Source organism: Lactuca saligna, chromosome 5, assembly GCF_052625555.1.
Source record: "Lactuca saligna cultivar CGN05327 chromosome 5, ASM5262555v1, whole genome shotgun sequence".
NCBI classification, from domain to species: domain Eukaryota; kingdom Viridiplantae; phylum Streptophyta; class Magnoliopsida; order Asterales; family Asteraceae; genus Lactuca; species Lactuca saligna.
The window spans coordinates 280723120-280795208 of record NC_136421.1 but is presented as its reverse complement, the minus strand read 5'-3'; the positions used below and the strand labels follow the sequence as shown (position 1 = coordinate 280795208).

Sequence of the window (72089 nt, the reverse complement as noted above, 5' to 3'; positions counted from 1 at the left end):
GAGCTGGAAAGCGCGACCCTGAGCCTTCGAAGGCTCCACCTTGACTGGCCTCCCATCCCCACTCCTCACAGTAGCTGGTGCGGAACCCTGCGTCGGCTTGGCGGATAGCTGCGTACAGTTGGTGTTCACATGACCAACCTGGTGACAATGATAACAAATCCTCATATTTGTTGGAGGGGCGGACTGACGATAGTCCCTGTCATAATGCCCCTCCTTGCCACATTTTTGGCACCTACCTCCTGCTCGACAAACCCCAGAAAGACCCCTGCCACACTTTCCACACGTGCGACTCTGCTGACCCCCGGTTCGAGTATCAGCGGTCTTAGACCGCTTAGGCGCTGGCTGAGACTGTGCCGGTGCCTGACGATGCTCCTTCAACTGCAGCTTTATCTCCAACTCATGCCGCCTCGCGACTTCCTGAAGATCCAGGAGGGTATCACAATGATGTGTAGACACAAACTGCCGAATATCAGTCTTGAGCATACTCAGATAACGAGTCATCTGAGACTGCTCTAAAGCTAACTTTGGGCAAAACATCGCCCTCTCCGTGAACATACGGGTAATCTCCATCACAGACTCCCCATCCTACCTCAATGTCAAAAACTCCTGAGCAAGATGTTTCCCGGTCAATGCGTGGAACGTAGCGGGTGCAGAACATATCCCAGAACTGCTCCCAAGTAACAGCAGCTCGCTGATCATCAGTATACGACCCTGTCGTAAATCTCCACCGGTCCTTTGCCCTGAGCCTTAGCAGGTTCAGGGCACACCTGACCTTCTGGTCAGCAGGACATGAGCGCGTGTAGAAATAACCCTCCACGTCATACAACCACCTCATAGCCCTAATCGCATCCTGTGTACCATCAAACGTTGGGGGCTTCGTGTTATCGAAGTCCCAGTACTGGAAAGCCCTGCTGGCTCCTCCTACAATCATTGTCACGGTTACATCCGATGTGGCTACAACGGCCGCTGTCTCTGCTAGAGCTGCGTATCGCTCATCAAAATACTTAACCTTCGCGGTCTTAATCGACCCAAACATCTCTGGCAGCTGCGCCCGGAACGCCGCAACAATTCTCATCGTGTGGAATCTCACGGATCCTAGCATCCAATTCCCCTGTCCCTATCTGTACTACTGGCTCAGGTGCTACCGGCACCTTCGACCCTCCGTCTCCCGACCCTGATCCTGACCCGGATCCCGACCCGGATCCAACAGCAAAACGTCTCGTGACCACCATACTGAAAATATACCCAAGACATCAGATAAACAGTCATAATATCGAGAGACCAATTCTCACAACCCTAGGGGTTGTGACTTCCTTGCTATGCATATGGGTCCTATGCTTTTAGTAGTTCGGGCCCATACTACCTTCCACACCTACCCATATTTGTCTCAAGTATCATCACAACGCCATAACACTACGATCAATATAACATGCGCTCAACCCTCGCTCCCAGAGGGATATCGACTATCTCGCGTCTAGCTTCATATCTTCCCATAACCCACTCATCCATGAAACTTTTATCACCCCCTACAACGCTAGTGTATGCTAGCCGCACATAACGTTGGACCCAACAGACTTTCGAATATCCAATCCTACCCGAAGGCTGAATCAACATTCTCAGGCTATAAGATCTTAATTATGTACAGCCGTGATGCATACACTAAACATCTATAGTTATGATGTCGATTCCATATGCAAGAAACCCTAGGCTAACAGGCATCATATAATCAGACAAGCCTATCATGTGATTCCTGAAGATCCCTAGCCTAGCACTAGCATGCGGTTCTAACATATCATAATATCAAATAACTGTATGGTAATTTGGGGTTTACTTACAGGCTCCGACTGATCGTACCCTCTGCATCCTCCATCCTTTATTTTGAAAACCATTTTTTAAAAAAAATTACTTTCCGAAAATCTCCTTCATTTGAGACTGGATTCACATGAGTGTTCCTCCAATTCACTCAAACCAAGGCTCTGATACCAACTTTTAACATCCATAAATTTTACGCCAAATTTAAACTTTTCCAATCATAATTAAAACCCAAATAGTGTTTGTTTACGAATTGCTTTCAAATCATTATTCATCAGTTTTTCCTAACAACAGATCATAAGGATGAGGATCGCTACGGTCATGCCTTCGCCTTGCCACGATCTCCTGAAGTACCTGAAACAACAACTGAAAACTATAAGCCCAAGGGCTTAGTGAGCTACCCCCAAAATACCAATACCACACTGAAATACCAAATCGGTAAAAATCAATCAACAACATGCATATTGGGTCATCGGCCTGAATGGACCGCCCTATAGGGCCTACAGTCTAACTGACTCAATAACGAGCCTTCGACATGACGGGACCGCTACATGGGCCTACAGTCTCCCTGGACCGCTCATAGGGTATGTTGGCCTTCAACACAAAGCAAGACCGCCTCAACCCAATCAACGAGCAACTAATCATGTGCGCATAACTAACATATACTGGCATACATAAGCATCAAACATATCCATCTCATGAACATAAATCATAGCAATCTCTCATAGCTAAAGCATTGACCTAGCAGGCCACTAACATACCGATCCCTAAGGATCATAGAATCAAAACATACTGTCTATCCTAATTCCGATCTATCAGATCATAACCATATATATCATAACGATAACAACTAAAGGGCCGACCTTGGTGCCTTATACCCTTTTGATATAGTGAGGATAACTCACCTCGCAGATGTCGTCTCGGTAGAAATGTCCCAACTCTCGGATCACTTGCCGAAGACTCCACCACCTATTACCATAGTACGAATATACTCATAAGTCCTCAACCTCACAAGGTACTCCATAAAACCTGGTCAAAGTCAAAGTCCTCAGTCAAGGTCAACAGTCCATGTTGACCTTAACTTGCCGAGTACCGTCGGCTACTCGCCGAGTTCCTTGAAGTTCTTTCCCACTCGCTGAGTCACCGGGGTGACTCGTCGAGTTCCTACGATTTTCGATCGAAACCCTAAGGCCACCCATTGAGTTTCCTTCTTGCAACATGATGGATACACACGCATTCATAACTTGGGGAAAACTCATCCGACTCGCCGAGTTGTTCATACACTCATCGAGTCTATAGCAATCTTCATCGGACTCGCCGAGTTGTTCATCCAACTTGTCGAGTTCATGGCCATCTTCATATGACTCGCCGAGTCAACCTTGCGACTCACCGAGTTCCTTCAGTCCTTAATCCATACAGATTCATTTAAGCCATGCAATGGTTCCAAATTACAGATCCAAGCTTCTAGGGCTTGGTTTTCATGTAAAGTTGCAGACTTTACGTGCATGCATGACTAAAAAGGCTCTTAATGCAAAATCTAAGCTCATAATGGGGTTTCATGCACAAGGAGGGCCTCATCCACGATCAAAACATAAACTTTATGATTCTAGAACTTTAAAAGGGTCCAGATCTGAGGTTACAACTTCAGATCTAGCCCATAGCTCACCAAATTGACTCCAAAAATCCATAAAACCCTAAAACTCAAACACAAAGAGATCTAGAAGAAAAGGGGAGTAAAGATTGCAACTTGATACCTCCAAAAGATACTAGCTGAGGTAAGTTCTGTTTCCCACACCTTCCTTGCTTCAACTCCTTTGCTCTTCAAGCTTTTCCCTCCTAGCCAACCTTCTTTCCAAGGCTTAAAACACACCAAAAAGAGTACCACACGAATTAGGGTTTCACTGAGCTCTCAAAGACTGTAAAGAGGCCAGAGGAGGCTTAGGCCTCCTTAAATAGGGTGCAAAACCCCGAGATTTAGGGTTTCCTCTGCCAGCTCCTACTCGTTGAGTCCCTCCCTGGACTCAGCGAGTAGGTCACTTAACACGCGATCCCACCCAGCTGCTCCTTGACAAGTAGGGCAACCAACTCGTCGAGTAGGACTTAAAACCAAAGAACCTTTTATTTAAATCCAAACCTGAGAATCGGGGCGTTACAGAAAAAGCACCCCTTGATGTCCGATAGCCACCTCATGGCTATGATAGGGTCCTGAATCCCATCGAAAGTCAGGGGCTTCGTGTTATCGAAGTCCCAGTAATGGAAGCCCCGACTGGCTCCTCCTTCTTTTGCCGGTGTTACAGCCGATGTAGCTGCTGCGGCAGCCGTCTCAACTAGGGTTGCATATCTGTCATCAAAATACTCCATCATAGCGGTCTTGATAGACCCGAACAACTCCAGAATTTGACCCTGGAGAATCTCGACCACCTCCTCGCAGATGATTTCCTTTACTCGATCCTCTGTCAATGTTGGTCTGTCCTGACTGATGACCTCGGGTGCTACCAGGGTACCCTGATCATCCTGCCCAGATCCCGATCCGGATTCCGTAACGAAACGCCTCGTAACCACCATACTGAAAATATAACAGGAAGATATCAAACAATCCGCACAACGATGGGGAACCTAACCCCAACCGCACCCTAGGGGTTGTGACTTCCTTGCTACGTATATGGGTCCTGTGCTTTCAGTAGTACAGGCCCATACTACCTTCCACACCTACCCATATTTGTCTCAAGTATCATCACAACACCCTAAAAATATACATAAACATAGCGAGGGCTCAATCCTCACTCCTAGAGGAATCCTAAATATCTCCGGACTGGCCGCCCGGCCTCGCACAACCCACCATACCACCAACCGTCAAGCGACCCTCCATTGGTGCTAGTTAACTATTGCATGAATACAATCACATGTTGCATGGCTTAACAATCTTAGGCTAAAAGATTTAATCCCACAACGGTTGGACTTAGACAAGAGCTGCACAGCAGGACCAAATCCCTTACCCTAAGACCATTTAACCCCTGTAGCATGTGACTTGGAGTATTCCCCCAATAGTTAGTTAACACAAGAAAGAGTCATAAAACAATCAATGAGGTACTCTACATAAGATAAGGCATCAAAGATCAGGCCATTCTATCATACGATTCCTGAGGATCCCTATCTTAGTACTAGCATGTTGTTCTAACATATCACAATATCAAATAATTGTATGGTATTTTGGGGTCTACTTACTGGCTCCGGCTGATCGTACACTCTACATCCTCATTTAATTACCAGGATACCGACTTAAACCACGCCACTAACATAATACCATCCTAACTACCAGGATGCAGATCTAGCAGATCAATAAACATATCAAGCAGATACTCGGATACAAATCCGATAAGGGATGGCCTTGGTGCCTTAGACCATATTGATATATTAAGGATAACTCAACTCGCAATGTCGATCTGAACTGAAGTACCAACTCCCGAAGTGTTGTCTCACCGAAAATCCTGAACTATCCAAAATAACGAATGCTGAGTCAACATATGGGCTATCAATCCTGACTAAGGGTCCACATAGTTCATTTTGTCTTTTCTCTAATTTGGGCCAAGGCCCAATACCAAATCCATGATCCAAAAGTCCACATATGCAAAGCTTATTATTGGCCCAACTCCCTAATTGGACCTAAATCCAAGGTCCATTATCAAAACTTGGCCCAAGTCCAATTATTCAGAGATTCCAGCAAGGCCCAAGCCCAGCTAGTCCAAAAACAGCCCAAAACCTGAAGCCCAAATGGCAAAAGCCCAATAGAGGAAGTACGCGGGGCGTACTCCTCTGGTACGCTGGGCGTACTCTCCTAATGTTGACCACCATCGGGGTGGTTGACCCAGTACGCTGGGCTATTGGATTTACGTGGGGCGTAACCTCGTAGATCTTAAAACTTCCATAAGTGCTTAATGGATTAAGCACTTAAGCTTAAACTTCATATCTAATGCTCAAATGTGCTCTAGGACCATAAAGTCTCAAACTTTAACACTTTGGTCGACTGAAAAGGGCTCAATACATGGTCTTAATCCATTAAGACCTCCTACAAAGAACTAGGGACCCAACTAGCTCAAGGGACATCATTTTTATACCTTAGGACCCATTCTAGGGTCTGAAAGGACAACTCAAATCATTCAAAACGAACCATGCATTATAATGGGACTTTATGGGACAAAAGAGTGCAAATAAGCTACCAAGGATAGATCTAGAAGAAATAGGCATAAAGGTAACAACTTTATACCTCCTGGAGCTCCCAAAATAGACGATGAACTAAGATCTACAAGCCAATCTTCCCTCTTTGGCTCCTTGATGCTCAAGCTTCCTCTTGAAGTCACCGAAAACACACTTATAAGCTTAAGAATGATCACTAGGAGGCTAGGGTTATTTCAGGTCGACTAACGGAGGTGTGGAGGCTAAAAGAGATGAGAGGAAATGGTCCATAAGGTGCTTAAATACTCCACAAATCCTAAAAGTTAGGGTTCCATCCTGGCACACGTACACCCAGCGTACTAGGGTACCACATGTACGCCCAACGTACTACTTAAATCTCCAAGCTTACCATTTTGCCACAATGGCCTCCTTTTGCCACTTAAATCTGAGGGATGAATTTGAAGCTACTCGAAAAATGGGATGTTACACATATGCAATGCATACACATAATGACCTTCATCATAAAGTTGGTCCGCCCTAGAGATGCACAAAACCCGAATCCGATCCGGTTTCGCTTACGTCATCAAAAATCCGATCCGGTCAAAATCCAATCCGAATCTGGTCAAAATCCGATCCGGTTCCAACCAAAATCCGAATCCGATTCTAATCTGATTTGAAACCGGTTTAAATCGATTTTAGTGGGTTTTAATTGGATTTTGGGGCGGATTTGGATCCGGTTTTTAGCGAATCCGGTTTACGATCCGGTATCAAATCCGATTTGGAATATAAGATTAGGATCCGATTGAAAATCCGGTTTTAAATCCGATCCGATCCGGTTTGGTCAAAACCGGTTTTGACCCAATCCGGTTTCGGATTGGATTCGGTTTTGACCCTTCAGCATGAAGTTGGTACCCCCTCCCCCCCCCCTTTTCCTTGAACGTAAAGTTGGTCCGCACCTTCGTCTTCAGAGTAAAGGTGGTCTGCCTGAGCCTATTGGTCATCAGCATTAAGTTGGTCTGCCCTCAACTCCCCACATAATATATCAATACATATCTAGTAGACAAACAGTTCCACACAACATGCAACTAACTACGTTGGTCTAATTACCTAATAGCATACTACATGGTAACTACATCCTAACATACAGAGGATACATATTGGAGTATAAAATTGTCACACCCCGAAACCAATGGCAGAAACGTTCCGGGGGGAAGGACGTCATGTAAAATATCACAACCAATGTACATAGTACGCATAGTAAACACAGATGATTACATTACATAGGAATATTTACATTTGTTTGAAAGCAAAGCAATACATGTTTTATAGATAAATCAGTATACAAAAGTAAAGACGAGACTTCTAAATGCTCCGTCTTCTCCAAAAGAACGCGGGATACCTGTCTAATAAGAACCTGAGAATACAAGCAGTTTTGAAATTATCAGCATAAAGCTGGTGAGTTCATAAGCGGTTGGTTTCTGGTAAAAGAACAAGTTTCCTTTGGTTTTCTGAAAAAGTTGTTATCCAAGAAAATCCCATATTTTCTTATAAGAGAAGTTTAGTTATCCATTTGTTAAACAGCCTGGTTATGAAAAGTTAAGTGATCCCAGGAAAAACCTTTATTTTCCTTAAAAGTTGGTTATCGATCCGGAATGAAGTGTACAAGTATCTACCATACTTGTAGCGTTAAGTGAAGTTTCCTGAAAGCCTGGTTATCTTTGAAAAGTACATTAGTTTTAACACGTATATAAAACTAATAAGTAGGTAGTAAAATCATTCCTAAGTGTATTAATTTACTAAATTCTTTATTACTTAAAAAGTAAATCTCCATTATCTAAGTTTGCAAGTTCCATAACCATACGAAAGACTAGATATGGCAATAAGAAGTCCATTATCATTTTATGAATTTTCTCACCCGTAGACCTGCCGGTCCCACTGTAGCTAGCAGCAAGGTGCGGGGTAGTCAGCCCCGTATAGATCTATACACTCAAGTCACGCTCTCCTTCTAGGAGATTCTGGTTACAGGGGCGGTCCTCCACTCGCGTATCTCTGTGGAGTGTTTCAGAGGACGTGTCTCCGATCTTAAGAATAACGAATTTACAAGTAATAATATGGAAAATTTTGTTTGATGAATGGCATGAAATCCTTTATGAAACATAAAATATAACATTTTATAATGAGTTTCGCAATTAGTTTGAAAACTAACTCTGCAAGTTACACGATTGGTTAATATGGTTTTTAGTGTTAAAAGCATACGAAATATGAAAATTTTCATACGGAATAATAAGTTTGAGTACAAGATTTACTTGTACTTTTGCTGTATTCCCCCTGAAAACATAAAAAAACACGGAAAATGGTGTAGGGGTATGGACTCAACAGACGAGAAATGTGTCGGGTAGGATGCTAAGTGTCAGTTTAGGGCTTGAAGACGCGCGAGGTTCCTATGTAACATGAGGAGATACATAATTGTATCTAATTAGACATTGAACTACTAATTAAGTAAGAGAATACACTCCGAGGCACGAAAACACTTTATCTCAAGTGTTAGGAATGATACGGGTTGCATCTAAGGGGGTGTAGGGCCTAGATATGGAGTTTGCTCTTCAAGAGTAAACTCTTAGAAGAGTTTTCAGCCCAATGACCATATCCCCATGAGTTTATGGCCGTAAACTTATGGGTGGTGTGTTCTTGGATGTTTAAAGGTCTTACATCACTTGTGGAATTAGGCTAGGTTCAATTCTAGGTCATAGGAAATGGTTAAGTCCTCAAATGGACCATTTATGGGAGTTTACGGCTGTAAATATAGAGTTTACGACTGCAAACTCTTACTTGTCTCCTCACTTCATGTTTTGATGGTTCTAGGTTAAGTACACATGATTCTAGTCCAATATACAAGCCATGGAAGGAAGTTAGGGTACCATTTGACCTCCTTAGAGGAGTTTATGGCCAAGGGACCAATCCTTGGGCAGTTTACAGCCGTAATCTCCTAAGGTCATGGTTTCCTTGATGATTAAGGTCCCTACTTCGATGGTGGTTGATTCTAGACATTACCCCAAGCCATAGGAGGTGTTTAAGGGGCAATTTAACACCTTAAATGGTGTTGACAGCCTATGAAGGAGGGTTTACGGTCCAAGAATGTTCTTGGGCCATAAAATCATGTTTACTCCCCAAATGAAAAGATTTTGGTGTCCTAAGTTTATTCATGCAAGCCCCTAAGTCATAGCCAAGCAATAGAAGTGATTTGGAAGGGTTTTGGGCTTCAAAACCCCATTTATGGGTGTTTACGGTTTGGGGCTGTTCCAGGGCCGTAAACACAAGATTTTGAGGGTTTTGGATGATTTAAACATGGATATGCATGCTAAACAAGCTAAACAACAAGCTAGGATAGATTACTTACAAGTTTGGAGCTTGAAAGAGGTGTTTTTGGATCAAAATTGGCTTGTAGAGAGAGAGTGTTATGAGTGGGAAAAAGCTTCAAATGAAGTACACTCACCCTTATATAGGTTTTGAGTTTGTGGCCCGGTGGAAATCTACCCGATACCGATGTTAAACGGAGCTTATGGTCGTACCCGATTAAGTTGTCGTAACCTGACGTGGTCGTGAATTAGAAACTTTTAAAAAGAATATCGAGGGTGTTTCATATGTTTCTAACGCGTTTGGAAACTCATGAAGTCATAATAAAAGTCTCAATTTAAATAACCTAATCCAAAATGTTAACGGAACAATTCGATAAAGACGAGTTTTATTGATAGAAACGGGTTACAGTGACGGAATAAATTTCAGGTTGTCACATTATCCCCCCATTAGAGGGAATTTCGTCCCGAAATTTAGAATTAAGATACAAATCATTGATTTGGAAAGAGATGTGTATATTTCTCTTTCATCGAGTCTTCGCGCTCCTAAGTGAATTCGGGTCCCCGCTTGGCATTCCAGCGAACCTTCACTATCGGGATATGACTTTGTTTCGTACGTTTGATCTCTCGATCCATGATTTCTATTGGTTCTTCCACGAAGTTCAGGTTTTCGTTGATCTCGATCTCATCAAGAGGGATCATAAGGGTTTCATCGGATAGACACTTTTTAAGGTTAGAAACGTGGAACACATGATGGATATTGCCAAGTTCTTGAGGTAGTCGGAGTTTATAGGCTACGGGACCGATCTTAGCGAGGATCTCGAAAGGTCTTATGTACCTCGGGTTAAGTTTTTTGCGCTTTCCAAAGCATATCATGCCTTTCCAGGGTGAGACCTTCAACAGGACACGATCTCCAACAGGGAATTCCAAGGGTTTTCGTCGTTTATCGGCGTAATTCTTTTGTCTGTCTCTAGAGGCTTTCAGTCGTTCTCGGATTTGAATGATCTTCTCGGTGGTTTCACGGATGATTTCAGGACTAGTGAGAGCACTGTTGGGGACTCGACTCTTAGCTAGCTGCGTGTCCCCCACCTCGGCCCAGCATAGAGGGGATCTGCACTTGCGACCGTAGAGGGCTTCGAACGGGGCAGCGTTGATGCTCGTGTGGTAGCTGTTGTTATACGAGAACTCGATCAAGGGTAAATGAGTGTCCCACGACTTTCCAAAATCGATGACACATGCTCTCATCATGTCTTCCAGGGTCTGTATAGTTCTCTCACTCTGCCCATCTGTCTGAGGATGATAAGTTGTACTCATATCCAACTTAGTTCCAAGAGCTTTTTGAAGGGACTGTCAAAACATTGAGGTAAACCTGCTATCTCGATCGGAGATAATGGACACAGGCACACCATGCAATCGGACTATCTCTTGGATGTAGATTCGCGTGAGTTTTTCCATCTTGAATGATTCTTTGATCGGTAGGAAATGAGCGGATTTTGTCAATCGATCGACAATTACCCAAATGGTATCGTACCAGCTCGGAGATCTGGGTAACTTGGTGATGAAATCCATAGTAATCATCTCCCATTTCCACTCAGGTATCTCGGGTTGCTGGAGCAAACCCGAGGGCTTCTGATACTCGACCTTTACTTTAGCGCAAGTCAAACACTTGCCCATGAAGGTAGCGATTTCGGCTTTCATGTTTGGCCACCAGTATAGTTTCTTGAGATCCAGGTACATCTTATCCGAACCTGGGTGAATAGAGTATCTGGTCTTGTGAGCTTCATTCATGACAATATCCCTGAACCCTCTGAACTTTGGGGTCCAGATTCTATCCATGAAACAATAGAATCCGTCACCTTTGATCTCAAGTTTCTTATCCATTCCGCTCAAGGCTTCATTCAACACGTTCTCTGATTTTAGGGCTTCCAACTGGGCTTCTCGGATTTGTGTGTATAAGTGGGAATGGATGGTCATTGTCAATGTCTTCACCTTGTTTCTTGAGCTTTCCTTTCAGCTAAAGGCATCTGCTACCACATTGGCCTTGCCGGGATGGTAGCGGATTTCGCACTCGTAGTAACTGAGCAGCTCTACCCATCGCCGTTGTCTCATATTTAAGTCCTTCTGATCGAAGATGTGTTGTAAGCTTTTATGGACGGTGAAGATCCTGCACTTGGTTCCGTAGAGATAATGTCTCCAAATCTTCAGTGCGAAGACCACTGCTCCTAACTCCAAGTCGTGAGTCATGTAGTTAACTTCATGTGCCTTCAGCTGTCTCGAGGCATAAGCGATGACTTTTCCTCTCTGCATAAGCACATAGCCTGAAAACTGATTGGACGCATCGCAATAAAAAACGAAATCCTTTGTCCCTTCGGGCACGGACAACATAGGTGTGCTGCACAAGGCTCGCTTCAACATAGGTGTGCACCTTTCTGTGTCAGAGTGGTTAGGGGTTTGGCGATTCTGGAAAAATTCTGAATGAATTTACGATAATAGCCGACGAGACCCAAGAATTGACGGATTTCTGTGGGTGTCTTCGGTGCCGACCAATTCTCTATCGCCTTGATTTTGGACGGGTCCACATGTATACCCTCCTCGCTTACCACGTGACCAAGGAAAGTTACCTTCCGAATCCAGAATTCGCACTTGGAGAATTTCGCGTACAACTTTTCCGATCTAAGAGTTTCCAACACTAACCTCAAGTGTTGTTTGTGATCTTCTTCGCTTCTGGAATAGACAAGTATGTCATCAATGAACACGATAACGAACTTGTCTAGAAAGGGATGACACACCCGGTTCATCAGGTCCATGAACACTGCCGGTGCGTTGGTTAGACCGAAGGGCATCACTACGAACCCATAGTGACCATATCGCGTCCTGAATGTTGTCTTGGAAACATCACTCTCGTGAACTCGAAGCTGATGGTACCCAGATCTAAGGTCTATTTTTGAGAAGTAACTAGCTCCCTGAAGTTGATCGAAAAGGTCATCTATTCGAGGAAGAGGATAACGGTTTTTGACGGTCAATTTGTTCAACTCACGGTAGTCTATACACATCCGAAAGGATTCATCTTTCTTCTTCGCAAATAACACCGGGGCTCCCCAGGGTGAGGAACTCGGTCTGATGAACCCTTTGCCGAGTAGCTCATTGAGCTGGCAGGATAACTCCTGCATTTCTGTGACAACCCAAAATTTATTCCATCGTTATAACCCGTTTCCGTTAATAGAATATTCTATTTTTGTTAAGATTCCGTTAACATTTGGGTTAGACAAATCAATAAATGCTTTATTTTATTTTATTAGTGTCGTAATAAAATAAATAAGAACACGTAAAATACCGTCCAATTTATTTGGAAAAAGTTTTTAATTACGACCATTTAAACGGGTAAACTTTTAAACTCCGTTTAACGTCGGTATGGGGTGGATCCCCACCTGGCCAGCAACTCTAGCCCTATATAAGGGAAGAGTGGCTCTTTCCCATGAACTTTTCTCACTCTAAAAGCTTTCTCTCTCTACTTTCTCTCTCTACAAGTGGGTTTGTTCAAGAATCACCTCATTCATGCTCCAAATCGTAAGTAATACTCCCTAACTTGTTGTCTAGCTTTGCATTCATACAAACTCGAGATTTAATCACTCAAAAACCTTAAAAACTCGAGTTTACGGTTTGGGAATACCTCCCAAAACCGTAAACACCCTTAAGAGGTTTTTTGAAGCCCAAAATCCCTCCAAAACTCTTCTAATACTCGTCCTTGACTTAGAAACATACATGCATGAAGCTAGAAACCAAAAATCGAACCTTTAGGAGAGTAAACATGAGTTTACGGTCCATGAATATTCATGAACCGTAAACACAAAAATCGTAAACACCATAAATGGTGTTTTGGTGCCCCTAACTCCTTCCTTAGCATGATTATTGGGCTAGAAACTTGTATGATTGAGCTTAGGACCACAAAACATGAAGTGAATGATGTGATAAAGGGTTTACGGCCGTAAACCCTAGTGTTTACGACCGTAAACTCCCAAGGAGTGGTCCAAGGACCGCAAACTCCAAGGGAGTGCCCCATTTGAACCCTAATCACCCCTCAAGCCTTGGATTTGACCTTAGAACCCTTCCTAGTGATACAAGAAACCTTAAGGCACACAAATATACTCCTCCCATGAGTTTACGGCCGTAAACTCATGGGGGAATTGGTCCCTCAACCGTAAACTCACCTAAGGTGAGTATTTGACGAGTAAACTCCATAGTGAGGCCTTACACCAATTCCTTGCAACCCAATAGCCTCCTAGCACTTTGAACAAAGTGTTTTCATGCATTAGGGTGTAATTACTTACTTATTTAGTGATTAGATAACTAACTAGACACCATTATGTGTCACTACATGTTTCATAGGATCCGTGTGAGTGTTCATATTCTCATTTGGCGTCTAGCATTCTAGCCGGCAACTTCACCCACTAAACTCGCTGCAGGTGAGTTCATACCCCTTAATGAACATTTTCAAATGTTTTTACATGCTTTAGGGGGGGGATACAAGTTAAATGCAACAAGTGTTAGTATAAAATCATATGTGGTTTATAACCTGCAACTAAAAAGGATTTTCTATACTTTTAGCTACTTATCCATAAAACTGTTTGAAATAATTATCAAACGCATTTTCAAGGTTAGATTGTTGTTAAACTATTTTCAAACTGTGTTTAAACTACTTTTCTTTTAAACTATATCTACACTAATATATTTATATAAGTAAGACTTGAAGGACTAAGGACCGATAGCTCGCCTTATTTCCTGTTCTTGTTTGATTGTGGTCTTAGGGTATATTGTTATCCGTCCGACTGTCGTTGATTTCTTAGTTATATATCATATATATTTGTGTTAGATATGAAAGTCTTCATCTTATTCAATACCTTTGTAAATCAAAGGCATGTAATCCCACACTCTATTTAACTATAATAGGTATAGTTAAGACTACTGCTCGTTACCTCTATTACTACTATACTCACTATATCTACTACTACTACAAGTTAATGCACGTTAAAGAGAACACTCTATGTACTATACTAAAAGTTTACTATACTATAATACAAGAGAATACACTAATCCAGATGTATAACACACTATCCCTCTATACGACACTCTATGGTGCAAATACCAAGTAACCAGAGCTTCCCGGAAGAAAAGCGACACTACATGTATAGATCTATACAGGACGGACACTATTACATCCCGACAGTTAACTACAGTCCGAGCCGACTAGGCCCAGGAGTGGCACTACATCACTACACTATGTATGACCGGGAACGTCATCGGAACCTCTATTATCACTCAGTTTGGTTACATGAGAAATCACATCCATATCTAAATTAACACACTAAGGCTTAAAGTCTAAGCTAACTTCCCGAAGTAAATAAATATATATTACCAAATGAAATTTGCAACACTACCACAACCAACCGGCAATATTTCTCCTCATTTACATTGCTTGAAGGGAGTTTATTACCTTATTTTTATAACTGATAGTTTCAATGAAAATACTTTTATACACACGAAGGATTTATCTTACAAATGCTCAGTTTCGGAAAATATAGGATTTTCTAGGGATTTCTTCTATTCTCAAACAGTAATTATAGTTTTTACATTACATGATTGTAAACACTTTTATACAAACGACGACACTAAAATTCTTATGAACTCACCAGCTTTATGCTGATACTTGTTTTCAAAATAACTTGTATCTTCAGTTCAAAGATAGACAGGTACTGGTGCAGCTTTTGAGAAGATGGAGCGTCTACAAGATTCATCTTTTATTTTTTTTATACTTTTGGTATCTATAACTGTGCAGAACACATTTGTAATTATAATAACAATATTAATGAAATGGTTGTTGTCGCTTGATTTTACTATTATGCAATTGTTATGATACTTTACATGACGTCCTCCAACCCAGAACGTATTCCGCCGTTCTCGGTTTTGGGGTGTGAGAGATTGGTATCAGAGCATTGTTTGAATCAAGTATATCAACCCATAAAAGATATACAAACTATAAACACTTCGGGACTAAAACACTCTGACCAAGTATATATACTTTTAAATGCTAAGTATTTAATTAAGTATATAAATACATTCACCAACACAAGGGTCAGTATCATACTAGAACAGAACAAAAGTATTAAGATTGTTGAACATCACGATTGGGCTTAGAGACATATAGTCACATCTAGATGGATGTAGCATGATCAACTATATTTTTCCAGGAGTGACTAGCATGTGCCTAAGAGTGATTGTGGTGTTGCAACAAGTCTAAAAACTTACCAACACTACCACCAGAACATTAGAACAAGAATACTATAGGAGTATTCTGTATTCTACTAACTACATATGTGATAACTAAAAAGGGTCGTTACTAGTAGGGCAATAGTTTCTAAGTGGATACGCCACAGTTACATGTGACTAGGGCGCTATAGACTTAGAATCTGTGACCTTTGCTTCATTTCCTATTCTTGTTTGATTGGGGATCTGGAGTTAGGGTCGCTTATTCGAAGGACTATCTTGCTTCGGTTACATCTAATCGGTATGCACTATGCAAGTATTGGGTCGACTAATAACGATCATCTTATAAGTATCCTAGATTAGTACGTCTGTTAACCTTTTTTTCCCCATTCTCGCGTAGATAGCATGGCTGGCTTCCAGCATCCCGGTGATTTGTATTATCCAAACCAAGGCAATGGAGGATGGCTCGATGAGGAGCCAGAAGATGATCACCCGATCCCGTTGGATGATCACCATGCAGAAGTCTTTTCGGATAGCTCCAGCTTTGAGCCAGAGGTTAACAACCTACCTCGTGTAGCTCCAAACCCCAACCCCCGCCCAACATTTCAAGGTCCCACTCCCATGTGGGCAATAACCTTGAACCGATGGAGCGATAAGCAGGGTCAGCCCTTACCTTTCAACGGAGATCGAAGCTTGTACAACATAAGCGAAGGAGGATCAGCGGACCGAGTGGAAGAAGCTATGGATAGGACGAGGAGGACCAATGAGGCTCTGCAGCAACAGCTAGCTGCATCCTGAGCCGAAGTTAGGGAACTCTAAGCACGTCGGAGGGCTCAGGAACGACATCTTTAGGAAGTTATGCGCCAACTAGCTGATCTGAGGGTTCGACCAATGGGTACCCGTTGCCAGTAGAAGATGTCAAAACACCTCACTCTTTTGTTTAAGGACTAGCCTTTTCTTTTCTATGCTCGGTAGGACACTTGTCTGTAAACATTCCTAACTTTGAAAGTACTCTAATTAGGCCTCTAGACTGCCAACAATTTTCCTTATGGTTTGATGTAAGACCTACTGTTAAGTCACGTTTCCCGAACTCATATTACATCATTAATACCAGTAAAATTGGCAGTTAACTACTCTGTTTCTATGACTCTCTCTGATTTTCGGGCTATGTTGATTTAGTCCATGAAACACTCTTATCATACTTGCGATAGACTCTTACTATTGTCATCATCTCTATGAACTTTCAGTAAAAGATGCCTCCTCACAAGTGCCCGAACAGAGGCAGACCTGCGACTTAAACCCCACCTCCTCCACCTCCTCCTCCGTAGTTCGATCCAGTGCTGTTTCAAACAGCTGTGACGGCAACCATGGCCCAAATGAATTCTGGCGATGCTAGTGGAGCCGGAATGGGCACCAACTCCAGACATGGTGAAATTCCCTTACGTACACAGGGGTGTACTTATAAGGATTTCATGAACTATAAACCAACATTTTTCAATGGGACCAAGGAATCCTTGCTCTGTCCCATTGGATCGAAAGAGCCGAAGCCGTTTTCGAAGTGTGCTCATGCCCCGAAGAAAGCAAAATAAAGTTCGCTGTAACCACCTTCACTGAAAGGGCCCTGACATGGTGGAATGGCCATGTCAGTTCACTCTCTCTAGTAACAGCCAATGCCCTGGGCTGGGACACACTAAAGGACCTACTGAGAAGGGAGTACTGCCCTAAAGGTGAGGTTCAGAAGGTTGAGGAGGAACTTTGGAACCTCAAGATGAAGGGGACAGACATTGTGGCTTATACAGCCAGGTTCTGCGAGCTGGTTGCTATGTTCCCTAACATGATCCCTTCTGAAAGCAAGAAAATCGAACGATACATCTGGACTTTAGTGCCCCCGTATCGAGGAAACGTTCTATCTTCAAATCCTGCAACCTTTGACAGCACCAAGGAGTTAGCCCACAGGTTGATTGATCATGAAACTCCTTCCACCCCATCAACAGCAACAACAACTGCTACTGCACCGCCCAAGACATCCGACAACAAGAGAAAGTGGTGGGACAAAAAGAGGGACACGAAAGCTCAATCCTCTTCTAAAAACCAACAGATAGTGGCTGTCCATGCTGCCACCACTCCTGCTACCCCAGTACCAGCAAAAACCTATGTTGGAAACCTACCCAAGTGTCCCAAGTGCCCCTTTCATCACAACGGCCCCTGCCGTGAATTGCACTGCACCAATTGCTACCCGGAAGGGACACACCGTCCGGTTTTGTAGATCCCAACCCAAACCTATCTCTCAAGTCCCCAGCTCGGGAGTGAGCTAGGCCTGCTATGGCTGTGGAGTGGTAGGTCATTTCAAGAAAAACTGTCTGAAGGCTTGGAATACAGGAGGAACGGGAAGACTACTCGCTATTGGCCACAATGAAGCAGTAGCGGACCCCACAGTAGTTACGGGTACATTCCTTCTCAACAAATCTTATGCTTGTGTTTTATTCGATAGTGGTGCAGAAAGAAGTTTCATAAACCAAAACTTTAAACACTTACTTAAGAAATCCCCTCAACCACTAAAAGAAACATTCGTCGTAGAAATGGCTAACGGAAAGACAGAAAGCTCTAAAGAAATCTACATAGGATGCACCCTCACGCTAGATGATCATTCATTCCCAGTCTACCTCATACCAGTTTCGATCAAGAGTTTCGATGTCATTGTGGGCATGGACTGGTTGAGTCTCCATCGCGCTGATATTCTATGCTTCAACAAAGCCATCCCTCTAAATCAACCGAATAGCGAAACCCTGTTAATCTACGGAGACAAACCCAGTACGAGCCTTCGCATCATCTCGAGTATTCAAGCCCAAAAGTACTTACATAAGGAATATCATGCATTCCTTGCGCGCATCATTGACACGAGCCAGAAACCGAAAGATCTAAAAGACTTCCCCATAGTATGCGATTTCCCTGACGTCTTTCCAGAGGAGCTCCCAGGTTTACCTCCCAAATGTCAGGTTGAGTTCAGAATCGACCTAAGTCCAGGGGATACCCCCGTAGCTAAATCGCGCTATCGTCTAGCGCCTGCTGAGATGCAAGAATTGTCCGGTCAACTTAATGAGCTGCTCAGCAAGGGCTTTATAAGACCAAGCTTCTCACCCTGGGGAGCAACGGTCTTATTCGTAAAGAAGAAGGACGGATCGTTCCGTATGTGCATCGACTACAGAGAACTCAACAAACTGACGGTCAAAAATCGCTACCCTCTTCCCTGTATAGACGACCAATTCCACCAACTGCAAGGGGCGAGTTACTTTTCAAAGATTGATCTTAGGTCCGGGTATCACCAGTTATGAGTGCTTGAGGAGGATGTTCCGAAAACAGCCTTCCGAACTCGTTACGGGCACTATGAGTTCGTAGTAATATCGTTCAGACTGACCAACGTGCCCGCAGTATTCATGGATTTAATGAATAGGGTGTGCTGTCCTTACTTGGATCAGGTCGTCATCGTCTTCATTGATGACATACTCATCTACTCTCGAAGCAAGGAAGAGCACAGCAATCACCTACGGAAAGTCCTAGAAACCCTACGGTTTGAAAATTTATATGTGAAGTTCTCTAAGTGCGAATTTTGGATCCGAAGGGTGGAATTCTTAGGAAACGTGGTTAGTGAGGAAGGAATCCACGTGGACCCATCCAAGATTAAAGGTATCGAGAACTAGTCAGCACCAAAGACGCCTACAGAAATTCATCAATTTCTAGGCCTCGCTGGCTACTACTGCAGATTCATTCAGAATTTCTCTAGGATCGCGAAACCCCTTACCACATTGACCCAGAAGGGCATGACCTTTGACTGGGGAGAGAAACAGGAGAAAGCATTCCAGACCTTGAAACGAGCCTTATGCACCGCACCAATACTGTCTCTCCCCGAGGGGACAAAAGATTTTGTAGTATATTGCGATGCGTCTAACCAGGGGCTCGGTTGTGTCCTGATGCAACGAGGTAAGGTCATCGCCTATGCCTTGAGGCAGCTAAAGAAACATGAGGTTAACTACACCACTCACGACCTAGAGTTAGGAGCGGTGGTATTCGCTCTAAAGATCTAGAGACATTACCTGTATGGTACGAAGAGCACAATATACACTGACCATAAAAGCCTCCAACACATACTGAACCAGAAGGAGCTCAATATGAGACAACGACGGTGGGTCTATCTACTCAATGATTACGACTATGAGATTCGTTATCACCCGGGAAAAGCCAATGTAGTAGCAGACGCCCTAAGTAGAAAAGAGTATTCTGGTCGGAGAGTAAAGTCGTTAACAATGACTATCCATTCGCATCTATCCGCACAGATTAAGGAGGCTCAGCTCGAAGCTTTGAAGCCTGAGAATGTGGCGGGAGAATCCTTACGTGGAATGGATAAGAACTTGGAGGTCAAGTGTGACTGAGCCTTATATCTTACGGACCGAATCTGGACGCCGCGTCGCGGTGGTTTCAGAGACTTGGTCATGAAGGAAGCACACAACACTCGATATTCCGTTCACCCAGGTTCAGATAAGATGTATCTGGATCTCAAAAAGTTATACTGGTGGCCTAACATGAAAGCAGAGATTGCTACCTTCGTGAGTAAATGCCTTACTTGCGCGATGGTCAAGGTCGAATACTAGAATCCATCAGGTCTTCTCCAGCAACCGGAAATACCGGAGTGGAAGTGGGAGCGGATCACAATGGATTTCATAACTAAGCTACCCAAGACAACGGGTGGGCTGGATACCATATGGGTCATTGTTGACAGATTGACCAAGTTCGCGCACTTCCTACCCATCAAAGAGATAGATAAGATGGAGAAACTCACAAGAACATACATTAAGGAAATCGTACAACTACATGGTGTCCATATATCTATAATCTCCGATAGAGATAGTAGGTTCACTTTGAGATTTTGGCAATCGCTACAAAGCGCCTTAGGGACGAGGTTGGACATGAGTACAGCCTATCATCCGCAAACCGACGGGCAAAGTGAGAGAACTATTCAAACCCTGGAAGATATGCTGCGAGCCTATGTGATCGACTTTGGTAAGGCATGGGATACACACTTACCCCTTGTAGAGTTTTCTTACAATAACAGTTATCACACGAGCATCAAGGCAGCTCCGTTTGAAGCCCTCTACGGCCGAAAGTGCAGATCCCCTCTGTGTTGGGCTGAGGTGGGTGACACTCAGTTAGCTAAAGGACGAGTTCTTGATAGCTCTCTCACGGGTCCGGAGATCATTCGAGAAACGACCGAGAAGATTGGACAGATTCGCGAACGATTAAAAGTCGCTAGGGATCGATAGAAAAGCTACGCAGACAAACGAAGAAAACCATTGGAATTCCAGGTGGGAGACCGAGTCCTTTTGAGAGTCTCACCATGGAAGGGCACGATACGCTTTGGAAAGCGTGAAAAGCTAAACCCAAGGTACATAGGGCCTTTTGAGATTCTCTCCAGAATCGGTCTCGTAGCTTACAAACTCAACGTACCCCGCGAGCTCAGTAACATACATCCTACCTTCTATGTCTCAAACCTAAAGAAGTGACTATCCGATGAGACTCTCGTAATCCCACTCGACGAGATCGAGGTCAATGAGAGCCTCAACTTTGTGGAAGAGCCTGCCGAGATTTTGGACCGAGAGGTCAAACAAACGAAACAAAGCCGCATCCCAATTGTGAAGGTTCGCTGGAACACTAAACGAAGATTGGAGTTCACTTGGGAGCGCGAGGATCAAATGTAACTCAAGTATCCCCATCTCTTTGTTTAGTAGTACTGTAATAACCTAGCTGCTTGAATTCTAAATTTCGGGACGAAATTTCCTCTAACGGGGGGATGATGTGACAACCCAAAATTTATTCCATCGTTATAACCCGTTTCCGTTAATAGAATATTCTATTTTTGTTAAGATTCCGTTAACATTTGGGCTAGACAAATCAATAAATGCTTTATTTTATTTTATTAGTGTCGTAATAAAATAAATAAGAACACGTAAAATACCCTCCAATTTATTTGGAAAAAGTTTTTAATTACGACCATTTAAACGGGTAAAATTTTAAACTCCGTTTAACGTCGGTATGGGGTGGATCCCCACCTGGTCAGCAACTCTAGCCCTATATAAGGGAAGAGTGGCTCGTTCCCATGAACTTTTCTCACTCTAAAAGCTTCCTCTCTCTACTTTCTCTCTCTACAAGTGGGTTTTTTTCAAGAATCACCTCATTCAAGCTCCAAATCGTAAGTAATACTCCCTAAATTGTTGTCTATCTTTGCATTCATACAAACTCGAGATTTAATCACTCAAAAACCTTAAAAACTCGAGTTTACGGTTTGGCAATACCTCCCAAAACCGTAAACACCCTTAAGAGGGTTTTTGAAGCCCAAAATCCCTCCAAAACTCTTCTAATACTCGTCCTTGACTTAGAAACATACATGCATGAAGCTAGAAACCAAAAATCGGACCTTTAGGAGAGTAAACATGAGTTTACGGTCCATGAATATTCATGAACCGTAAACACAAAAACCGTAAACACCATAAATGGTGTTTTGGTGCCCCTGACTCCTTCCTTAGCATGATTATTGGGCTAGAAACTTGTATGATTGAGATTAGGACCACAAAACATGAAGTGAATGACGTGATAAAGGGTTTACGGCCGTAAACCCGAGTGTTTACGACCGTAAACTCCCAAGGACCGCAAACTCCAAGTGAGTGCCCTATTTGAACCCTAATCACCCCTCAAGCCTTGGATTTGACCTTAGAACCCTTCCTAGTGATACAAGAAACCTTAAGGCACACAAATATACTCCTCCCATGAGTTTACAGCCGTAAACTCATGGGGGAATTGGTCCCTCAACCGTAAACTCACCTAAGGTGAGTATTTGATGAGTAAACTCCACAGTGAGGCCTTACACCAATTCCTTGCAACCCAATAGCCTCCTAGCACTTAGAACAAAGTGTTTTCATGCATTAGGGTGTAATTACTTACTTATTTAGTGTTTAGATAACTAATTAGAAACCATTATGTGTTACTACATGTTTCATAGGATCCGTGTGAGTGTTCATATTCTCATTTGGCGTCTAGCATTCTACCCGGCAACTTCACCCACTAAACTCGTTGCAGGTGAGTTCATACCCCTTAATGAACCTTTTCAAATGTTTTTACATGTTTTAGGGGGGGTGATACAAGTTAAATACAACAAGTGTTAGTATCAAATCATACGTGATTTATAACCTGCAACTAAAAAGGATTTTCTATACTTTTGGCTACTTATCCATAAAATGTTTTAAAGAATTATCAAACGCATTTTCAAGGTTAGATTGTTGTTAAACTATTTTCAAACTATGTTTAAAATACTTTTCTTTTAAACTATATCTATACTAATATATTTATATAAGTAAGACTTGAAGGATTTAGGACGGATAGCTCGCCTTATTTCCTGTTCTTGTTTGATTGTGGTCTTAGGGTATATTGTTATCCGTCCGACTGTCGTTGATTTCTTAGTTATATATCATATGTATTTGTGTTAGATATGAAAGTCTTCATCTTATTCAATACCTTTGTAAATCAAAGGCATGTAATCCCACACTCTATTTAACTATAATAGGTATAGTTAAGACTACTGCTCGTTACCTCTATTACTACTATACTCACTATATCTACTACTACTACAAGTTAATGCACGTTAAAGAGAACACTCTATGTACTATACTAAAAGTTTACTATACTATAATACAAGAGAATACACTAATCCAGATGTATAACACACTATCCCTCTATACGACACTCTACGGCGCAAATACCATGTAACCAGAGCTTCCCGGAAGAAAAGCGACACTACATGTATAGATCTATACAGGACGGACACTATTACATCCCAACAGTTAACTACAGTCCAAGCCGACTAGGCCCAGGAGTGGCACTACATCACTACACTACGTATGACCGCGAAGGTCATCAGAACCTCTATTATCACTCAGTTTGGTTACATGAGAAATCACATCCATATCTAAATTAACACACTAAGGCTTAAATTCTAAGCTAACTTCCTGAAGTAAATAAATATATATTACCAAATGAAGTTTGCAACACTACCAGAGCCAACCGGCAATATTTCTCCTTATTTACGTTGCTTGAAGGGAGTTTATTACCTTATTTTTATAACTGATAGTTTCAATGAAAATACTTTTATACACACGAAGGATTTATCTTACAAATGCTCAGTTTCGGAAAATATAGGATTTTCTAGGGATTTCTTCTATTCTCAAACAGTAATTACATTGTTTACATTACATGATTGTAAACACTTTTATACAAATGACGACACTAAAATTCTTATGAACTTACCAGCTTTATGTTGATACTTGTTTTCAAAATAACTTGTATCTTCAGTTCAAAGATAGACAGGTACTGGTGCAGCTTTTGAGAAGATGGAGCGTATACAAGATTCATCTTTTATTTTTTTTTATACTTTTAGTATCTATTAACTGTGCAGAACACATTTGTAATTATAATCACTATATTAATGAAATGGTTGTTGTCGCTTGTTTTTACTATTATGCAAGTGTTATGATACTGTACATGACGTCTTCCACCCCAGAACGTATTCCTCCGTTCTCGGTTTTGGGGTGTGACAATTTATGTTGGTGCTAAGCGATACGGAGACTTGGCCATAGGATTTGCTCCGGGAATTAGGTCGATGCGAAGCTCGACTTGGCGTTCGGGGGGAATTCCCGGGAGCTCTTCGGGAAAGACATAAGGAAAGTTGCAGACTTCGGGGATGCTCTTGAGGACTTTAACTTCCTGTTTCTCGTTGATTACACGATCTAGGAATGCATGACACTCCTTTCGCATAAGTTTTTGAGCTTTGATGCATGAAATGATGCGAAGATTGGAACTAAGTTTATCACCGTAGATCATGAGGGTCTGGCCAGGGGAAAGATTGAGACAGATGGCTTTTTCGTAACAAAGGATATCAGCATGATTGGGACTCAACCAATCCATGCCAATGATAACATCAAAGCTCTTTATGGAAACTAGCATTAGGTCGATAGGAAATGAATGATCGTTCAGGGTAAGGGTACAGCCTATGAATATATCGCTAGCATTCTCTTTCTCACCGTCAGCCATCTTGACGGTAAATGTTTCGATTAATGGTTGAGGACTATTTTTAAGAAGATGTTTGAATGAATGGCTAACAAAACTTCTTTCAGCACCAGAATCGAAAAGGATGCTAGCATAAGATTTGTCGAGAAGGAACGTACCCGTGACGACGGTGGGATCGACGACTGCCTCATCTCGCCCCACAGTTAGAACTCTCCCGGTGTTGCCAGTTGTTGCTGCCTTGGGGGAGTTTTGCTTGAAATGCCCAACTTCACCGCAACCGTAGCAGGCCTGACCGACACCCACTCCGGAACCTTGATTGGTTGATTGGGTTGGTGCTTTGCAGAATCGAATCGTATGCCCCTTTGTACCACAGTTGGAGCATGACAGTTCACGACATGGATCGGGGTTATGGGGGTAGTTACACCTGTCACATTGAGGAAGGGTGCCAGCATACCTACTGGTAGGTGCTTGAGCTGTAGAAGCGGCGGCAGAAACAGCAACAGGGGTAGTAGCAGCGTGGACTGCCACAGTTTGCTGCTTCTTTGAAGGCTCTTGCGAAGACTGACCCTTCTTCTGCTTCCAAAATTTTCTTTTCTCACCACTCCTTTTTGTCGGTTCAGGAGCGGTGGCCACTTCATCAATATCATCTCCATGGTCGATCAGAATTTGCACCAGGCATTTAGCGCTGTCGAATGTGTTTGGCTTCGCAGCCAAAACATTTCCCTTGGTTGGCTGGGTCAGCCTCCAGATGAATCTTTCAATCTTTTTACTTTCCGGGGTAACCATTCCCGGAAAAAGAAGCGTCAGGTCTTCAAATCTGGAGGTGTAAGCGGCGACATTGGAACCCTTCATCTTTAGGTTCCAGAGTTCATGCTCTAGCTTGTGCATTTCGCCCCACGGGCAGTATTTAGCAAGTAGAAGCTCCTTCATGCTCTCCGAACCCATAGCATTGACTATAGGAACGGTTAAGGATTTGACTCGGCCATTCCACCAAGTTAGGGCTTTATCGGTGAAAGTGCAGGCGGCGAACTTCACTTTGTCAGCTTCAGAACAGACACAGATTTCGAAAATAACACCTCCAGTGTCATTGAAGGGTGTGGGTTTCGCGTTCATAAAGTCTTTGTAGGAACACTCCTTCCAATGTCCCTGACTACCTTCCTGGTTTTGGGGCTGAGTACCACCTCCTGGCCCGCCGGAACCGCCGAGGTTCATTTGAGACATGTTAGTAGCCACATCAGCAGTAACGGCTGCTTGGAACATGGTAGGATCAAATGGAGAGGGAGGTGGTGGAGGAGGATTGTTGTTCTTTGAGCTGGGTCTTTTCTTTGGAGGCATCTTGATCTAAAATGATCAGGAAAGAGAGGATGGTAAGTCCTCTGAATTGAATCAAGAGATATGGAACAAGAGATATCTCATTATGACAGATAAAGTGTTTTACTATGCGATAATATATAGGGAGACTATCAAAGCAAGGGAAATTATCGCTAAGGGAAATGAGTAGCAACACTTGAATGAGGATTTCTATAGCGAAATTGGCTCTAGATAATACTCCCATAGTATTTTATGTTTCGTTGTGACGATGATTCATTGTTTGGATATTTGGTAAGTTTTAGGCCTGCCGCACACCACAGTCACTCCCAAGCACATGTTGGCCGTGTCTCAAAAGAATATTGTTGATCGGGCTATATTGACCCTAGACACGACTACATAACTGCCCAGGTTTAACCACAGTGCCCAACACCCAATTACTTATGTTTTGTTCTACTTGGGGTTACGGTTTCCGGCGTTTAGGTATTCTTGTATACTTGAAGTAAAAATACTTATATTTTTAAAGTATACTTTTAGTTCAGAGCACTTCAGACCCTTAGTGTTTATAGTTATAGACCATGTAAGGTTCGGTATACTTAGTTCACTATAAACAAGGGCTCTGATATCAATCTGTCACACCCCGAAACCGATGGTGGAAACGTTCCGGGGGGAAGGACGTCATGTAAAATATCACAACCAATGTACATAGTAAGCATAGTAAACACAGATGATTACATTACATAGGAATATTTACATTTGTTTGAAAGCAAAGCAATACATGTTTTATAGATACATCAGTATACAAAAGTAAAGACGAGACTTCTAAACGCTCCGTCTTCTCCAAAAGAACGCGTGATACCTGTCTAACGAGAACCCGAGAATACAAGCAGTTTTGAAATTATCAGCATAAAGCTGGTGAGTTCATAAGCGGTTGGTTTCTGGTAAAAGAACAAGTTTCCTTTGGTTTTCTGAAAAAGTTGTTATCCAAGAAAATCCCACATTTTCTTATAAGAGAAGTTTAGTTATCCATTTGTTAAACAGCCTGGGTATGAAAAGTTAAGTTATCCCAGGAAAAACCCTTATTTTCCTTAAAAGTTGGTTATCGATCCGGAATGAAGTGTACAAGTATCTACCATACTTGTAGCGTTAAGTGAAGTTTCCTGAAAGCCTGGTTATATTTGAAAAGTACATTAGTTTTAACACGTATATAAAACTAATAAGTAGGTAGTAAACTAATTCCTAAGTGTATTAATTTACTAAATTATTTATTACTTAAAAAGTAAATCTCCATTATCTAAGTTTGCGAGTTCCATAACCATACGATAGACTAAATATGGCAATAAGAAGTTCATTATCATTTTATGACTTTTGTCACCTGTAGACCTGCCGGTCCCACTGTAGCTAGCAGAAAGCTGCAGGGTAGTCAGCCCCGTATAGATCTATACACTAAAGTCATGCTCTCCTTCTAGGAGATTCTGGTTACAGGGGTGTTCCTCCACTCGCATATCTTTGTGGAGTGTTTTAGAGGACGTGTCTCCGATCTTAAGAATAACAAATTTACAAGTAATAATACGGAAAATCCTGTTTGATGAATGGCATGAAATCCTTTATGAAACATAAAATATAACATTTTATAATGAGTTTCGCAATTAGTTTGAAAACTAACTCTGCAAGTTACACGATTGGTTAATACGGTTTTTAGTGTTAAAAGCATACGGAATATGAAACATTTCATACGAAATAATAAGTTTGAGTACAAGATTTCCTTGTACTTTTGCTTGTATTCCCCCTGAAAACATAAAAAAACACGGAAAATGGTGTAGGGTTATGAACTCACCAGACGAGAAATGTGTCGGGTAGGATGCTAAGTGTCAGTTTAGGGCTTGAACACACGCGAGGCTCCTATGTAACATGAGGAGATACATAATTGTATCTAATTATACATTGAACTACTAATCAAAATTGGCTTGTAAAGAGAGAGAGTAGAGAGAGTGTTATGAGTGGGAAAAAACTTCAAATGAAGTCCACTCACCCTTTTATAGGGTTTGAGTTTGTGGCCCGGTGGAAATCTACCCGATACCGACGTTAAACGGAGCTTATGGTCGTACCCGATTAAGTTGTCGTAACCCGATGTGGTCGTGAATTAGAAACTTTTAAAAAGAATATTGAGGGTGTTTCACGTGTTTCTAATGCGTTTGGACACTCATGAAGTCATAATAAAAGTCTCAATTTAAATAACCTAATCCAAAATGTTAACGGAACAATTCGATAATGACGAGTTTTATTGAAAGAAACGGGTTACAGTGACGGAATAAATTTCAGGTTGTCACAAAAATATAGTGATAAAACTCACCTGGACAATTACTCAGACGATTGGTAGTTATCAGGGTGATCCTACTAACAATGCAATTGGCGGCTAAGACGCTTATCAAGTATTAACCTATAATACTATAACTTATTAATCTATATGACAATATGGTAATGAAAGCTATATCTTTCACTAATCCTAATGAATACCAAGAGTTCTATCAAATAATGGTCATCGAGGAAGGCCAGTTGGGAGGCATGACCATTTCGACATATAGCCTTTCTGAAATCAATCAACCAAGCTAACGTGCCCATTCTAAACAGCTCTCCCATACATAGATCAATCATTATTATGACTAGAATTACTGATAAATCTTATTTATGTATTCATAACAACGACTATGAATATAAATATAAGTTACACTTAAAGCGTAGTAAGTGCAACTCAACTTACAGGAGTTTCTAGTGAAAACCGAGATTTGTGTTGGCAGAAATCCGACCCAATAACTTCTTTCTTCTCGGCTCTCTGATGCCGCACGACCTCGCTAAAGTAGAGATATCTAGAATCCCGAAAAAAACCCAAGAGAATTCGGATCTTAGAGAGAGATGAGAGAGTTTGGAGTAAAAAAGGAAGGGGGAAAATGAGGATATATATAGACAAGTTTTGGTCAAGGCGTGTCGCACCCTATAGCGACGTCGATCCAACGACATGTTGAAATGTATCAAAATCCTTGTGTTCCATGCACCCTGCTTCTAGAAGCGTGTTTCATGCCTACCTTCGTATGACTCTTTTCGAAAAACTTCAAAAAATCTTATCCTTCTCATATAAGATCTGTTTTTGATGTTCTTTATATCTACTGGTAGCTATCGACGAGTACTACAACTTTAATTTAGACTCTTTCGGCTAATTATCACTTTATTTTAAAGTTATATTTTTAAAAGGATTAGACTGTTAAAGTCCGTATAAAAATTATAACTCTTTCATACAACATCCGTTCTCGACTGTCTTTATATTGAAAGACTTATTTCTATGGGATCTTCAACTCTTATTTCTGATTGTTTCAGCTATCAATCAACCGATTTCCATTTTGATTTCAGTGTTGTGCACTACTATACCGAAACTTAGAAAATCATAACTTCCTCATACGAAGTCAAATTTAGGTGTTCTTTATATGCACAAGTTTTCCTTTTCGATTACTACGACTTTCATCAAGACTATTTATCCTAAATAGTCCTCTATGAAAAATGTCTATTTACATAACTAGTCTTTTTATATTATAAGACGAAAATGGGATGTTACAACTCTCCCTCACTTATAGAGATTTCGTCCCCGAAATCCTACATCTAACACATCTTAGGATAATGCCTTTACACTAGCCTATTGGGTTACGACATCGAATTTTTCCATTTGTACTTATTTAGCTGTAGAACTTCATTTATTACCATAGATGTACTCCCGAATTCCTTATGAAATCTACCAAAACTGGGAAGTCATCGGTTTGGATTTCCAAAATTTACACGCTATGATTTCTGATCACCTTCATATGTAAAATGTTGACATATTCGAATTCTTAAGAACAGATTAATTATGGAAATTTATCTATGACATCCTCATGGAATCTACTTTCCGGAACATGCCTCTGAAAAGGCTTATGGCATATCCTTAAAACACACACAAATCTAGGTTGCAAATGGTTTCTCTACTTAATTCAGGTGTTCCAACATCCTGAATTTTAACCAAAACTACTATAACGAGTTTACTGGCTTAAAAATATTGGAACCGATACTCTAATATTGGTGATGAGCTCATTATTAGGCTTGCTTATCTTCCAACCTACTAGATTATAATGAACACTAGGTCACTAATAACCTTCTCTAAAGGCTCTAACTACCTTACATATATCAAGGAACAACTATTTTCGAGCAATTTGTTCTTATGCCCACTCCTGATAGGTCGTGATACTTATGCAACTACTGGAATTATGATGCCAGATTGCTCTTGTTATTATCCTTCTAGGGCCTAAAGACTCATGATCAGCTTCTTAGTGGTCTTGAAGACTCACAACCATTATATCATTGTTCTGAAAGAACCCAACCATCATCATTCCTTGATATTTATTAATCACAATCGATCTTTGATACTTAAGCTTTTGATATTATAACTGATACCTATGCAGTAAGACACTAAACTCTATTCATCATCCTACATTTTCCTATGGATGTTATAAACTTAACTATTAATGCTCTCGCTTATTAACAAAAGGAGTAACTATGCCAAACATGTAATCTACCTTAAAGCTTAAATTAACACTGACGTATTGTCGATCATATACGTAGTCGCACTCGACGATCTATCTATATGACCCTCAATTGAACAAACATACCTAGGAACTTACACTAACTTCTTTCGATCCTATGTGTCCTTTATTTATTAATGAAGCTTATGCATCCAATAAAATTTGGAGAACTTAAAAAAATTCTCTAATGATATCATGCCACCTCACTACAACTCAAACTCCCAGAGGAAATCCTTAGATCCTCCTCCTACTTCCAGGCTAAAGTTTTTACTACTATAATCATACTTGAACTGGCGAAACATCTCCACAACTTGATCTCCAGCAACCAAAACTACTTACGTAGGTGTTAAAGAGGATTCATCCTTATATCTGAACCTTACTAATCCATTCTTGGGGTCATTATTTATCATCAACTTTTGTCGATAACCTCAAGATCAACCGATCGTGCATGGATCAATGATTCGATCCTCCAACCCTATCATGTATACTGTTGATACCTTAGCAAACTTCGAAAGCTATTACTACCTCATTTAATAGGCACAATCCTTTTCAAGTGATCACTTTCTAGATGTTTCGCATGTTAGATGATATCCTAAAATTATCATAGGGTGAAAACACTTTCTCCTAGGACATTGATCCTACTGCTAGAATTCCTTGGATCGGGATAACTGAATCCCTACTATGGTTATAATCAACTTTCTAAGTTTAGTATATGTCTTGAGTAGTCGACACTCTCTATGGGAAACTACGCCACCTACGGAATTCCTTATGTAACTGATTCTCTGTTGCGAGGATAAATCCCTCATCTGTGAAGGTACGAAGCTATATGGTTCTCTTGGTTGTTTGAACCGAATATATGAATTTGGAAACTTCCTAAAACCCATTAGTCGTTTGAGAGGAAAGACCACCCTTTCCTTGAGAAGCAAGAAATTCATAGCTTATAAGAAATCTAATAGAATACTTCCTTATTCTGATACTTGCATAACAAAATCTAAGCTAACAACCTCCGCCTACTCGCGTTGTTATTCTCTTGGACTTTGATGTCGAAATCGAAATTCGAACTGCAGTTCACACTTTCTCTTTAAGGGTCAGCTCTCCCCCACTTGGGTTCGACCCATCATCTTCTTCTACTCATAACCGAGTAATTTCAAGCTGGCTCTCCCTATTTGACTTGTAGCTCCTTTTGACTTTGAAGAAACTCTTGGTTGTCATATCCAATAACCTTCAATATTCCTTTCATAGTACTACTGCTTATGCCCACCACAAGTGATATTCTCACATAACACGACCAAAACACAATAAGGTCATGACAATCACAATGGTGTTTAGTAATGTACTAATGCACATGTATAACTAAACGGTATATGATAAATAACGTAGTCGAAATACTAGAAACATCGACGGTTGTTTGATTCACTCAATCCTTCACGTTTCTCCGAGACAATCACCTTGTCGTGTTCCAGTCGTCCCTCGTGTAATGATCCTCCTAACACCTCTAAAGCACTTGAGTGCAAGTGCATGAAAAACACTTGCATGTGCCTCTCTATACTGGATACAATGATCACCACTTCTAGAGGTCTGAACTTATTCGCTGATGATAGAGCTTGAACCTACACATGTTCTTTCATCCGTCGATAGATCTTTATTCCCAACTCGTGATTCATACGCTCAACTTCTAATGGGCACACATATGCTCTTTCCTCACTCATCCTACAATGTGGTTTCTATCACAACAACAGTATTAGATCGAATGATCATATCATGATAACCTTTTATTGTAAAATGATTCCTAACAAGCTGAATGATCATATCCTGATGACCTTTTGTTGTATAATGATTCCTAACGTGATGAACCCTTGTCTCTATGAGACATACCCTAGTATGGAAGACACCTTCCATCTCTCTTATTCTTTGTATGCTAATAACTTGATCCTTCTACCTTGGGTGATGGAGGTCGACATAAAACCACACCACAACAGGTAGCAACACTAGCCTCTAGTTGCTTCGCTCCAACAAATGTTGCAATTCTTTTGTCGATTATCTTGATCACTTCCTTCTTAAATCTCACGACTAAATTTAATTCTCAGAACCAAATCACTTATGCAGTTCTACTTTATTCAGAATCAATCTTTCATGGCCACTTAGGACTGAACTTAAAGTCACTCTCCCTGACATCACCTTATAATAGTAATAATGGAAATAATGTGAAACGAATTCGTAGTGTTAGCCATACTATCTACCTAACTACCAGTGTCTTAACACCTACTCATACTTATCCTAATAATTGTCTTGTAGTTTCCAAGTTGGTTCCAATACTACACACGATGACTGCTATGTGTCTTAATGAGCATATACAAGAAATTTTCCTAGGCTCCACTAGGGCTTTGAATCTTTACCAATGCCATACCTTACGAATATATGCCCTATCAAACATATATAAAACTTCCTAGACTCTCCTTCTAAGATTCCTTTCCCCTTCACCCTACTATTAGCTAAGGAAGAACTTCTACAAATATTAACTAATTATCGAACGAATACAATTGCATGTTGCTAAAATCAAACAACTTGTCGACTGAAAGATCTGACACTACCATGGTTAGAATCATATAAGAGTTGCGTAATAACACGAAATTAAGCAATCTAAAACTATTTAATTTTCGGACCATGCAACCTAACACATTTTCAAATAACTAAAATAGCAATTAACAAGTAAATTCCTAGGCTATAAGGCATCTTAAGTATCAAGCAATTCTATTTTGCAATTGAAAAGATCCCTAACCTACATACTAACATGAATTTCTATCATTTCACATATCAACAATCCTAACAATATAAATATTTTAGGAATCACTTTGTTTTCTGAGCTCAGGCTAACTATACGCATCACATTCTTTTTATTATTCTTTTTGTAAAAAGATTTGTTAGTTACTCAAATCCTTAGTTTGAGTCTAGAATCACATGAGTGGTCATCCAATTCTCTCAAACCAGGGCTCTGATACCAACTTGTAAAGTCCTGATTTTCAATCCAAAATTTTCATTTTTATTAATTCAAATATACCAAAGTATAATCACGTTATGCGAAAACATGTTGTGAGTGCATGTGTGTACAGTCGAACTGTGCCTTTCTCAAGAATCATTGAAACCTGAAAAACATTTATAATCAACTGGGTATGCACGAAGCTTATTGATTTTCCCAAAATACCATATACCACAATGACAATACATATACAATGCATACAGATAATGACCTTCAACATAAAGTTGGTTAGCCCCTTGGCCTTTAGCATGAAGTTGGTCTGCTCCTTTTTACCTTCAGCGTAAAGGTGGCCCACACCTTGGCCTTCAGCATAAAGCTGGTCCGCCCTCAACTCCCGCCACAATATATCAATACATATCTAGCAGACAAATAGTTCCACACAATAGGCAACTAACTAAGCTGGTCTAATTGCCTAATAGCAAACTACATGGTAACTGCATCCTAACATACAGATGATACATACCAAAGTATATAATATAGTGAGAAAACTCACATGGACAATTACTCAGATAATTAATATTTATGAAAATGTGTCTAAGTCCATAACTATATTTGGTATGTACTTGACCCGGTTGAGCATGGTCCTTTTGGGGTGCCTTCACCAAAGCAACTTGACAGGATGATTTATAAAGAAAGAGGATATTTTGGTTTATTAATATATTATAAGAATAATATATTAAGAGAGAAATCATATTTGTTTAATTAGCATTAGTTAAACAATTAATTCAAAATTAATTATTGTGACTGAAAGAGATTAATTAAATAAAGGGGACTGGAACTGCAATTATAAGATAAATGATTTTGGGCTGAGAATTCTTATGGATTAAGGCATGGATGAAATTAAGCTGGAGTCCATCTTGAATTCGTCCAAGGGGGCCTTATTCTGGAAGGTTCAATGGACTGCTTAAGGCTTAAGCTATCCAATTAGGGTTTTGACTGAAACCATAACAGCTCAAGTATAAAAGGACGCCTAAGGCATCAGAATTCGACCACTTGATCCCTTGGAAGCTTGGAGCCGAATTCTAGCCTCTCATCCTCTCTCATAAACATCATCCTCTTGCCTTGGTGTTTGTAAGCCATTAGATGCATCGCATTTGAGGTGCCTGGTTCTCGTAAGCTTTGAAGATTCAAGTTTCTTACTACAATCAAGAGGTAATATTCTTACTTGGTTATTTATATAGATCTCAAGTTTGTAGTATGCTAGATTAGGGTATTCAAGTCTTGGATTAATTGCATGTACAATAGAGAAACCTAGATCCAAGCTTTAGGGTCTTACATGAGCACATAGGATTGTTCTTTTGTATATAACCCATCAATAAGTGGCGTCGAAAAGAGAGGCAAGAAAATAGTCACCAAAGTGGAGGCTAGTGAGAAGAGAAAATTATTTCTTCCCGATAGACAACTCATAATACCCAAACTCAAAAACCATTTTCTCTACTTTTCTTCGAGGGTCCGTGATAACTCTATGGAAAAACATGTATTATAGAAGTAAATGATCCCTATCTACTTCAAGAATATATAACAACCTCCCAAAACATGTATTTCAAAACATAGTCTCGCATGTCAGTTTGTTTTTTAGTACCGCAAAAATATCCACAACGATTGCGAGCTTGCAAGTTAGTATAATTGATGCATCAAAAATCTTGTCATGATGCAAATATAAAATTTTCATAAGTTTAAATCCTATTCCAGAATGAAATGTGATGAACATTCCAAACATGTTCTTTGCATTCCGAAATGTTCTTCGTGCTCGGGACTAGTTCCTCGTGTAACATCCCATTTTCACAACCAAAATTTTCATTTTTAATTAAGGTAAAACTGCTCATTTTCAAAATACAAGTTAAGGGAAACCATTTGTACTAGAGCACATTGTTGAAAATCAGAGTATTATAGTAAATGTGAAATCTTTGTTGTTGCTGATGAATGTGTACAGTTATGCCTTTGCCTTTCCACATTCATTGATGATACCTAAAAACATTAACAGTCGGGTAAGCACGAAGCTTAGTGAGTTTCCCCAAAATACCCTACACAACAAATACATATAAACATTATGTATACTTGGTGTGTTGGACTAACCGCTCCCTGAGTTTTTTCGCATGCTGCCTCAACCCAACTTCTTCCCGGGTTAATTGGCATGTTGCCTTAACCCAACTGCTACAATATGTCAACATATAAACAGTCAACAATTCAAGTAGGCACATAAATACATGAAACTATCAACCATACATCTCATTACTGCTTACTAGACCCCTCAGAACATACTACTCTGCTACCAACAAATCTCCATGAAAACCATAGCCATAAGTAACTAGCCTACTGGTACTCTAAACAACATACTACTACTGTTGCATCCTAACACATAAGGATGTAAATATATCTAACAACTCACCATAATGCAACAACATCCTAAGCACAAGGATACATAACCAAATCTAGTGGGTCGGCATTGGTGCCTTCGACCCACGAGTATAGTGAGGAAAACTCACCTAAATCGAAGAACCTAGAAACACTACGGTACGCCCCCTTTTCTATACTACTTGCTTCCACAAACTTTCTAACACCAAAAACATGGTAAAATCTTAGTCAATAGCCCTAATCCTTCAAGTTTAACTCAAAGTTAAACTAATAAAAAGATCAATGGTCAACGATCAACAAGTCAACTGCCCCTTACGACGTGACAAGCATAGTCTCACATCGTGAGCCACTAAAAGACAAAATAATCGAGACTCTTTGATCCTCACGACGTGACAGGCATAGTTTCACGTCGTGCGATCCGTCTGAATGACATTTTGATGAATAAATTTCATAATCCATTAAGCCACTAGCTAATTCATCTTCTCCAGAAGGCTTCCTAACATCTCAAAGACCATAAAAATCGATGCTTTAAGGTCTTGCATGTCCAATTCAAGACTTGAGCTCTAATTAAGGCATTCATGAAGAAAAAGGAGGTCAAAGCTCAAGCATGAACTCAAACATGAACCAAACTTCAGATCCACAACATATAATCACCAAGGGACTCTAAGGACCCATAAAGTTGCCAACTTTATGGAGTCCCAACATTTTAAATCATCTAACCAAGGATAATCATGCGTAAGACGCTAGATCTAGCAATAAGAAATTACAAAAGTGGCAAAGCTTAAGAGAAATATCCTGAATTTTCAACAATTAGAAGAGGAGTCATTATACGAAGCTTGGGAACATTACAAGAGATTGTTACGACATTGCCCTCAACATGACTTCAATGTGCAACAAGAAATCTCAGTATTTTATGGAGTCAACGTAGGCACTCGTCAACTTTTCGACTGTAACGACCAAAAATTCCAACCAATTTAAAATTTTCAAAAACATCCCGATTCCATTAAAGTTATTACAAAAAGGTGTTCAATACAATTTATTTAAAGTATTCCCAGAATCTCATCACAACATAAACACGAGGAGCGGTACGATCACGCCTTTGCCTTGCCACGGTCTCCTGAAGAACCTGAAAAACATTAAACCACAACTGTAAGCCCGAAAGCTTAGTGAGATATCCCCAAAATACCAACCACATAAACCATACACGCATAACATGCCATAACATATCCGATCACAGAACAGCCATGCACTTCGGGTCTACTGTGTGACTGGTCTGCTACACCGGCCAACAGTCCACCTGGTCCACCCTCCGAGTCTAGCCATATACCTCGAGTCTGCAGTGTGATTGGTCCGCCCGCACTAGGCCTTCAATCCACCTGGTCCACTCTCTGAGTCTACAGTATGACTGGTCCGCCCGCACCGAGCCTTCAGTCGGCCTGGTCCACTCTCCGAGCCTCGGCACGTCTGGTCCGCCCTCTTGGGGCCTAAAGCCTATCCGGACCGCTCGCTAGGCCTTCGGGACAACCGGTCCGCCCTGGGTATCTTAGCCTACAGCACAAAGCAGGACCCGCCTCAACCCAACTCCAGTCCAACAACCATGTGCACATAAACATACAATCATACAACAATTCACAGTCAACAAACCGATCAAACAAATCACATAACATATCATCATCCTAACCAGGATACCGACATAACCGGTTACTAGCGTAGCATCACCCTACATCTCAGGATACCGATCTCAACCAGGTCTCTAACATATACCATCCTAGCTACCAGGATGCAAACATATCAAAGCAATAACATACAATAAATACCCGGATCTCAATCCGATAAAGGGTCGGCCTTGGTGCCTTAGACCCTGATGATATAGTGAGGATAACTCACCTCGAAACTGCCGACTAAACATATAACCCAAGCTGCTCCGATCACTGATACGATCTCCACCACTGGACAACCACCAAGGCAGTGAACTCAAAACAATATCCAACAATTACCAAAATGCCCCTGACAATCACTGGTCAACCCTTGGTCAAAGTCAACCCCTGACTGACTCTACTTGCTGAGTCAACCCGATGATTCCCCGAGTCCCCATGCTCAGAATTCCCCAATCCACGACTCAACTCGCCGAGTCACCCCGAGACTCTCCGAGTTTCACAACTTTGAGTTCACTCATACACAACTCACCGAGTCATCCCTTGACTCACCGATTCACGGCTCAACCAGGAAAGATTGGGACTCTTCGACAAGACTCGCCGAGTCCAAGAATAGACTCGTCGAGTCTAAGGCTATCTTCAACCTACTCGCCGAGTTATTCTTCCAACTCATCGAGTTCCAGGCCATCTTCAAGCAACTTGCCGAGTCCACCCTTGTGACTCGCCGAGTACCACCGGGTCTGAATCCATACAGAGGCTTTCCAAGCCATGCAGATGATCCAAACCATAGATCTACCCTCCCTAAGGCCATCCGTCACGTAATGTGGCAAACTTTACGTGAATCCAAGGAGATCTAGGCATTTTCACTCTAGGGTTTGGGCTTGGGACAAGATAGCTCCATCAATCACTCACAAACAGGGACTTTTATGCATTCTATCCCTTCTCCATTCCAGATCTAAGGTAGAAACATCCGATCTAACCTCTAAACTCCAATACACCAAAAGATATGATCTCTAACACCCCCAAAAATGATGAATCTAGACAATAGCAACTCAAACAATGAAATAATACCTTAAAAGGAGGCTCCAAGAGAAGATTAATCCAGATCCTTGCAAAGCCCTTTGATCCAAGTCTCTTCCCCTTCAAGATTTCTTCAACAATCACCTCTCCAAGCTCCAAATGCACTCTAATCCCTCACAATCACGTCTTAGAGCTTTCTGGACTTCTACAGAGGGTAAAGAGGCTGGGGAGAGGGTATAATGTTCTTTATATAGGGCTCATCCTCCGGATTTAGGGTTTCCTCCACTCAGCGCCTACTCACCGAGTCCATCCGCTGACTCGCCGAGTCGGCCACTTAACACGCGACCAAGTCGTGACCCTACTCGCCGAGTCCACTCGTGGACTCACCAAGTTGCTCTTTCCCATTTTACTCTTTTATCCCTTCAACTTTACTCTTGCTATTCCGGGATGTTACAATTCTCCCCCACTTAAATTAGGCTTCGTCCTCGAAGCCTGCGGAAACTCAACTCCAGAAATACTCCTGCAACGCACCACCTGGCATTAACCCAGCCAGGTTCCTCAAAACATAACTATAGAAACCAGAAACTCACTTTCTCCTTTCTTACGGTGTCCTGACCACCGTCTCAAGCCGGCCACCGGCGTTACCCTCTGATAACCCCACTTAACAACTGAGTACTACTCATGATGCAACACTGCTCCAAATCACAACCATCGCTCGACCCATATGAGCTAGAAAATAACCATGCACCACCGGATTCCCGATCCGAGTCCAACTCTAACCATTCCGCTGACAGAAAGACACATTCTTCAGAGCAACTCCCATGAGTCCTCCTCTTGCAGTCACATACCCATGCTGAACTAGCTCTAGCACCCTCAGGTTGGAAAAACCCGTTACACTGATGACATCTCCAAACATCCCCCAAGATGAACCACTACTACATACACAATTTCCTGATCAGAATCACACTGAGAGCCCAAGACTCCCTCCCTGCATCCCTTCCAAGCCTCTTGGCTCTACACCCACGGAATTCCTTCCGCGACCTCAGCAAACATCCCAAACCGGATGTGATTCCATTCCACTGCCGCAAACACGCTGCTCAATGACCATACTTGGATCACTCTAATCATAACTCTGCTCTGCCGCTTTCACTTCCGTGAACTTGCACTCCCTCTCGGAGTTACACTCCTCTCTCTTTCCTTTACCAAGGAAATCCACTAGGCCGCCTTGTCACTCCGACAAGTGCCACGGTGCTCGCCCAATGCTACACCACTCCTTCATGGCGTAACCGCTAACCATCCAACACACATGCTCTGACTCTGTTCGCAGGGACTCTCAAGCCCATGCACAATCTCAACTAATCAAGATCCCTACCCGGGGCCAGACCTTCTAATGCTATCACATCGCAACATACACAATCCATATCCTCGAACCGATCTAACAATACCTGCAGAGTCTTCAGCATGACTAGACCGCCTCACCAGGCCTTCAGCCAATCTGGACCACTCTCAGAACCTTCAGCCAATCTGGACCGCCCTCCAGTGCCTTCAGTCTTGTTGGACTGTTCTCTGAGCCTTCGGCCTGACTGGTACGCCGACCGGCCTTCAGTCTATCCAGACCGCTCAACCAGCATTCCTCGTTCCGACTTATCTCTCCGGGAAATCCTCCCATGCATACTGTTCTAGCCCTCTAGGGGTTCCGAACTCTATCTCCATCGTACAAACTCGGTCCCGGCCTAATCCCAGGCCCTCCACGATCAAATACCCTAGGTCTGCATCCCGCCCCGCATGCCCGACACTTACACATACCAGCCTACACTCTGGGCTGACAGATCACTGCTGAATCCCAAACAGCTAAGCAATTCTCACATGCTTATCGATCTTCCGGAGAATTTTCTAATTCTCCCCCACTTATAGCACTGATTATCAACCACCGGTCGCTATCACTGACCTCCCCAAACAATCCTGCACAAAACCAACACTTACACGCAGACTGATTCCCACTAGCACTAACAACCTTCACAAAAATCACATTTCCACACTGTTCATCTCGCCCAAAATAAACTCAATCTTCAGCTAACCACTCCTCAGAATGCAGATGCTACCCGTCATTCAGACCATAAGCCATTTCCTACTAATAACCCTCCTAAATGATAACCACAAAATTCCCAATACTAAACCCATAGCCATACCATAACCCTCAAAGAACAACGAATACCACACCGAGAACCACACAAAGATACTAGCACATAAACAATACTCCACAATAATCACAAGATAACTAGACATCAAGGAAGAAACATACCCGCAGCTGCATCCGACACTGCTCTGACCTCCTCTGCTGTAAGCTGAAAAGCACGACCCTGAGCCCTTGGGGGCTCAGCTCCACCCTGACCTCCACCCGTGATCCACAAGGTGGCCGGTACTGGAGCCTGCATCGGTCCTGCAGCAAGCTGTGGACAGTTGACCCTCAAGTGCCTAACCTGATGACAATGATAACAAATCCTTAAATCCCGAACCGGCGCTGACTGCCGACAATCCCTTGCATAGTGCCCCTCCTTTCCGCACTAGCGATATGCACCACCAGACCTACAAACTCCAGTGTGACTCCTCCTACACTTCCCACAAGTGTGGCTACTCAGATCTCCCATCCTAGAATCAATGGTCTTGGACTGTTTCGGCGCCGGCTGCGACTGCACCGGAGCCTGCCTCAGCTCACGCAACTGCAACTCAATCTCTAACTCGCGCCGTCTGGCGGCCTCCTGCAACTCCAATAAAGTCTCGCACCTCTACGTAGACACAAACTGTCTGATATCCCTCTTGAGCATGCTCAGATATCGAGACATCTGAGCTTGCTCCGAAGCGAACTCAGGGCAGAACATCGCCCTCTCTATGAACATCCTGGTGATCTCAGTCACCGACTCCGAATCCTGCTTCAGCTTAAGGAACTCCTGAGCCAATCTCTCCCTCTCAACTCGCAGAACATAACGAGTGTTGAACATCTCTCTGAACTGATCCCATGAAACCGCAGCCCTCTGCGCATCCGAATATGACCCCGTGGTCAATCTCCACCAATCCATCGCCCCGAGCCTCAACAGGTTCAGAGCACACCTCACTCTCTGATCAGCAAGGCATGAACACGTGAAGAAACACCCCTCCACGTCCGATAACCACCTCATAGCAACAATCGGGTCCTGAACTCCATCGAAGGTGGGAGCCTTCGTATTATCGAAGTCCCAATACTGAAAACCCCGACCAACTCCTCCCCCTGCCACTGCTACAGCCGTTGTAGCCGCCGCGGCAGCCGTCTCTGTGAGAGCTGCATAGCGCTCATCAAAACACTCAACCATGGCGGTCTTGATCGACCCAAACAGTTCCGGCAACTCGGCCCGGAACAACGCAGCAACCTCATCATGCAGGATCTCACGAATTCTCGCATCCAACTCGCACGTGCTCATCTGACCAATAACCTCAGGCGGTATTGACCCGCCCAGAACTCCCTCTCCTGCTCCCGATCCTGACCCGGATCCACTCCCCGCATGCCTCGGAATCTCCATCCTGAAAAACACCACAAAATCTCAGACACTTCCACTAATACGGGATCCAACTCTCTCAACCCAACCCTAGAGGTCATGGTTTCCCTGATACGCGTATGGGTCCTGTGCTTTTAGTAGTACGGGCCCATACTACCTTCCACACCTACCCATATTTGTATGAAGTACTACCACAACACCCTAGTGAAAACATACATAACAACACTCAACCCTCACTACTAGAGGAACATTGGAAATCTCTCACAAGAAAACCCTAGGCAACAGGCATCACAAATCAGGCAACATTATCATGAAATCCTGAAGATCCCTAGCCTAACACTAGCATGCTGTTCTATCAAAGCTCGAAAACAAATATCATGTATGGTATTTTGGGGTTACTTATTGGCTCCGGCTGATCGTACCTTCGCGTCCTCCTTTACTCATTTTGAAAACCATTTTAAATTCTCTTTTGAAAACTCTCCTCGATTTGATACTGGAGTCACACGAGTGTTCCTCCAATTCACTCAAACCAAGGCTCTGATACCAACTTGTAACGACCAAAAATTCCAACCAATTTAAAATTTTCAAAAACATCCCGATTCCATTAAAGTTATTACAAAAAGGTTTTCAATACAATTTATTTAAAGTATTCCCAGAATCTCATCACAACATAAACACGAGGAGCGGTACGATCACGCCTTCGCCTTGCCACGGTCTCCTGAAGAACCTGAAAAACATTAAACCACAACTGTAAGCCCGAAAGCTTAGTGAGATATCCCCAAAATACCAACCACATAAACCATACACGCATAACATGCCATAACATATCCGATCACAGAACAGCCATGCACTTCGGGTCTACTGTGTGACTGGTCCGCCGCACCGGCCAACGGTCCACCTGGTCCACCCTCCGAGTCTAGCCATATACCTCGATTTTGCAGTGTGATTGGTCCGCCCGCACCGGGCCTTCAATCCACCTGGTCCACTCTCTGAGTCTACAGTATGATTGGTCCGCCCACACCGGGCCTTCAGTCGGCCTTGTCCACTCTCCGAGCCTCGGCACGTCTGGTCCGCCCTCTTGGGGCCTACAGCCTATCCGGAACGCTCACTGGGCCTTCGGGACAATCGGTCCGCCCTGGGTATCTTGGCTTACAGCACAAAGCAGGACCCGCCTCAACCCAACTCCAATCCAACAACCATGTGCACATAAACATACAATCATACAACAATTCACAGTCAACAAACCGATCAAACAGATCACATAACATATCATCATCCTAACCAGAATACCGACCTAACCGGTCACTAGCGTAGCATCACCCTACATCTCAGGATACCGATCTCAACCAGGTCTCTAACATATACCATCCTAGCTACCAGGATGCAAACATATCAAAGCAATAACATACAACAAATACCCGAATCTCAATCCAATAAAGGGCCGGCCTTGGTGCCTTAGACCCTGTTGATATAGTGAGGATAACTCACCTCGAAACTGCCGACTAAACAGATAACCCAAGCTGCTCCGATCACTGATACGATCTCCACCATTGGACAACCACCAAGGCACTAAACTCAAAACAATATCCAACAATTACCAAAATGCCCCTGGAAATCACTGGTCAACCCTTGGTCAAAGTCAACCCCTGACTGACTCTACTTTTCGAGTCAACCCGATGACTCGCCGAGTCCCCATGCTCAGAATTCCCCAATGGGTGACTCAACTCGCCGAGTCACCCCGAGACTCGCCGAGTTCCACAACTCTGAGTCCACTCACACATAACTCACCAAGTCATCCCTTGACTCACCGATTCACAACTCAACTAGGAAAGATTGGGACTCTTCGACAAGACTCGCCGAGTCCAAGAACAGACTCGTCGAGTCTAAGGCTATCTTCAACCTACTCACCGAGTTGTTCTTCCAACTCGTCGAGTTCCAGGCCATCTTCAAGCAACTCGCCGAGTACCACCGGGTCTGAATCCATATAGAGGCTTTCTAAGCCATGCAGATGATCCAAACCATAGATCTACCCTCCCTAAGGCCATCCATCACATAAAGTGGCAAACTTTACGTGAATCCAAGGATATCTAGGCATTTTCACTCTAGGGTTTAGGCTTGGGACAAGATAGCTCCATCAATCACTCACAAACAGGGACTTTTATGCATTCTAGCCCTTCTCCATTCCAGATCTAAGGTAGAAACCTCAGATCTAACCTCTAAACTCCAATACACCAAAAGATATGATCTCTAACACCCCCAAAAATGATGAATCTAGACAATAGCAGCTCAAACAATGAAATAATACCTCAAAAGGAAGCTCCAAGATAAGATTAATCCGGATCCTTGCAAAGCCCTTTGATCCAAGTCTCCTCCCCTTCAAGATTTCTTCAACAATCACCTCTCCAAGCTCCAAATGCACTCTAATACCTCACAATCACGTCTTAGAGCTTTCTGGACTTCTACAGAGGGTAAAGAGGCTGGGGAGAGGGTATAGTGTTCTTTATATAGGGCTCATCCTCCGGATTTAGGGTTTCCTCCACTCAGCGCCTACTCGCCGAGTCCATCCGCTGACTCGCCGAGTCGGCCACTTAACACGCGACCAAGTCGCGACCCTACTCGTCGAGTCGCTCTTTCCCATTTTACTCTTTTAGCCCTTCAACTTTACTCTTGCTATTCCGGGATGTTACATAGACTCGCGAGGGCCCATGCCAAAGAACAATCCGGCAACAAATAAAGCTTTGATTGAAGAATTCGCTAAGCATTCAAGAGGGAATTCAAGTAAAGATGGAGGTCAAGATACTATCAGCGCAATAATTGCAAAGCTCGATGCAATGGAAGAAAAGATCATAAAAATGGGTGGATCAATTCATGATAGATGTGGAGCTTGTGGGGGACCCCATTCTACTAAGGATTATGAGGTGGATTACAAGAGAGAATGAGATGTGAAAGAATTTCAAGAACTTAAGCATGATCTCTACCAAATTGAGCAAGTCCATTTAGAGAAAATATCTACTCTCGAGTCGATGCTATTCAGATTCATGGAAGCTAGCGAAAAAAGACATGATGCAACTGATGCAACACTTAGAGTTCAACAGGCATCTATTTTGAGCATTCACACACAGGTTGGGCAATTAACAAAACTATTACAAGAAAAGCTATCGGATTTACTTTCAAGAAAAGTCGAGTCAATCCCTATGGATCAAGTCATGGTCGTTGATATAGAAGAAGACGATGAATTGGAGCATATAAAGGACCTTGAAGAGGAGTCTAATCAGTCACTCAAAGTAAAAAAGAAAGAAGAATAAGAGTATCGTGAACCTTCCCAATCGCCACGACGTGGAGACAATAGTGCCACATTGTGGGCAATAAAAGAAGATTATGATTTTTCTGTTGTTGAGCCGTATCGACCACCTCTTCCTTTCCCATCCTGTGCCAATGCAAATTTGGTAAAACAAGAAAACACGAAGTTCCTTAAGCATGATGAATTTGAACGTGTGAAGGAAGAAGTGTGGGAGGAACGGGAAGAGCCTTAACCCGAAGAGCAATTGGAAAAAGAAGTGAATTATTCGAAACCTCTAGTTTAAACACCTATGATTTTTGAGGTATTTGCTTTTACAAGACCACCAAATCAAGTCACAGAGGCGATTGAATAAAAAGAAGTAGAGAGTGATGAGTCTCATTTTAACAAGAAAAACCAGGAAAGAGACAAGACAAAAGCTAAAGACAGAAGAATGATGAAAGAACCCAAGCGGAAACATAAAGAAGATGTCAACCCAACAATGCAAAAAGGTTCAATAAAGGCATTCAACAGACGAGTTGCCTACAAACAAACAAGGCTCAGGATGATGGAGAATGGGGAGGTAACACTTCCACCCAACGCAACGTAGAGTGGGAAGGAGTCCGGCTCACGACTCCTCAAAAAGAAGCGCTTCTCGGGAGGCAACCCGATGTTTATGAGTTTGCATTTTTGTTTCCTTTTGATTTGTTTTAGTTTTTAATTTTTAATTTTTAATTTTTTAGTTTTTTTAGTTTAACCGAATGATGATGTGTTTCTCTAGTTCTTGATCTTATTTTCTAGCGTTAAACGAAAGTGAAGCAGTGAAGGAGCTTAATTTGAAGAAGTCGTGCGATTTTTGAAGATCATAATTGAAGAACAAGTTTTTGAATAAGTGTGGGGTTCCCACATAATGAAGAGAAAAGCATTTTGAAGCATATTTACTGAAAAGAAGACAACACGACGTGGACATCATCAACACGTCGTGGCAGTGGTTCAACACATTTTTTTCATGATGGTTCTTTAATTTCATTCGATCCGACACATTTGCATTCACAAGAAGCTTTCCAGGTATTATATTTAGAGTCCGAGTGAGGGTATTATTGACAAAAGAAGGTTCTTTATAGAGAAGGATTAGAAAACGACAAGAGAAGCAAGATTTGAGCAATTTTTTGGGTGTTTGTTTGCGTCAATAAGTGAGGAGTCACGCCTAACAACTTCATACATTTGTTGATGCCACATATATTCCAAAAATTAACTCATTCTGGCACCGATTATTGCAATTTCAATACCAACACATCGTGGTAATCCCCACCACGTCGTGTTGTTGCAGTCAGAATACCAGAAAAATAATATGTTTGAGCCACCACGGGGTAGTGCTTTTCGAGTCAGTTTTTCGAGTCTGATCTTGTACTTTCAGTAGTCTAAGTGTTCAAGAGTGGCGTTTCCAATTCTATATTGAATTCCATGGTATGGATGAGTTGTTCCCACACCATCAAATTTTATTTTTACGCCATGCTGAAGTAATGTTCCGGCTGCCACGACATTGTTGACACTTTCCTATGTCGTGGGGGAGTTTTTCATCACATCAGGAGGCTGCCATTCTACTTTCACTTTAGAGCAAGCTAGAGATCCTACACACGATTCGAGATGCATCTTCTATCCCAGGGGAGTCTGTTCCTTTTTCTCCCTCTTTTTTATTATATGTTTCGCATAGCATACAATGAGGGCATTGTATGTAATAAGTGTGGGGTAGGGGGTCGAAAAAGTAAATTTAAAATTTTTAATAGGTTTGAAATAATAATCTAAAAATTTATCTAGTAATAGTTTGAACTTAAGTTGCTAGTGTTATATGGGATGATCCGATGAGAGCTCAAATGTTTAACCAAGCCAATACATGTTATAGTATATTTGTGGCTTCCTAAGTCTAAGTGAAAAGCCATGAGTTATGAAAAGGTAGTCTGGTAGTTTTTATGGCATAATATGTTTTGTAGCCTAAACCTGAAATCTATCCAGGAAAGCTTATGTAGTCTTTGCACATAGACTAATACCTTTAACCAATAAAGGTTGAAGTTAAACACCATTGCTTAAGCATGTAGGATTTGAGTGAAAAAGAAAAAAAAAAGTGAGATATAAATTAAAAAAAAAAAGAGAGAAATTACCAAAAAGTTGAAAAAAAATTGGAGCTATCAAAATATGAAGATCAAAAGATCAAAAATTCTGAAGAATCAAAAAGTTGAAGATACCAAAAATCAAACAAAAAGGTGGTGAATTCAGAGAAATCAAAGATCAAATATCAAAGAAATGAAGAATTCCTAAGAGCTCCATTGTGGTATCTAAAGTTGTAATTTTTCTAGATTATGTATGCTTGGGTAGCTTAACCAAAAATACCGTGAAGTTAAGAAAGATTTACAAGGATTAATTCAGAGGGTTGCAGAAATGAGTGTCATATAAGCTAAGGGGTGAAGGTGCATAAGGATTGTGAGTAGCTAGGATTGTGGAAGTTTTTAGGAACCTTAGACACAAATATGCGCATTGAGGTCTTGGTATAATGGCCGAGTTCAAAATGGATTGTCTTATGTAATATTGGTGATGAAAGTTAGACTAAAAAAATTTAGTTTTGCTTGGGGGCAAGCAAAAGATAAGTGGGGGTTATAGAACAAAAGGTACTTATTATGCTTAATATATGTTATGTAGCATAAAGACATTCCCGGGAGCAATATGGAAGCTGGAAGCAGGAAAATACGAGCTTAGACAAGAAAAATACACAAAAAGAATGTTGTTGGATAGCTTGACCCCTCGTTAGTATTTTGACCATATCTGATGACTTGTAACTCCGATTAAGGTGATTCAAAATTATCTGAAAACTAGACACAATTTCGGACGACGTTCATGTTTTGAGAAAAGTCGGATTTCCAACCAACACAACGTGGTGATCCCACCACGACGTGGTGAATGGAATCTTCGTGATTCTTGAAGTTGGCTTGGGGAATACAGGATAAACACGAGGACCACGACGTGGTGCCTTTACCATGTCGTGGTGGCGCGATATTTTGTTAACTACATATATCTTGGACATTAGGTCAATTCTAGAGGAGAGAGGGTTGAAGCCTGCGACTATTAAAGAAAAAATACCCTTCCAAGACCCCTTTGAGGGTAGAATTCAACTAGAGATCAAAGGATAAAGAGATTGGAGCAAGGATTCGCATCTACACATTCGGTTTGCCTAGTTTAATCATGATTAGTCTACTTTCCATTATGTTTATGTGTTTTCCAGCTGTGATTATGGGATAAAAACCATTGCTTTCGTTTAGTTAGATGAAACCCTAATAACTATGGTTTAGTTTATTAGTTTATGGATTTATAAAAGTTCGTTTGGAGCTTGTGTTTGATTAACTTACCTATCATGTTAAAGTGTTTTTCTTTGTTGCTTTAATTCAAGTTAAGTGTAGCTTAGTGACCATTAAATTGCATGAACTTGTTTACCTAGTGATTTAGTGACCATTAAATTGCTAGAGTTAGGATTGACCACATCTTAGTTAAGTGATAAAAGTAACAATTTAATTGTGTTAGAGAACATAATTGTGACATAATTTTGTTTAACAAATCTTACATAGCCCAATTATAATTAATAACTAATCTTGTGTTTGCTTGTGTAGGACCTTACAAAGTAGTACATGAATTGGTGAAAATATTAGTAGATTTGACCAAATTTCTAATTACATATAAATTGGTAACCAACTTTATTAACCTATAAATAAGAACTAACCATAGGAAAAGGTGGATTCGAAACTAAACGAATGTGTTTTTTAATATATTGATTACAGTCGTTTTTAGTTGAGTGCGTAAGTTTTTCTGAACTTGTAAAATCAGATAAAACCCCCCATTTTAGTTGTTTTTCTTAGTTTAGCTTTTAGTAATTATTTTATTAATTAAATACTGTTTCTTGTGATCGACACCCGACTTACCCAAGCTATACTATAATATGACTAGGTACACTGCCTATAGGTGCATAGTTGGTATAAGTTTGTTAGGTTATAAATTTAAAAGTTGATAGGTATATTTTGTGCATCGACAATGGAGGTATATGTTTATTTGTTGATATATTGTGTTAAATTGATGTTGTTCTGTGTTACCTTTTCGTTTTTCATTTTTCATCTTTCTTTGACAATGTGTGTGTGGAATGATTTTAAGCCCTAAATCTTACTCTCTATCTCTACTTTAATCCATAAACTCACTCTTGATCTTGATATTTTGTAGATAGGACAACCTACAATTTCAAGCCCTAAATTTCAACAATGGGTTTTTTTTTTCTTTTTTTCCTATGATTTTAGAAGCTGCCACTGCACATTCAAGGTAAGCAACAATTTCAAGCCACAAACATCACTCTTGATCTCAATTTTAAGCCTCAAACCACACTCTTTGTTCAGGAAATAGACTTCGGAAGTGGATATGGGATTTATGTTCACTAAGAAATTACAGTTTTTACATTTTTCTCTACCGGAAGCTGATCTGGGATCTTGGTTTTCCCTGGTATCATTCCCTTCTTCCAACTAACTTCAAAGTTTTTTTTTTGATTTTCCAGTCCAACTCTTTATTCTCCTAAACAATAAATGGATTTGACGATGTAAAGAAAAGGGTTTATATTTATCTATTGAAATGGGTGTTTTTGAAGTTAAAAATGATTCAAATTATCTGCTAGCTTAGAAAAAAAAATAATACCATTGATTATATATTGTAGTCTTTCGATCGTTCTTAATTTTTAGTTTGAATTCATAGAGCACAATAGAATTAGACTTTGAGTTGCTTAGTTGCCTTCACAACAACACATCATGGTATTGCATGCCATATCATTGCAACAAAACATATTTGAGCCAAACACTCTCTTCAGAGATGAGAGATCTTATGATAATGTTGAGCTATTAGCTTCACATTTAAGACCCCAACCTTGGGGGTTAAAGACAATTAGTTTTTCTAATGATGGTGTTGTGTATATATGCTGGATTCATGAAGGGGACTCTGAGAGAAAAGGTGAGGAACAAGGGAAGATTTGAAATTGCAGTTTGAGCAACACTTACAAGAACAAAAACAATAAGACAAAAAAAGGGCCAATCTATAATAATTACAATAATAAATCTGGAACCACTTAATTTGTTTTGGGACTTTTTACATCTGTGTTTGATTTTTTTTTTTTTTTTGCAGGTTTGTTCGATTTTTTTGTTCACTTTATAAGCTATTTCAAGTTTTATGTTGTTATCTACTTAAATGATTCTTTATTTTTAGTTTATGTGTTTGTTTAATTGTGTCTTTGTGTGTTTTACAATCGAGTTTCTGGCTTGGATGTGGAGGGAAACAAAATTTCATCAGGTATTATGGGACACTTTTAGAATGAAGGTGTTAGTCAATGTTGACCGGGTATTTTAGGAGAATCAAAAGGCACGTTGAGTTGTTGAAGAACGTTGTTGTGTTTTCTGATTTTCTGTTATTTTTTAGCCTATTTAAGTATCTTAGTTTAGCTTCATTTTGAATGCAATCTCTATAACAGCTTTCAGTCACTTTAATAAAGCATTAAGCATTCGGCTGCTTTTCATTCCTCTTTTACCCCTGTTACTAAATTAGCCCTGCCCACCAACAAGTGGTATCAGAGCTTAAAGGTTCTGATCGTTTGTATGCCCAAGATTATCAGATACGACACCATGACAGTAGCTTCAACATCCAATCCACCCAAAGACAACCCATACCCCCTTGAATGCTAGATGCTAACCTCATCAAATTACAATACATGGTCGATAAATATGGAAGCTATTATGGATGCCCATGGTTTGTGGGATGCCATTGAGCCACCAACCGGTGAGGTTGTGGATGAGACAAGGAGTAAGCAAGCTCGAGCTTTCATCTTCCAGTCGATCCCAGAAGAGATGCTTGCACAGGCAGCGAAGAAGAAGACAGCCAAGGAGGTTTGGGACTCTCTAAAGTCACGGTATGTGGGTGCAGAGAGGGTCCAAAAGGCAAGGTTACGGGTACTGAAAAGCGAATTCGAGGCACTCCAGATGAAGGAAACGGAGACCATAGATGAATATGCAGGGAAGCTATCTGCTATGATTTCAAAGTTTGGAAGTGCAGGGGCAATTCTGGAAGTTGAAGAATTGGTAAGGAAGCTATTCGATACTGTCCCGGAAAAGTTTATAAATCTTGTGGCATCAATTGAGAAAAGCTCTGATATGGAGTCTATGCCATTTGAGGAGGCAATTAGGCACTTAAAGGCTTATGAAGACCGACTCCGGCTCCGGAAGGCAAACTCAGGTGGTGATAATGCCATGTTACTTGCAAAATCGGAGGGCTCCACAAGTAATCGAAGTCCAAGCAAGACCGAGGGGTCGGGGGAGAGGTACAAGTAGTGACAGAGGTGGAAGAAGTGGTTCACGGGGTCGGGGGTCGACTCGTGGAAGAGGAGAACGTTCTAGTGGTAGTTCACGACAGGAAGCAAATAACTCCAACTGGAAGCCACGAGAGAAAAGCCATATAAGGTGTTTCGAGTGCCAAGAACTCGGCCATTATGCTTCTGAATGTAAAGCCAAGAAGCAGCAAGATCAGGAGGTGAACTTAGCTGGAGATGAAGATGGACCTGCCCTGCTGCTAACTATACATGGAGAAGAAGAAACAAGTATGGTTCTTCTGAATGAGGAAAAGGTGTATTCGAACCAGTTAAAGGAAAGAGAAGATAACAACATGTGGTACCTAGACAATGGGGCTAGTAACCACATGACTGTTTTTAAAGATTTATTTGCAGAATTAGATGAAAAAGTGATTGGACAAGTAAGATTTGGAGACGGTTCTAAGGTTCCTATCAAAGGGAAAGGCACTCTACTGTTTGATTGCAAGACTGGTGATCAGTTCGTCATTCTAGATGTGTACTATATCCCAGCCTTGCGCAGCAATATAATTAGTTTGGGATAGATGACGGAGGAGGGATACGATATTGGAATGAAGAATGAATTTCTAAGGATGTATGATGAAGCTGGCTGCTTAATAATGAAGGTACAAAGGTCAAAAAATAGACTTTATAAGAAAAAACTCAAACCTGGGAAACCCACATGCTTAGCTATAAGTATAAGTGATGACTCATGGTTGTGGCATGCACGTATGGGCCACACAAATTTTAAGATGCTGGAAGAAATGACACGGAAGCAGATGGTGACAGGGATGCCTCTCATATCTCATCCAGCACAGGTGTGTGAAGGATGTATGTCAGCTAAGCAACCTAGACAGAGTTTTCCAAAAGCGGCCCAATGGAGAGCTAAGGAACCGCTTCAACTGTTACACGCAGACCTCTGTGGACCCATCACACCTGCAACAAAGGGTGGCAATCAGTACTTTCTACTAATTGTTGACGATTATTCCCGATACATGTGGGTGTACCTGATAAAATCCAAAGATGAAGCTTTTAGCATGTTCAAGAAATTCAAGTTACAAGTGGAAAAAGAAAGCGAGTGTAAAATCAAGATGTTGAGAACCGACCGGGGGGGTGAGTTCAACTCCACTCAATTCTTGAATTTTTGTGAAGAAGCTGGCATACGACGTCAACTGACGACTCCACACACGCCCCAGCAAAATGGCGTTGTGGAACGACGCAATCGAACGATCTTGGAGATGACAAGGTCCTTGCTCAAAGCCATGATGGTACCGGATCAATTTTGGGGAGAAGCTGTGAGTCACTCGGTGTACCTACTGAACCGAACTGGAACAAAAGCCCTCAAGGATGTGACTCCTTACGAGGCTTGGAAGGGAGCGAAGCCCTCGGTTGCACACCTTAAAGTGTTTGGGTGTGTGGGTTTTGTCAAGAGATTACGGGGCGTATCCAAATTAAGTGACCGGGGTGAAACCATGGTTTATTTGGGGGTGGAAGAAGGAACAAAAGGGTATCGGCTGTACAATCCCAGGAAGCGTCGAATTGTAATTGCAAGGTATGTGGTGTTTGAAGAGTCCAAAGCATGGGCCTGGAATGAAGAAATAATTAATGAACCACTTACCACACCCTATTGGACTAACGTTTTGGTCCAAGAAGCAACCCAATTACAACCAGCCCAAGAACTACAACCATCAGACCATACGAATACAAGCCCCTCGACACCGACTAACAATCATGCACGCTCTCCTGATTTTGGATCAAGCAACACGCCTGTTGATGAGACGCCGATTTCAGCCTCACCTGGAGATAGGTCACGAGCAGCATCCTTGAACCAATACTCTAGAGATTACGATGATATTGAGTCGGCAACTTCGTTCGATAATACCCCAACAAAAGGGTTTCGCTCAATCAACGAGATTTACCAGAATATAGAGAGGATGGAGGAAGACGAGGTGCAAAGGCTGTATGAGCGAAATCAAGAACTGCTGTTGATAGATGATGAACCCACAACATTTGAAGAAGCATCAGTTGAAAGTAATTGGAAGCTAGCTATGGAGGCGGAACTAAAATCGATCGAGAAAAACAATACCTGGGTTTTGACCAAATTGCCACCAAACCGAAAGGCAATTGGGTTAAAATGGGTATTTAAATTGAAAAGAGATGCAACAGGAAACGTGATCAAGCACAAGGCCCGATTAGTCGCAAAGGGGTATGTTCAAGAAAAAGGCGTCGACTTTGAAGATGCTTTTGCACCAGTGGCTCGTTTGGAAACCATACGACTAATCCTGGCATTAGCGACAAAAGAAAACTGGCTTGTACATCACTTAGATGTCAAGTCAGCTTTTCTACACGGTGACCTCAAGGAGGAGGTGTATGTCTCTCAGCCAACTGGGTTCTCGGTCAAAGGAAAGGAGAATCTAGTCTATTGTCTCAGAAAGGCACTATACGGATTAAGACAGGCTCCAAGAGCCTGGAATATGAAGCTAGATCAGTCACTCAAAGGACTAGGATTCACCAGATGTGCTCAAGAACAAGCAATCTATAAGGTACACAAATCCAATTTAATCCTCATTGTAGGAGTATATGTGGATGACCTTATAGTTACTGGCTCAAGTGAGAGAGGAATTCTTGAATTCAAGAAAAGAATGAAGCAATTGTTTGACATGAGTGACTTGGGACTTCTATCCTATTACCTGGGAATAGAAGTACATCAAGGGAAGAATGACATTATGCTTTCACAGCAGGGGTATGCAAGGAAGATTTTAAAACTAGCAGGAATGGAAGAGTGCAACAGCTCACAATATCCAATGGAAGCCAAGTTGAAGCTGACCAAGGATGAATAGGGGGAACCTGTAAATGCAACAAACTACAGGAAGTTGGTTGGCAGCCTAATATATCTAGTACATATAAGACCTGATCTGAATTTCAGCATTGGTGTTGTGAGCAGGTATATGCAGAACCCAAAGCAAAGCCATTATGCAGCCATAAAGCATATCCTAAGATTTGTGAAAGGAACAATAGAGTATGGTCTAATGTATCGCAGAGGAGGTGATGGTATGTTAGTAGGGTATAGTGACAGCAGCTACAGTGATAATCAGGAAGATGGAAGAGGAACCACAGGTGTGGCATATTATTTCTCGGGAAATCTGATAACATGGGCCTCACAAAAGCAACAAACTGTTGCTCTAAGCTCGTGTGAGGCGGAGTACATGGCTACAACTGCAACTGCTTGTCAGGGTTTATGGTTGAGAAATTTGTTGAGTGACCTTGTTGGAAGAAAAGCTCAAAAGGTGAAGCTACTTGTGGACAATCAATCTGCTATTGCTCTTACAAAGAATCCAGTTCACCATGGGAGGAGTAAACATATAGATACCAAATACCATTTTATTTGTATGTGTGTTGAAAGGGAACAGATTAGTGTGGAGCATGTAAGTGGGGACCAACAAAGACCTGATGTATTGACAAAAGCAATGCCACGGATCAAATATGCTGAGATGAGAAAGCTGATAGGTGTTGAGTACCTGAAGAAGAAGGTCAACATTGAGGGGGAGAATGTTAGTCAATGTTGACCAAGTATTTTAGGAGAATAAAAAGGCACCTTGAGTTGTTGAAGAACGTTGCTGTGTTTTCTGATTTTCTGTTATTTTTTAGCCTATTTAAGTATCTTAGTTTAGCTTCATTTTGAATGCAATCTCTGTAATAGCTTTCAGTCACTTTAATAAAGCATTAAGCATTCGGCTACTTTTCATTCCTCTTTTACCCCTGTTACTAAATTAGCCCTGCCCACCAACAGAAGGTATGAAGAAAAAATATGAAATTTATGTTAATTTGTTCAAATTTTTAACTAATCTGTGATTTTAATAGGTTATGGAGCAAAAAATGAAGGTAATGTTTGTTATGGTTTGCCAAACTATAAAAACAGGTTATATTACTAGATATTTTGGGTTTTTGATGTTTTAATTAACATTTGGTTGCACGTGGGTGTCATTTGACATAGTAAAAAAGGTATTATCTTGCAGCAGGATACTTCATCAGGTGGTGTGGTTGAAGAATATACGGAACAAGATGAACTTTGCATCTCTATGAGTAAATTTTTTGTTCATACATCTACTTAAACAAAGTTGTTAAGCTTCTGTAACTATTGGATTGATATGATGAATGTAATTCTTATAATTGGTTTCCTTCAATTTTATCCATATGAGTTTGTGTTATTTGTTATTGGAATTTTTATGTATTTTATTTTGTTGATGTTTTCATATTAAGATTAGAATAAAGAAAAAGTCAAGTTTAAATACTTTTTATAACCTTTTTTCTTTAAAATTACAAACTCATTTACATTTTAATTTTTAGAACTTTCTTAAATTTATTTTTTACAATATTTAGTAAAAGTTCCTACAACTTTTTACGGATCTCACCTATTTATAATTGTTAGAAACATTATCGTTGAAAAAAATATAAAAAAAAAAAAAGTTGTATCAAAGTGTAAAAAAAAAGTTTAAACAAAGTTGTAAAAGGGGTTTAAAATGTTGTAAAAAATTTTAAAAAACAATTTCAAAATGTTGTAAAAAAATTTAAAATGTTGTAAGAAAGTTGAAAAAAAAAACTATTGTAAAAAGAACAAAAAAAGGTTTAAAAAATAAATTTAACAAAAAACAAAATCTAATTTGTGGACAAATTTGTAAGAAAAATTGTTTGGAGTAACAAAATTTAAAGTACATGTCTCATATTCACTAACGATGTTTTATCTAAATAATCAAGTAAGATAAAATAATCAATACATTTTAGTAAGATAAAATAATCAATACATTTTGAAGCTTGAGTCCATTGATCTAATAAAAAAAATATGATGCAAGCAGGTTGATTAATGAGTCACGTACGTGTTTTAGAAAGGAATAGTATGATGAATTGAATTTAAAGTTTTATTTGATTGTTATTGAGTGAACACATTTTTTTTACCTGTACATTCTAAAATCTACTAATAATAGCTATATACTTTCATTATTTGTTTCTTACACCTCTACATTGTAAAATTTCATTTAGATTCTAAATGTACATTGTCACTTTTAGATTTAACTATTTCCTATGAAAATTGCATTGTAAAATTTCATTTAGATTCTAAATGTACATTGTCACTTTTAGATTTAACTATTTCCTATGAAAATTGCATCCGTAGGCGTAAGGATTTTCTTTTTCATAAAATGTATTTTTAGTGACCACCTCTTGATGAGTTTGAGTGATAAATATGTTTGTAATTTTCCTAAAGGAAACTTTGGTTTTAGGGTTTTTGACTTCGATATTTATAATGCATTTTGTGTTTTTTGGAATCAAATATGTTGTCATTAAATAGAAATGATCTATTTTTGACATAATAGATCCAACATATGAAACAAATTTCTGAAAAAATTATTTGCACACGTCGTTTGATAGTTGTTTAGATATAGTAAACTATTTGCACAAAAAAAAAACTAATCGTCTCTAGAAACTAATTTATGAAAAAATTATTTGCACCCGTCGCTTAGCACGGGTGAACGGCTAGTGTGTGTGTGTGTGTGTGTGTGTGTGTATATATATATATATATATATATATATATATATATATATATATATATATATATATAGGGTGAAGTTCAATAGAAAACTATAATTAACCAAGGAACCAATTGTGAACGTCGGAAACCATAACGATCAACGGCCAAGGAAATAGATGTACACTTTTACATTGGATGTACTCACACCGGATTATACCAAAAAATCCACCCTTTACAAAAAAGCTCACCAATTTTTTTCGTTTAAAATTTTTTTAGGCCATGTTTTTTATCGAAAAAAAAACCTAAATATACCGTTGTTCACGATTTTCCGTGTTCTTTCCATAGAGATCTATGATGATATATGAAAAACGAACTTTTTTTTTGAAAAAAACTCACTTCATTTTCTTTGATGAAAAAAGTTAAGGTCTATTTTTTTATAGAAAAAAATTAATAAATATATCAAAATTCATATTTTTTGTATTTTTTAAACATAGATTCATATTCATGTTAAAAAAAACGATATTTCAGTTCAGATTCACATTGTGAACCTGTTCAGATTCATATTATAAATCTGTTCAGATTCACAGTGTGCATAATAATAAGTCAGATTCACAGTGCGAATTTGAACTGATCGGAGCTTTTTCACATTGTGAATGTTAAAATTTGAAATATTTATAGTTTAGATTCACAATGTGAATCTACACTGATCGAGGTTTTTTTTTGTGAATTTTTTCAGATTCACAGTGTGTATAATAGTAATTCAGATTCACAATGTGAATTTGAACTGTTCGAGATTTTTCATATTGTGAATGTTAAAAATTGAAATATTTACAGTTTAAATTCATAGTATAAATCTACACTATTTTTTTTGATAAAAATAAACTTAAATATTGAAAAAACGAAGAAAATTAAGTGGGTTTTTTTCGAGAAAAAAAAAAACTTTGTTTTTTATATATCATCATTGATCTCTATGGAAAGATGACGAAAAATCATGAACAACGGTATATTCGGTTTTTTTTTATAAAAAACTTGGTCTAAAAAAATTTAAATGAAAAAAATGAAGTGAATTTTGTTATAATCCAGTACATGTGCGTCTATTATAAAAGTTTACAACCTTTCCTTTTGCCGTTGACCGTTTTAAATTCTGACGCTTTGGATTAGTTCTTTGGTTTCTTGATTAATAATGGTTCTCTATTGAACGTTTCCATATATATATATATATATATATATATATATATATATATATATATATATATATATATATATATATATATATATATATATATATATATATATATATATATATATAGGGAGTGGTTCAAATAAGAACCAGAAAAGAGTAAGAACATAAGAACCCCCATTAATTAGAAAATATTTACATGATACTCTAATAAAACATGTTAAAATTCCCGTTTTTTGTCCTTTTGGTACGAAAAAGGCAAAAATATAATTTTTACAGTCTAATATTTTTTATTCATATGTGCTCTTATATTTTAACACAAAACTAATATAAAATACAACTTTATACCGTCCATTTACATTTTATTGCAAAAACTTCACAACTTAATACAAACTATTTTATAATAATTCACTAATTCAAAGAAGTCAAAAACACAAACTCTACCACCACCACCATCACACGCTGCCACCAAACACCTGCAGCAACATCGCAACCATTATTTTTTTCCAATTCAGATCTGTAAATAAAGTCATGCATTAACAACATAAATACTATAGTCACAGTCAAATAAAACCTACTAACTCGCTCATCTTGAATTTAATGCAAAATAATTATAAAAACTAATATACTCTTCCATATTTATACAACACAAAAAAATATATATATTCACAGACAAATTAAAACAAACATTCATACATAAATCAATCATACTTTAACACATAATTCATTAAAAATTTACAGCTTAATAAAATCAATTCGTAGTCCAGTACATAAAATTCACAGGTTAGTATAAAAAATTAAAAGTTTAATGCACAAAAATTATACATTCACAACTATATTCTCAACTTAAAACTTACATATGTATATTCTTAGATCTATAGGCTAATGCTTCTTTCAAAGTTTATTTACAAAAATTTTCACAACTTAAATTTTAAATGCTTTATTCAAAATTAGATTAAATGAGATTTATATATATTGGTACTTTTATCTCGTATTTTAGAAGGCTACAAAGAATTATAAAAAGTTCATAGTTTAATACAATAAATTCACAGCTTAATATAGTCAATTCATAGCTTAATACAGTCAATTCACAGTTTACTACATTTAATTTACAACTAAATACAATCAAATCATAGTTTAATAAAAAAATTCACAGCTTAATATAATAATTTCAATTTTTAATACCAAAAAATTATACTTCACAATCATATTCTCAAGTTAAAACGTACATTTCAAGAATTTAATTCACAATTTAATAAAGTAGTTTAGGTCTCTCATTCACGATATTTACAACTTAAAAACATAATTGATTTTGTTGAAGCATTTCATCAAATTTCTTGTGTACACCAAACAAATTCACAGTTTAATAAAACATAAAATTCACAAAAAAATCATAAAAAAATCACTACTAAATACAACTATTTGATCACAACTTAATACAGTCAATTCATAGTTTAATTCATAACAATAATAGCTTAATACAACCAATTAATAATTTAGTACATAAAATTCATAGTTTAATGCACAAAATTTTATACGTTTATAGCCATTTTTTCAAATTAAAACTTAAATTTATACCATTCTGGAGCCTAATGATTTTTTCAAAGTTTATTTACACAATATTTACCGTTTAAATTTTACATACTTTATGCTAAATTAGAGAAAATCAAATTTCTATATAATGTTTCTTTTATTTCATATTTCATATGCAAACACAAAATTTTTGAAAAAAAATCACAGTTTAATACAACCAGTTACTATTTAATATACTGAATTCATAGTTTAATATATAAAATTTATAGTTTAATATAATTCACAATTTAATATATGACATTTAATTCTTATGTCAGAAAATGTTATGATCTAAGTCATCTCCTCTTTGTTTTTACAATAAACATAATCATAAATATGTGGTGTAAATATATTTTATATATCTTAATAAAGTTTGTGATCAAAATTTGTTGGATAAAATAAAATTTTATTAGAATCATTATTGTCGAATTTATATTTAAAATTAAATCCAAACTATATAGTAATGATACATTACCTATTATTTTAATTAATTAACTACAATTAATAGTTAAATATTTTATATTGAAAATAAATCCAAAGTATATAATAATAAGACAAAATTCCCCAATTGGTCCATGTGGTTTACAGAATATCGTGCTTTGAGGACTTCCTAGCAAAAACTCACGCGACTGGTCCCTATGGTTTGTAAAATTACATAAAAGGTCCTCCTGCCGTTAAATCTAACTTTTCAGCTGTTAGATTTTAATGGAAAAAACTAATTTGCCATTGTACCAATATTGCAATACACTACAAACCTTAAGGACCATTTCTGTAATTTTATAAATTTGAAATTTTGTATATATATAAATTATAAATATAAATTCCATATATATATATATATATATATATATATATATATATATATATATATATATATATATATATATATATATATATATTCAACAACTTGCTAATTTTTTTTAATCCTTTTAACATTTTGTTTTCTATTTTTATTTTATAATTTTTGTTATTTATGGTTTTTTAATGTTTTTATTTATTTTGATTGAAGTAAATAAACTTAAATTCGATAAACCATATCCAAACTTTTTTTTCTTAATTATGAAATGAAACGTTAATGTTTTTTTTTTAATTTATGTTGTCACGGTTTATTTATTTTGTTTTATTTTTTAATTTGATGCTTTATAGTTAATATCATTAGCAACATTATGTTTTCATTTATCATTATCATTATTTCACTTTTTGTTGTTATATATTAGAGTATCTTACAACTTTGGGGTTCGAGTTTTTTTGTTTTTCTATTTTTCATTACTTGAATCAAAATAAATATAAACATTAGAAGAATAATAAATAACTATATATATATATATATATATATATATATATATATATATATATATATATATATATATATATATATATATATATATATATATATAGTTATTTATTATTCTTCTAATGTTTATATTTATTTTGATTCAAGTAATGAAAAATAGCAAAACAAAAAAAACTTGAACCCCAAAGTTGTAAAATACTCTAATATATTAATACATTTTACACTTTTCATATTTTTTGTTTTTTTTTTTATTTTTTATTAATTTTGGTTATTTATGGTTTTCGTAACTTTTTGTTTTTGATTTGTGTAAATAAAAAAGTTATGTTTATTTTCTTTATTTATATTTGTAAATATAACTATTTTTTACGCGAATCAAAATAAAAAAAAGTTAAAAAAAACCATAAATAACCAAAATTATTAAAAAAAAATCAAAAAAACTCAAACACCAAAATTGTAATATACTCTAATATATTCATACATTTTACATTTTTTGGAAAAGGTCAAAAAAAGTTATTGTTGGGTTGAAGATTCGTTTAAGTGTTGTGTCATTGGGCTCGGCTATTAGTCCAATTGTTTTGTGCTCCGGTTTGGGCCTGTCCAACCGTGAGCTTGTTAGGTTTACTATATAAGTATATGCTTGCATGCATATTAGGTTAACGTTTTAGAGAATTACGATTGCATAGTTCTTTCTTCTTCGTTCCTGTAAACCTTCTAATCCTCTACAGTTGATGTTCTTGATCGAGCTCTTCTGAGGGTTATTTTATAATCATTCGACACGTTTGATTCATTCTTTAGTTGTTCATTATTTTCGTGTTTTTGCTGTTTAATCTTTATTTACCTGTTTAAGATCTAATCGATCTTCTAGATTAAGTTTTAATCTCATCAATTGGTATCAGAGCAGGAGGCTGTGTAATCGATACACATCTTTTCTGTGAAAAGGTTTCAATTAGGGTTTTCCGCAATTACTGATATTTATTGAGCTGTCATCTCATTATTAACGTATCTTGATATTTATTGTTTTGCCCTAATCTGATTTATTACAAGTCTGATCTTTGAACAGGTTATTCGATCATAATGGACGAGTCGCAATCGAATCCCATCAATATTTCCAACAGCATTGGATCAACCACGAAGATTCCCATCCTATACACCCATGATTATGAAGTCTGGGCGCATCACTTTGAAGACTATGTTATAGGATCTGAGGATAATGGATACCTCATCTGGGAAGAAATTATCAATGGACCGTTTTCTCACTCTGCAACGTCAAGGATTATTAAAACTCAAAAGGAGTATAATGATCTACTGAAGGACATTAAAGATATTGCGCAAGATGAAAAGGATAAATTCCAGTGCAATATCAAGGCGTTAAGATTGATCAGATTCGCCCTTCAGTCCGACACTTTCAGATTGGTAAGTTCATGCACGACGGCAAAGGAAGTTTGGGATAGGCTTCGTGAATTGTACTCTACAGACGAGGATCTTGAACACTCTATCCAAACCTTACTCTTGTCTGAGTTTGGAGAATTCAGGCAAGGAGCTGAAGAAACTGTGACCCAAACGTTCGATCGCTTCAATCATCTTCTCAGCAAGATGATCAAACATGACATCGAAAGGAAGCTTATCGAGTAGAAGGTTACGTTTTTAAATGGTCTAAGATCAGAGTGGAGAGCAGTGGTGTCTACAGTTAAAGCCCATGAGCAGTTTAAATCATATTCTTTGGCGAAACTGGTGGGTATTCTCAAGTCTCAGGAGAAAATTGTGCTGCAGGAAAAGAATGTTGTCTCAAGCCTAGGTTCGCTGGCCCTCCTGTCAAAAAGTAAAGCTGTGATGGAGGACGAAGACCTCAACTTGGAGGAGTATGACCTCACGTCTGAGGATTATGCTATGATGGTGTCTAACCCCAAGAGGTTCATTAAGAAGAGATTCCCCAGCAACAAAAACCGAAACTGGCAGGGGAGTTATAGTTCAGAAAAAGTTAACAATGAACCGAAGGTTGAAGAGTCTAAGAAGGAACCGAAGGCAGAAGGTGATTCTGGAGTAAGCTGTTACTACTGTGGAGGGAAAAACCACTATGCTAAGGATTGTGTCCTCAAAAAGATGGCTGAAAAGGATGAGGAAAATGATGAGGAAGCTTTGCTGCAGAAAAAGCTTGATGAGATGAGGAAGAAGAAATCTACCGCTAACCCTTCCATGAATGCTCTAATTGTGCAGGGTTCGGTTGCTGATGACGAGTTCGGTGGCGTGGAAGTTTGGTCAACCGACTCTGAAGACGATGAAGTGAGGAAGCCTTCTCATGGAAAGGCTTGTGTGGCAAAAGAGGAGAGCAGTGGAGGAAGGTGCTTGAAGGTGTCTAAAGTATCTCAGATGAGGGGATACAACACTGATGGTGGAAGCAATGAACCGAAGGAGCAGCAGGATATGTGCTTTACAGCCAAACCGCTCAGCGTGCAGTTCAACGAGCTCGATGAATTGATCAAGAAGGTACAATCAGTTTTTGTTTCATTTAAAGTACCACAAAGCTCATATGAAAAAGAACTAAAAAATGTTAATTCACGAATCTCTCATCTAGATAGTAGTTTAACTCAAACTCGAGTCACCAATTCTAACCTGACTGATCAATTAAGAAGGGTGTCTTCGAAGAGTGAGGAACGGCGCATGTGGATCGAGTTGAAGGAGTCAGAATTAGTTAAAATAAAAGACGAAAACATTTATTTACAGAGAGACAATTTAAAGCTGTTAAAACAGCGAAATGTTTTTTGTTTAATTGCAAAACGTCTTTACACTAATATTACTCAGCTTCACTTGGATTGTGAAATAGGACAAAAGATTCATCGCATGATTTTGCCCTTCCTTGAGTTTAAGGAGGATGAAATTGATGTTGAAGCTTATAATTGTGAGAGTGTGATATCATCTGATGACATCAATCCAACCTATATGTATGGACTGGACAAAATAGAATCTTTCATTAAATCCAAGGACCATAAGGACATGCTTAAAAACCTTTTGGATGAAAATGATAGACTTAAACTGAGAACCGAAACCATACAAAAATTTAACTCTTTAAACGCCAACTTGAGCTCAGAAAACAAAATTGATGTTGAAAATGCATCTGAGCTTAATGAGGATGACAATATGAGTGAAATTTTTGTAGAGGACACGGTTGACTGCTCAGAATTTGTGAAAAGCGAACTTGAAAACCACAAGAATCTAATTTCAGAAAATTCAGTGGAGTTCGCTCGATTGTCCCAACAAAAGTCCCCGATCTTAGCAGAGAAAGCCGTTGTATATCAAAAGGTTAGGACCACTCCAAATCAAGTGTACAAGGTCACAGGAGTAACCGAACATCAGACTGCTGAACTCACAGCAATTGTAAACGAAGACAATGTTGATGGCTGCGATGAGTTCTTCTGGTCAGCTCCAATCGATAATGCAGATGAAACGGTAGGCTTATCAAAAAGGACCTCATGGATAAGTAAAGGTAGATACATACCAGAACCCTTGAACAAGCCAGATAATTTCGATGTGCCAAGTACCAGTGGTACGAAAGACATTCCTCAAGAAAATGGAAGTTCGGCAAAAGAAGACGTTCCCTCTAGTTCCTCAGTTCAAAGTGAAACTTCCACAGTTCAAAGTGAACCAGCCAAAGAGAAACCGAAAATGAAAGCCAATATCCATCATCAACCGAAGCAGATGAGGAATCAGAAACGACAAAGGAACCAGAGATACAGGAAGAATCTCTCTGAAAGGAAACAATTCTGGCAATCCCAGAATGCATATTTCTCACATCAAGACAAGAATCTAAAGTTTGAGAATAATCCTGTTAAAAAGCAAGAGAGCCACAACAACCGACAGCCAAGGTTCGGTTCGGAAAAGAATACCAACTGAAAGCAAAGGTTCGGTTCTGAGGATGACTCCAACCGAAAGCAAAGGTTCGGTTCAGAGAACGATTCCAACCGAAAGCAAAGGTTCGGTTCTGAAATCAAAAGAGATCAAAACTCTAAGGTCAGTCCCACCAATGATCAAAAGCAAAAGGGTCACCTAGAGTCTCCAGCCACGAAGTCATCTCAATCTAAGCCCTCTCCTTCTCACTCATCTAATTCTTCTAATTCTTCCAATTCCTCTCCATCTCGCTCTAAAGTTCACTCAGTTCATTCTCAAAAATCTCATTCGTCAGCTGAACAAAAGGGCAAACAGAAGGTTTCTGCATCCAAACCAGAGTCTAAACCCAACGCACCTAATCCTAATAAAATCAAAGTCTTTACCATCAAAAAGAAAGATGAAACAACATTAATAAAATGAACATATCTTGTTGACATCTCTCTTACTATTCCTGTACCTGTGAAAGGCTCACGAGGACCCAAGAAACTTTGGGTTCCTAAATCTGCTTAATTTTTGCAGGTTATAAGTGACGAGCAGTTTGACGAAGAATGGTACATCGATAGTGGCTGCTCGCGTCACATGACAGGGAGGAAAGAAGAGCTCAGGGAATACAGGTCTCTTACAAATGGTGGCAACGCCAAGTTTGGAAACAACTCCTTCGGCACCATAAAGGGATACGAAATGATTACTAATGGTGATTTTACTATAAGGAAGGTGGCATATGTGGAAGGACTACAACACAACCTCATCAGTGTATCTCAGCTTGTTAGAGGTACAGGTCTCAAAGTCTCATTCGACGATGAAGGTTCTGAAATTATTGAGAAGAAGAGGAAGAAAGTAATTCTCAAATCATAGCGTAAGGGTGAAATGTTTCCTCTAAACCTCAAACTCATCAAAGGAAACCCAGCTATATGCCTGTTATCAAAAGCACAATCTGACGAAAGCTGGTTGTGGCACCGAAGACTCTCTCATCTCAACTTTAAAGATATCAACAAACTTGTCACTGGAGGTCATGTTCGTGGTCTTCCATTGCTCAAGTTCGACAGAGATCATTTGTGTGCTGCATGCGAAATGGGGAAGCAGAGTCGTCAAAGTCATCCATCTATAATTAACACGAAAGTTGTTGAACCACTCGAATTACTTCATATTGATTTGTGTGGTCCATCATCTATCGAAAGCATCGGTGGTAGCAATTATATTCTTGTTATTGTTGATGACTTTTCGCGATTTACATGGGTGTTCTTTCTAAAGCTCAAATTTGAAGCGACTCATAAGCTGAAAGTGTTCATCAAGCAGATTGAAGTACAGCTCAAGAAGGTCATTCGTAACATCAGGAGCGACAATGGTCTGGAATTCAAAAACAGAGAATTTGAAGAATTTCTGGCAGAAAAGGGAATAAGTCACAACTTCTCAGCTCCCTACACACCTCAACAGAACGGAATTGTCGAAAGACGAAACCGATCTTTGTGTGAAGCTGCCCGAACAATGCTAAGTTTCGCTTCCTTACCTCTTTATTTTTGGGCTGATGCTATTTCTGCTGCTTGTTTTACACAGAACAGGTCCTATCTCAACAAGCGATTCACGCTCACACCATATGAGATTCTCAACAACAGGAAGCCCAACGTGAAATTTTTCCACGTGTTCGGCTCACGGTGCTTTATCTTTAACTCTAAAGAACACCGCAACAAGTTTGATGTCAAAGCCGACGAAGGAATCTTTCTGGGCTACTCTCTCACTTCCAAAGCATACAGAGTTCTAAACAAGCGTTCGAGAAAAATCGAAGAGACTTATTACGTGACTTTCGACGATACCTATGTCAAAAAGCTACATGCCAAAGAAGACACAGCTGGGGAAATATTTCCTCAAACTGGCCAAGTCACAGTCTCGATCGCTAATCTATTCGAGAAGTTTATGGAGCTATTTGACGAACCAGAGAAAGCTACTCTCTCAGAAGCAGGCGCAGCAGACAACAAGGTAGACCATCTGAAGCAAATTGTCGAAGAAGCTGCCAGGAGAATGAACGAAGGAGGATCGAATTCTGACGAATCTCCATCAAACGATACTTCAATCGAGGGGGAGGATCAACCGTCATCAACTCAGCCGACGTCACATGTTGAGGGGGAGCCAAGCTCTCCAACTGCTACCGAAAGTACTTCTCCAACCGAAAGTGCTTCACCATCCGAAGGTGCATCAACGCCTGAAAACCCAGCACCACAAGAAACCTCTAAACCTCAAGTTTCTCAAAGCATTCCAGAAAGCTCATCTATCGAGGGGGAGCAAGCTGATATGTCATTCGACTACGAAACCCAATCCGAACCAGAAGAAATGATTAATGCTGAACTGGACCCAACCTTTGATCCAAACTACCCTCCTCTTACCAAATGGACCAGAGATCATCCTATCTCTCAAGTTGTTGGTGATGTTTCTGAAAAGGTTCTAACCCGATCACAACTGAAGGCAAAACAGACATCCTTATTTTCCAAAGTTGAGTTTTGTATGTTTAACTCATTCGTATCAAAAGTTAAACCGAAGACAGTTAACACTGCTCTCGATCACTCCGATTGGGTTCAAGCGATGCAAGACGAACTGAACGAATTTGAAAGGAACAAAGTCTGGCGCCTCATTCCAACTCCTCCAGATGCCTCAGTTGTTGGTCTCAAATGGGTCTTTAGGAATAAAATGGACAAGGAAGGGAACATTATAAGGAACAAAGCTCGTCTGGTTGTAAAAGGATATTGTCAGGAGGAAGGGATTGATTATGAAGAGACTTTCGCTCCTGTAGCTAGGCTGAAATCTGTAAGAATATTTCTTGCTTATGCTGCCCACAAAAACTTTGAAGTTTTCCAAATGGACGTCAAGTGTGCCTTTCTTAATAGAGAGCTTGAAGAAACAGTGTATGTGGAGCAACCTCCTGGGTTCGTGAACGAAAAGTATCCCAATCATTGCTACATTCTGGATAAAGCCGTGTATGGACTCAAACAAGCTCCGAGAGCCTGGTATGAAACGCTAACTAAATTCTTAAAAATGTCCAAATTCAAACAAGGTTCGGTTGACCCAACCTTCTTTCGCAAAAAGGAAGGTAACCACCTTATGATCGTTCAAATTTATGTCGATGATATCATCTTTGGCTCAACGAATCCCAGCCTAACAGCTGAATTCAGAAAGCTGATGGAGACTAAATTTGAAATGAGCTCAATGGATCCTATTAACTTTTTCCTTGGTTTAAATATTAGACAGGGACCCGAAGGCATCTTTATCAATCAGGAAGCTTACACGAAGACTCTCCTAGCAAAGTTTGGTATGATGGGAGACTCCAAAGTCAAAGTCCCAATGGCATTCGGCACCAAGCTAACTCCATCCCTAGACAAACCGGCTGTTGATATCACGCTCTATCGTCAAATGATAGGCTCACTAATGTATCTTACTGCTAGCAGGCCTGACATCATGTTTTCTGTGTGTTACTGTGCTAGATTTCAGGCAAACCCACGCGAACCTCACATGCTTGCAGTGAAGAACATTTTACGATATCTCAAGCGAACTGCCTCCTTAGGTCTATGGTATCCTTCCAACTCAGGCTTCTTCGTTCAAGCCTACTCAGATGCAGACCTTGGAGGATGTGGACTCGACAAAAAAAGCACCACTGGCGGCTGTCAATTTCTTGACGGGAAGTTGGTTAGCTGGCAATCAAAGAAACAAATGTGCGTGTCGTTGTCTACTGCCGAAGCTGAGTACATAGCCGCTGCATCCTGCACCTCCCAAGTGATTTGGATCCAGAGTCAACTTCGAGACTATGGACTCAATATGAAGAAGATCCCACTATATTGTGACTCTGAAAGTGCAATTAGGATCTGTCATAACCCAGTGCAACACTCTAAAACCAAACATATAGCACTGAGGTATCACTTCATCAAAGATCATGTGGAAGATGGAAACGTTGAAGTACACTTTGTTCGAACCACTGATCAACTGGCTGACGTCTTTACCAAAGCTCTTCCCGAAGCATCATTCAACAGAATTTTACAAGGGCTAGGTATGATGGAATCAGAGTCAGTACCTCAAACTACCTCTCAACCTCAAACGTAAGAAGCGAAATTGACCGAACGTTCAGGTTCGGTTAAATAATCTGACTCGCTCATCACCACAAAGGTAGTTTTCTTGGTTGTATATTTCATGTACAAAATTGTTTCTCTTATTGTCAAAAGTATTTTCTTATTGCAAGCCTAAAATTCCTTGGTTTTCTAAAATTTTCCAAAACCGAAACCTACCGAAGGTTCGGGATCGGTTTTTCAAAATTTTCCAAAACCGAAACCTACCGAAGGTTCGGGTTCGGTTTTTCAAAATTTTCCAAAACCGAAACCTACCGAAGGTTCGGGTTCGGTTTTCCAAAATTTTCTTTAACCGAAACCAACCGAACGCTCGGGTTCGGTTTTCCAAAATTTTCTTTTCCAAAATTTTCTTTAACCAAAACCAACCGAACGCTCGAGTTCGGTTTTCCAAAATTTTCTTGAACCGAAACCAACCGAACGCTCGGGTTCGGTTTTCTAAAATTTTCTTGAACCGAAACCAACCGAACGCTCGGGTTCGGTTTTTCAAAATTTTCTTAAACCGAAACCAACCGAACGCTCGGGTTCGGTTTTTCAAATTTTTCTCAACCGAAACCAACCGAACGTTCGGGTTCGATTTTTCAAATTTTTCCAAAGTTTTTTTTTTACTTTTTCCAAGTCTTATTTTTTTTTTCCTTGCTTATTTTTTTATTATTATTTTTTTATTTTCTTTTATTTTTTTTAATATATATCAAAAACTCCAAAAATATTTTTCTCTTTTAATTTTGTTTGTGTGTTCGTTCGTTTATGGGGATATAATTGTTGGATTACTTAAGTGTCCCTAGAAGCATGCTGTTGTATGTGTCCCAAGCCTCATAAGATTTTGAATAATAGCCTTAATGACTTGGTATAAACAAACCTTGTCTTCCCAATTAGGCTATCACATTTATTCTAATCGTGAGCTACCTCACTCTCTTCTCACATGAGATGAGAGTTTTCTGCTTGGTCCTTAATTTCGCAGCAGAGGTACTTTCATTTCTTACACCATCTCCATTACATTTCTCCATTACATTTGTTTCATCAACGTAACCCTTGAGACTCTCAGAAATTACCACTGAGGTTTATGGTTACACAACAACTGTGTTAATGATCTCAGTTTCGTGCCACTACGCGCTGAGTGAAACCCAAAATTCAACACCAAATCTGAATTGACGGTGAACAATAAATTTGCTCAAGTTTTCACCAAAGAATTGACGGATGTATCTTGATGAAATCTCAAATTTTTATTTTTGTGTGATTCCTATGAAATTGTTAAACACCATAACATTTCTTCCCTTGGGATCCAGTTTTTAATTTTTTTCTGAGATTTTATATTTTCCAAGCCAATTTAAAATTAATTCCTACCTACTTGTTCAACAGACTACACCGGTCTCACAAGTACTTTGTTCACTTTCTTTCTTATTTCAAGATTAGAATTGTTGAATCAAAGCGAAAGCCACCCTTAAGTAGCCTAATTAAAAGAAGCCTTTCAATATTTATTAATAAATGTTTGATCGTCATTTAACGGGAAACCACATTAACACTTTAAGGTCTCTCTTGATCTTGAAGGAAGAGATTCGTGCCCGGGATCATTTGTTTCGTGTCATTATTGACATCACATTTATTCCTAAAAAGACTTGCTTTATTTCTTTTATTTTTACACTCTTCGCACGAAAATCTTTGATTTTCCAGAATTCCGGTACTAATAATTACAGGCTGTATTATTGCTTTGGTGGTTAATTATCGAGTTGTGGTCAAAAATCATCCACGTGGGAAATTAATTCAAAAGATGTCATTTTCAAAGATAAGATGAAGGGTTGCTGACTCAGGCGGGAGATCAAAGGATTAAATTTCAAACGGCGGTTAAAAAGGGGACGCATGCGAATTTGAAACGCCCATTCTTTTACTGACATAATGGACGCGTGTGCGAATTTCAAGCGGTTCCTCTCTGGCACTTAAAGGCGCGTGTGGATTTGAAACGGTTTGTTCTGAAACGGCGCTTGTTGGGCGGCGTGTTCCTAGGAATCTGACACTCTCTCTCCTACGTGATCATCGCATGCCTTAACTGTCACGCATCTGTCATTCCGAAAAACCTTTTCGTATTTCCATAGAAGATTTGAACCGATTTTTCTCTCTCCTTTCACCCACTATAAAAGGCAGTCTACACTCCCATTTACCTCTTTACTGCATCCGAATTTCCAAGAGAGCAAAAAAATTCCCAAAAGCTTTCCTGTTCATCTTCTTCTTCCAACATTCAACAATGGCAGAATCATCCTCAGTCCATGCCACATCACACATCCTTCCCATTCGCCCACAACAGTGTTTGGTGATTGACCTAACCCCTCTGTCGTACGATTCCTATATGACTCCGATCATCGAGTGCCTGAAGTACTCACAGATCGCTCCAGCACTTTCTAGGGTTGAGTCTGTGCCCATGGAGATCCTATCGCAGGTGTATGCGACTGCACATTACGACAAAGCAGTCGAGAGAGTGTTCTTCGAGGTTTCTGATCACAAGACCTCCATTTCTAGACAACGATTTGGCACACTGCTAGGGTTGGCTGCTGACCCTTCAAGAATTAATCCGGAGACGATTCCGATTGGGCATCTTTACAACATGTTTTATAATATGGGGTACACGGAGGCGCTCAC

The 72089-nt window shown here is 39.8% G+C and overlaps 1 long non-coding RNA gene and 1 other non-coding gene across 2 annotated transcripts in view; both read right to left on the bottom strand.

Annotated features, from left to right (window-relative positions):
- Positions 1-36788: 36788 nt before the first annotated feature.
- Positions 36789-36895, bottom strand: LOC144999159 (small nucleolar RNA R71). The gene has a single exon (XR_013660681.1). It is a non-coding gene; the product is annotated as a small nucleolar RNA R71 (small nucleolar RNA).
- A 21915-nt stretch (positions 36896-58810) lies between these two features.
- LOC145047997 (uncharacterized) overlaps positions 58811-72089 on the bottom strand; it is an 18767-nt gene continuing 5488 nt past the window's right edge. The window contains exon 2 of the long non-coding RNA XR_013682618.1: positions 58811-59083. This is a non-coding gene — a long non-coding RNA (uncharacterized LOC145047997). The remainder of the gene's footprint in view (positions 59084-72089) is intronic.